At 46.1% G+C, this 72089-nt stretch overlaps 1 protein-coding gene across 1 annotated transcript; it reads right to left on the reverse strand.

Annotated features, from left to right (window-relative positions):
- Nucleotides 1-21600: 21600 nt before the first annotated feature.
- NHP2 (NHP2 ribonucleoprotein) lies at nucleotides 21601-36438 on the reverse strand. Its single transcript, XM_040415697.1, has 4 exons — nucleotides 36205-36438; nucleotides 33534-33603; nucleotides 28932-29037; nucleotides 21601-21907 (listed from the first exon to the last, which is right to left on the reverse strand). The coding sequence occupies exons 1-4, from the start codon at nucleotides 36371-36373 to the stop codon at nucleotides 21782-21784; spliced, it is 471 nt and encodes a 156-aa protein (XP_040271631.1). The 5' UTR covers nucleotides 36374-36438; the 3' UTR covers nucleotides 21601-21781.
- Nucleotides 36439-72089: the final 35651 nt, after the last annotated feature.

Consider the following 72089-nt stretch of genomic DNA (forward strand, 5'->3'; position numbering starts at 1 on the left):
CAAGGTATTCCGTGAGGGGCATAGTGAGTTCATGGAAGTTTTTATTTTTTGTCACAAGTTAGTGGAATATGAGACTTTGTATGAAAAAAAAAATAAAAAAAATCATCATTTTCCACTAACTTGTGACAAAAAATAAAAAATTCTAGGAACTCGCCATGCCCCTCACGGAATACCTTGGGGTGTCTTCTTTCCAAAATGGGGTCACTTGTGGGGTAGTTATACTGCCCTGGCATTTTCCAGGGGCCCTAATGTGTGGTAAGTAGGTAAATGACCTGTGAAATCCGAAAGGTGCTCTTTGGAATGTGGGCCCCTTTGCCCACCTAGGCTGCAAAAAAGTGTCACACATCTGGTATCTCCGTACTCAGGAGAAGGTGGGGAATGTGTTTTGGGGTGTCATTTTACATATACCCATGCTGGGTGAGAGAAATATCTTGGCAAAAGACAACTTTTCCCATTTTTTTATACAAAGTTGGCATTTGACCAAGATATTTATCTCACCCAGCATGGGTATATGTAAAAAGACACCCCAAAACACATTCCTCAACTTCTCCTGAATACAGAGATACCAGATGTGTGACACTTTTTTGCAGCCTAGGTGGGCAAAGGGGCCCAAATTCCTTTTAGGAGGGCATTTTTAGACATTTAGATACCAGACTTCTTCTCACGCTTTGGGGCCCCTAAAATGCCAGGGCAGTATAAATACCCCACATGTGACCCCATTTTGGAAAGAAGACACCCCAAGGTATTCAATGAGGGGCATGGCGAGTTTATTGAAAAAAAAAATTTTTGGCACAAGTTAGCGGAAATTGATTTTTTTGATTTTGTTCTCACAAAGTCTCCCTTTCCGCTAACTTGGGACAAAAATTTAAATCTTTCATGGACTCAATATGCCCCTCAGCGAATACCTTGGGGTGTCTTCTTTCCAAAATGGTGTTATTTGTGGGGTGTTTGTACTGCCCTGGCATTTGAGGGTCTCCGCAATCATTACATGTATGCCCAGCATTAGGAGTTTCTGCTATTCTCCTTATATTGAGCATACGGGTAATGAGATTTTTTTTTTCCGTTCAGCCTCTGGGCTGAAAGAAAAAAATGAACGGCACAGATTTCTTCATTCGCATCGATCAATGTGGATAAAAAAATCTCTGCCAAAAAAAGAAAAAGGAGGGGAAAGGCGTCTGCCAGGACATAGGAGCTCCGCCCAACATCCATACCCACTTCAGCTCGTATGCCCTGGCAAACCAGATTTCTCCATTCACATCAATCGATGTGGATGAATAAATCATTGCCGGGATTTTTTTTTTTTATATATATATATACAAAGTGTTTGCCAAAGTATATGAACACCGCCACCTCCTCAGCTCATATGCCTCGGCAAACATATCTTTTACTGCAGAGGAGAAATCTCGTCTTGCAGCGCCGCATACACCGACTTGCGTGTAATCTGACAGCAGCGCAATGCTTCTGTCCGAATGCACATCAGTGCTGCAGCTGGTCGATCGGTTGGTCCACCTGGAAGGTAAAAAAAACAAAACAAAAAAGAAAAAACCAGGCCGCAAAGCAATAACTTTAGAACAGAACATATTAACTTTTTTAAACTTTTTTAACTTTTTTACTTACCGGTAATTTTTTTTTTGTTTATTTTTTTTTTACCTTTATAGAACAAACCTCTCCTTCCCTATGGGACAATGTGCAAAGCGCAAATCGCCCAAAGATGTGGCGAAGTACGTTATGCACTTTATCCCAGGTGAAAGGAGAGGTTTGCAGCAGCTGAGAGTAAAAGGGCCCTAATAGCCCTGTGTGCCTGTCCTGTGAGATGCAATCCCTATGCTAGGCGTACCTGTGTGTGGTACTTCCGGGAACACTCACCAAAGCATAGGGCAGGGTGGTCAGGACAGTCAGGACAGAAATAGCGGGTGTCACGCCTTATTCCACTCCTGCTACAGACACGACATCTTTTTCGGGGTGACGGTTGGGTTGAGGTACCAGGAACGACACTGGGGAAATGTCGCTCGTGTAGACGGCTAACTACACTGGTGGATGGGGCCACGGAACCTCCTGGGTAAAGGAGGTTCTCGATGATCTCTTACTGGAATTTGAGGAAAGATCGTCTTCTCCCAGCCTTACTGTAGAGAACAAAACTATTGTACAGCGCCAATTGAATTAAATATACAGACACCTTCTTATACCAGCATCTGGTTCTGCGGGAAACTAAATACGGAGGCAACATCTGGTCATTGAAGTCCACCCCACCCATGAGCGCATTATAGTCGTGGACACAGAGGGGCTTTTCAATGACACGGGTTGCTCGCTCAATTTGGATTGTCGTGTCTGCGTGAATGGAGGAGAGCATGTAAACGTCACGCTTGTCTCTCCATTTCACCGCGAGCAGTTCTTCGTTACACAAGGCAGCCCTCTCCCCCCTTGCAAGACGGGTGGTTACAAGCCGTTGGGGGAAGCCCACGCGACTAGTTCGCGCAGTGCCACAGGCGCAAATCCGTTCTAGAAACAAATGCCTAAAGAGGGCCACACTTGTGTAAAAATTGTCCACATAAAGATGGTACCCCTTGCCGAATAAGGGTGACACCAAGTCCCAGACTGTCTTCCCACTGCTGCCCAGGTAGTCAGGGCAACCGACCGGCTCCAGGGTCTGATCTTTTCCCTCATAGATCCGAAATTTGTGGGTATAGCCTGTGGCCCTTTCACAGAGCTTATACAATTTGACCCCATACCGGGCACGCTTGCTTGGGATGTACTTTTTGAAGCCAAGGCGCCCGGTAAAATGTATTAGGGACTAGTCTACGCAGATGTTTTGCTCGGGGGTATACAAATCTGCAAATTTCTGGTTGAAATGGTCTATGAGGGGCCGAATTTTGTGGAGCCGGTCAAAAGCTGGGTGGCCTCTGGGACGGGAGGTGGTGTTGTCGCTAAAATGCAGGAAACGGAGGATGGCCTCAAATCGTGCCCTGGACATAGCAGCAGAGAACATGGGCATGTGATGAATCGGGTGCGTTGACCAAAATGACCGCAATTCATGCTTTTTTGTCAGGCCCATGTTGAGGAGAAGGCCCAAAAAAATTTTAAGTTCGGAAACTTGGACTGGTTTCCACCGGAAAGGCTGGGCATAAAAGCTTCCCGGGTTGGCGGATATAAATTGTGTGGCATACTGGTTGGTCTCTGCCACGACTAAGTCCAAGAGCTCCGCAGTCAAGAACAGCTCAAAAAATCCCAGGGCCGAACCGATTTGAGCCGTCTCAACCCGAACTCCAGACTGGGCGGTGAAAGGGGGAACTACAGGTGCGGCTGAAGTTGGTGACTGCCAATCAGGGTTTGCCAGCACCTCAGGGATTCTAGGGGCTCTACGCCTGGTGCTGCCAGGGACCTCCACCTCCTCGTCCGAACTTTGGGTCAGAGAGCCACTGCTTTCCACAGGTTCATATTCTGACCCGCTAGATTCATCAGATGAGGGTTCCCACTCCTCATCCGACTGGGTCAGAATCCTGTAGGCCTCTTCAGAAGAATACCCCCTGTTTGACATTTTGGACTACTAAATTTAGGGGTATTCCCTGAGACTACCCAAGAAAAAAAGCAAGCCTGTCTTACAAAGGGGAGGCTAGCGAAGTACCGGAGGCCGCTGCGGTTGATAAAAAAATATCAAAACTGATTTTTTTTTATCGCCGCAGTGCGTGTAAAATGAATGTGCAGTGATCAAAAAGTATATATTTTTTGTCACTGCGGTGGGGCGGGCGTGGGTGAACGCACGTGTGGGCGACCGATCAGGCCTGATCGGGCAAACACTGCGTTTTGGGTGGAGGGTGAACTAAAGTGACACTAATACTATTATAGATCTGACCGTGATCAGTTTTGATCACTTACAGATACTATAAAAGTACAAATGCTGATTAGCGATACGCTATTCAGCGAATAAAAGTGACTGCGGTGCGGTGGGGTGGGCGCTAACTGACGCTAACTACCTAACCAAGGGGCCTAAACTATCCCTAAAACCTAACAGTCAATACCAGTGAAAAAAAAAAAGTGACAGTTTACACTGATCACTTTTTTTCCTTTCACTAGTGATTGACAGGGGCGATCAAAGAGTTAATTGGGGTGCAGGGGGGTGATCAGGGGCTACAGTGAAGTGTTTGGTGTACTCACAGTTCAGTCTGCTTCTCTGCTGGATCCAACCGACGAAAAGGACCAGCAGAGAAGCCATATAACAGATCATATTTACTAATATGATCTGTTATATGACTTTTGATTGGATTTTTTGAAAATCGCCAGCCTGCCAGCCAATGATCGTTGCTGGCAGGCTGGTGACGAACTTCTTCTTTGAATTTTGCCGGCCCGCGATGCGCATGCGCGGGCCGGCTTTCAGCGAAATCTCGCGTCTCGCGAGATGACGCGTATATGCGTGATTGTGCGCAGCGCTGCCAGCTCCGGAACGCGAATCTGCGTACAGCGGTCCGGAGGTGGTTAAACCAGTAATATGTTTTGGGTTTCTAAGGGAAAAAAGGAAATTTTTGTGTAACCTACCAGTAAAATCTCTTTCTCGTTCTTCATTGGGGGACACAGAAACCGTGGGTATAGCTATGTCCTCTAGGAGGTGTTGACACTAGTAAAAAGCTGTTAGCTCCTCCCCTGGCAGCTATACCCTCTCCAGCCTGGAGAGAGAGAGCTTCAGTTTGTGTACAAGCAGTAGGAGAGGCAAGTTAACCAACGAAAAAAATGTGGAACACCAACAATGCCAAGGAACCAACAACGGGGTTCTAACCAGCACTGCCGCAACTGTGGTCGAACAACAATACTGGGTGGGTGCTGTGTCCCCCAATGAAGAGCGAGAAAGAGATTTTACTGGTAAGTTATACAAAAATCTCCTTTTCTCGCCCATATTCATTGGGGGACACAGGAACCGTGGGACGTCCAAAAGCAGTCCACAGGGAGGGGAAAAACCACAGACCCATCGAAGCAAGCGTCCCTGCAGGCATGTAAGAAACTGCCGCCTGAAAGACCATGCGGCCCAAGGCAGCACCTGGTAAAATTGCACCTGGTAAAATTTTGTGAATGTGTGTAAGGAGGACCAAGTAGCCGCCTTACACAACTGTGCACCCGAAGCGCGATTCCTTTGAGCCCAAGATGCGCCCAGCGCTCTGGTGGAGTGAGCCGTGACACCTAAGGGCGGAACCCGGGCACGGTGAGCCTCCGCAAGTGCAGCCCGAATCCAACATGCGATTGCCCCTTGGAGGCCGCCAATCCCTTGCGAGAACCCTCCGTAATGACAAAAAGGGGGTCCGTACGGCAAAAGGGACCGGAGACTGCTAAATAGATCTTCAGAGCTCTGACAACAACTAAATGGTGAAACTCCTTTTCCTTAGGCCTCATGCACACGACCGTTGTTTTATTCCGTGTCCGTTGTTCAGTTTTTCGTGATTTTCTGCGGACCCATTGACCTTCAATGGGTCAGTTGAAAACTCGGCTAATGCACCGTTTGTCATCCGCGTCCGTGATCCGTGGTTCCAGTCCGTCAAAAAAAATATAACCTGGAGGCACACAAGATTGTCATCCGCGTCCGTTTTTTTCCTATCATTTGCATGGCAAACTTGACTTAGACTTTTTTTTTTTACTTTCCTTCATGTCTGGTGATCCTCTAAAAATAAAGGAGGGGAAACGGAAACGGAACCCCATTTTGAGGAACGGAACACAACAACGGTCGTGTGCATGAGGCCTTAGGGTGTGAAGAAGAGGGACGGACAATTTCCTCGTTAAAATGGAATGCAGCGACCACCTTTGGACGAAGGGACGGAGAACCACTCTTCCCCTATGAATAACCAGGAAGGGTTCTCTGCAAGAGAGTGCCACCAACTCAGACACCCGTCTGATGGAAGTGATATCGACTAGAAAAACTACCTTCCAGGACAGGAGTCGGAGAGAAATCTCCTGCAAGGGCTCAAGGGGGGAAAGCCTGGAGCGCTGAGAGGACTAAATTCTGATTCCAATGCGGTAAAGGAGGACGGTACGGAGGAACCGTATGTGCCACTCTCTGAAGAAAAGTCCTTACAGGCCCCAAGGGGCCAGAGGGCGCTGGAAAAGGATAGAAAGACCTGACCCTTTAAAGAACTAAGGGCCAGACCAAGGTCCAACCCTGATTAAAGGAGGACAGGACCGTGGGGAGAGAAAAACGAAGTGGTGGAATATTTAGGCTTTGACAGAACCCAGGAAGGACCTCCTGGTCCAGTAATAGATCCTGGACGACGCAGGCTTCCTGGCCTGAATCATAGTGCGGATGACATCCGCCGAAAACCCTCTACGCGTTAGAATGGCGGTTTAATGGCCACGCCGTGAAACGAAGAGATCTTAAATGCTGATGGAAGACCAGTCCCTGAGAAAGGTCGTCTCGGAGGCAGTGACCGAGGGACGTCTCCTAGAAGGAGAACGAGGTAAGTGTACCACGCGTGACGGGGCCAAACCGGAGCGATTAGGATTGTCGGAATGCCCTCCATCCTGATCTTCTGTAGAACCCTGGGTAGGAGGGGGAAAACACGTAAGGAGGGAGAACTACTGTCAAGGAGATATCAGGGCCTCCACGCCGCATGCTTCCGGATCTCTTGCTTGGGAGAGAAAGGTGGGAATCTGTCGTGTAGATACCGCTAGCACACCCAGGACCAATGGAAGGATTCCCTGGAGAAGGAGGGATGTGGTGGGCGCCACAGCCCACCAGTCGGGACCGGAGCACCAAAAAACGAATACCCTGTGCAAAGCAGATGAGAGAAAGCTAGTAACGTAGGAGCTACCAAGGCTTGCGGGGTGGCTATGAACCATGGGCCAGAGGAGGAAAAAAAGACAGGAGAAGGGGGCGTGGTTTGACTGCCGAGAGAGATGGCTGCCTGAGCAGTGAGCTCTCGAGCCCTACCTATCGACTGCATAGCTACAGTGAGTTGGCACCGGCATCAGACCGCTGATCTTACAGCTTTAGCCTCCCTCCTGGCTCCCATGATGACGAGAGGCAATAAATCGATAAAGAAGCAAGGGAAGCTGGACTTCTTTGTTGAAAGACTGAGGGACCAAGATGGCGCGGGCTTGCCAGTCTCCACGCGCTCCTCAGGATCTGCGGATCCGGCTTCACCAGCTAACACTCCACCACAGCAAAAGAGTCAGCTTGCCTCCCAGTCCTCCCCGCTTACCTCCTCCAATCGAGTCCTCCTTGACTACACCAGAGACGGGTTTGTCTGCCCGGCACAGCTTCCCCAGTCCCTGGGATAGAGACGGCTCCCCCTGCCAGAGCCCTCCGAAGCAGAAGCCGCGGCTCCACGGAGACGCGATACCACCAGCAGGGGTGAGTGAACGGGATACCCCGTCTCTAATAGACTATCCTACGACTGACGATGTAGCCACTGGCAGCATGATAAAAGACATGCTAGTTGTTTCCAGCCGCTCCATGCACAGTGAAATCGCGGCCCTGCTGTCGCCCCTGCAGGCCTCCATAGCAGAGGCTGATAAACGCCTCACACATGTGGAATCTAAAATGGGGGATTTCGCGGCATCGCACAACCATCTAGTAGATGCACATGAAGAACTCTCCTCTGAAGTTGAAAGACTTAAAAACAAAGTGGTGGATCTAGAAGACAGGTCCCGCCGCAATAACATTAAACTTAGAGGTATTCCAGAAGACATACCGCCAAAGGAGCTGGAGACCTATATACTAGACCTGATGAGATTCATCCTGCCGAACATGGATGACAAAGACCTTACATTGGACAGAGCTCACAGAGTAGCCTGGCCGAAACACCTGCCAGACTCTGTCCCTAGAGATGTCCTGGCTCGGGTCCATTTCTTCCAGGTTAAAGAGCTCCTCATGAGCGCCGCTAGGAAGAGAGGCTCCCTACCAGCCCCATATGAAGGGGTTAAAATTTTTGCCGACTTATCTGCCCCTACTCTTCAGCAAAGGAGAGCCTTGGCACCCTTCACTGCTGCCTTACGGGACCATAACATACCTTACCGTTGGGGCTTCCCCACTAAGGTTCTGATTCAACACTAAGGTACGCTGCATGCGGTGCATTCTCTGGACCTAGGACGGAAACTCCTAGCGGACTGGAATATCTCCATGCCAGAACCTCCCGGCCTTCAATCAAAAGGCCTGAGACCAATTGGCATGGACTGGCAGACAGCATCATCCAGGCGCAAGCCACATCGCTGAAAAGGAGACCTGCCAACTTGTTGTAAGGTTGTCTCTCATTGTTTGGGCTCAGTGCGGTTGAATGGGTAAAACCGCCTCACAAGCCCTCACCATAGTGCCTGATGAATATCAGGTGTTTTTTCAGGACTTTTGTTTTTTCCCTTTTCTTGTTTTCACTCCCCACCCCTTGCTTTTGTTATTTTAATGTTTCCTCTTTTCACCCTCCTCAAGTACCAGTGGACAGGGAACTGTCGGGTCCAGAGCTGAGAGTCTGTATGTTGGGGCCAATCCTACTTGTCCTCTATATATGTAAGTTCATACGTAATGATCTTTCTTTTCCTCCCTCATCATGGTTCTCAAAATTGCTGCTTTGAATGTTAAAGGGTTGAACAGCCCTTTCAAGAGATCTATGTTATGGAGGGAAATAAACGAATTGAAGTGTGACGTTTTCTGTGCCACTGAAACCCACTTGCTTAAATCAAATGGTCACAGGATTCATCATCCTAAATTCCCGCATATCTACCAGTCCCACTACATTAAAAAGCAGAGAGGAGTTATGGTAGTCATAAGTACTTCTGTGGCCTTCTCCTTGAAATCCTCGGTTATAGACCCTAACGGTAGATTTATTATCCTGATATGCTCCGTTAACAATGTGGATTATACGTTAGTCTTTGTATATGCACCAAATAGGCACCAGGTATCCTTCCTCCGCCGCCTTGCATCAAAGGTTCGTCGGCTGCGGTCTGGCCATGTGATCTGGGGAGGGGATTTTAACTCCATTCTAGACCCAGAAGTTGATTCCACAACCATTTCTAGAGATACCCCTAAAGCTATAAACTCCCTTTTCCTACAAGAGGACCTATATGATGTCTGGAGACTCCAGCATGGGTCCGAGGGAGATTACTCTTTCTTCTCAGCAGCTGGTCAATCATATTCTAGAATTGATATGTTTCTAACGGGCAGATCTGTGATCGCTAATATGATCTCATCATCCATCCACTCGATCACATGGTCAGACCATGCCCCAGTCACTATTACGCTCAAAGAATCCCACTTAGCCAAACCCTACTCCCCCTGGCGGAATAATACCTATGTAATTAATCACCCTGTCTTCTCTAAAGAACTCGACTCTGCATTGACTGAGTTCTTTAACATAAATGATGGCTCTGTTTCTAACCCCTCTATTTTGTGGTGCGCCCATAAGGCGTATATTAGAGGCGTCTTCATCAAAATTGGCAGCAGACTGCAGAGAGAACGTAGGGAGAAGATAGATAAGATACTAAGGGAAATTAAGTCGGTGGAAACACTCAATAAGTCCTCTATCTCACCTACCCACTCAGAAACTCTAAAGTCACTTAGAGCTCAGCTATCTGCCTGCCTCCTTTACAGGCATGAACTACGCCTGAAAAGGACTCAGGCTGCCTTTTATTCCCAGGACAATAAGGCAGGCCGTCTGTTGGCCAGCCGATTAAAACATAGAGCTGCTAAGTCCAAGATTCCATACCTAGTAGACCCCTCCTCAGGGAAGAAAATAGCATCCCCAACGGAAATAGCTGACGCTTTTGGAGACTTTTATGCTTCCCTTTATAACCTATCTCCCCGTAAATTAGTCACGCCTCCACAAACAGACCTTATTGAGGTATTTCTAGACAAACTTGGCCTTACGAAATTGACTTCTGCCCAATTAGACGCTCTCAATGCCCCCCTGACTGTTGAAGAACTTAAAGCCATAATTAAGAAACTACCTTCACATAAAGCACCAGGCCCAGATGGATTATCTAATTCCTACTATAAGGTGTTCTTTAACCAACTTTCTAAATACATGCTTCAGTCATTTCAATCAGCCAGGGATACAGGATCCTTCCCTAAAGAAATGCTTGAAGCATTAATAGTGACCATTCCCAAACCCAATAAACCAACTGATGATCCGAAAAACTTCCGCCCCATATCCCTCCTAAATACGGATATAAAGATATCCGCCAGAATCCTGTCGACCAGACTTGCCCCCCTTATACCTCTACTAGTCCACTCTGATCAGGTAGGTTTTGTCAAAGGCCGTCAAATTCATGAAAACTCTAGGAGAGTCCTGAACATCCTCGCTCATCTACATAAGAAAAAGACCCCTTCATTGTTTGTTACGCTTGACGCTGAAAAAGCGTTTGACCGCATATACTGGTCCTTCTCTTTCGCGGTACTGGCCAAAATGGGCATAGCAGGCCCTATACTCACCTCAATTCAGGCCCTATATAAAGATCCCTCGGCTAGGGTGTGGGTGAATGGATCCCTCTCCAGACCATTCACTATTTCCAATGGAACCAGGCAAGGGTGCCCCTTCTCCCCTCTCATGTTTATATTATCTATTGAACCCCTTGCTCAGGCTTTACGGATGGAAAAGGAGGTGTCGGGCGTTAAGATCACAGATCGCAATCATATACTGAGCCTCTACGCAGATGATGTGATACTCACGCTTACCGACCCTTCCTCTTCCCTACCCTCAGCCTTAGGTACGATCTCATATTTCGGTCAACTCTCTTACTATAAACTTAACTCCTCTAAATCCCAGGCCCTACCCCTTAATTTAGATCCCCGAACAGTGGCATCCCTAAAAGGGAAATTTGACTTGGACTGGCAACCAACCCAAATTCAATACTTGGGTATTCACCTTACCTCCTCAACTCAGGGATTGTATTTAACCAACTACCCACCACTCTTATCTAGTCTCAGGAAAGATCTAGAGCATTATGACAAATTTGAAATCTCCTGGCTAGGTAGGTTAGCTACATTCCAAATGTTTGCCTTACCTAAACTCCTCTATCTATTCCGGGTCCTCCCCATAAAACTTCCTCTATCTTATTTCTCCCAATGCAATAAACTGCTGAATAATTTCCTCTGGCATGGTAGCAAACCCAGAATAGCATCCAAAATTCTGCAGAACAGGAAACAATTGGGCGGTATTAGCCTTCCTAACATACATGATTATTATTTAGCGACACAAATTGCCCAATTAGAGAGCTGGTGGAAATTAGATTTTTCTAAACAGTGGGTTCATATTGATTCCACGGAAGTCCCAAGAGGAGACCTGAAAGCTTTACTGATAGCCTCGCTAAACAACTCATTTAAAAAACCCGATCTGTGTTTCTTGCTACCAATGCTGTAGACAGTTGGATCCGTTATCACACCCTCACATCCAAAGGGTCCCGTCCTACCTCAAGCCCTCTCCCATTAGTGGTATTAGACTACCTTGTCCCGGATTTAGGAGTGAGTGCCTGGTACAAGCACGGTATAACTGAGACCCTCCAGCTATTTCAGGATGCCAGCCTTTCATCCTTTGAAAGCCTACACAAAACCTTTCAGGTTCCTAATGTTGAGTTCTACAAATTCCTCAGAATTAGACATTTTTTAGCAGACAATCCTTCTCTGCCAATGGCAAATGTGCGGATCCTGGAGTTATGGTCTATACCTAATCCGAAACAAAAAACTCTTCACCCCTTATACTCCCAGCTTAGTAGCAAAGACACTTTTACTATGACTACACCTCTCCTATCCTGGGAACGGGATTTAGGGTCTAAGTTCATGTCTATACAATGGCAATCAGCTTTTAAGTATGTTTCAAGCAATATTACCTGTGTGACCCAATATGAATCATTTGTAAAGACCTCCCTGAGATGGTACTTTACCCCTGAAAGGTTACATCTGATATATCCGTCTGTCTCTTCCCTGTGCTGGAGGAGATGTGGTAATAAGGGCACGTTATACCACATACTGTGGACCTGTCCGGTAATTCAGACATTCTGGAAAGAGGTCTTCACTTTAATTTCCCAAATCACTGAATCAAGGTTTTCCCTGGATACCCCCTCCCCCTCCTTAGCTTTATTGCTGATCGGTATCACAGAGGTGCCCATTGCATATAGAGGCTTAGTCTGTCACATCTTCCTTTCTGCCAAATTGGCTATAACCTCTAAATGGAAATCTGCACATCCCCCTAAGATACTGGATGTAATTCAAAGGGTGAACAAAACATGCCTCTATGAACAAATAATGGCCTTTGCAACCTCGAATGGCATCTGCAATGCTGTAAAATATGAGAAGACCTGGTGGGTATGGAAGGCATCACTATATATGTCCCCTCCTAACCCCAATACTTGATTGATCAGAAGCTCTCGCATCATGTTCCCTGAGTGTGACCCAGGGAGGAAGGGTGGGGATGCAGAGATATTCAAGGAGAAAAGATGTCCTGCTGTGGTCCGCTTGCGCGTAGGTCAACCCCTTAGAATCTCGCCCCTGGCAGTTGCGGACTGCACAGGTGGGGACTTACCAACCAAACTACCCAGGGGGTGGAATGGGAACTTCTAGAGGTCCCTCTACCGGATTGCGCAGGCGGTGCATTAACAACCAAACGACCCCAGAGGGTGGATTGGGATGGACAGAGGTCCTCTATTGAATTGTGCAAGTGGAGAATTATCAACCACATGACCCAGAAGGGTGGATTGGGACTTCCAGAGGTACTCCACTGGTTGCGCAGGTGGAGAATTATCAACCAAACGACGCAGGAGAGTGGATTTGGAATGTCAGAGGTCCTCTATTGAATTGTGCAGGTGGAGAATTATCAACCAAACGACCCAGAAGGGCGTATTGGGAATCCTTCACTGCATTGCACAGGTGCACACAGAATTATCAACCGGCCGAGTAGGGCAGATTTGGACTATGAGGGGTACTCCTGTGACCGGGCACTGGCCCAGTCTGGTACCGAACGGTTATGATGTGTGCTGAGGGGGCCGGGGCCCGTATTAAATGCTTTTTTTTTTTTTTAATACGACTGAGATAAGCGGTATGAAGGGTTAATTCTTGAATATCAAGCCACTGCACTGCCTTCTAACCCCTTGACAACCCGGCGCCGGCATAAAAGAAGTGGCAGGCCAGGAAGGGTTAAGTGGCTAGAAGACCAGGGGCAGTGCTCAGCTGGCTTCTGGGGGAGGGGAACAGCTAGGCGGGAAGAATTCGTGCCAGCTCGCCGCCCCCCTCACACAAGGGGATGAAGTTGCGGCCTAGTAGGATTGCGCAGGCGCCGCAGAGCCGGGGCCTAAGTTTCACACACGGCCGACCGGGAACACGGCCGGAAGGAAAACAGACACTGCTGCCGGAACCAGGAGTTGGGCAGAGGTAGCCACCCCCGCAGCCAGAGTCCCCAATGTTATAATATGTGCCGGTGGTGGCATTAACCCTTTCGGAGCACGCGCTTGGCACACGCTCCAAAAAGGGGCAGAATATGGTGGTGGATAGCGGGGAGCCGGAGTCGCCTGCGCTCCTCTCTTTTCGCTGAGAGAATCTGTGATTCTCCAGAGGCCATGGTTATTAACCCCCTATGAACCGTTATAGCCGTCGGCCTAGAGGGGGAGTGAGAGGGACTGTCTTAGGGTTCTTGTTGTCTACGATAAATAAAGTCCCCTGGCAGCCTTGTGCCTGTTAATCCTTGATATGCCAAAGAGGGAAGGAGGGGGAAGAGGGTTAACCATACTTACCTAGTCCCGTGTACTCACCTCATCTTCATCCTCTTCACCCTCCCTAAGTGGACCACAAGGTCACCTTGTCCAGCAGGGTCACCTCCTCAGCTGCTGACACCAGAGTGGCAGAAGTCTGGTATGGCGGGAGGGTCTTCTTGGCGGACCTAGGTGACCCCTTGGCTGGCAGAAAGCAGGGGAGCTGGGCTGCCTTGGATCCTCCCTTTGCTTCTGTGGGGAGGTTGAGCGGTGAGGGACTCCGACACCAGCCTCACTCCCCGGGATAACAGAGGCTGGGCGACTGTTTCCCAAACCTAAAAGAGAGAGGAGAAAAAAGGGAAAAATTGACTACGGCAGGGAGGTCTTTCCTCCTGCAGACACTAAGCTAAAACTGAAGCTCTCTCTCCAGGCTGGAGGGGGTATAGCTGCCATGGTAGGGGTTAACAGCTTTTGCCTAGTGTCAACACATATTACTGGTGTCTTTATAATCATACATTCTGCCTGTGAATAAAGCAGTAATATGTATATTATCTTTCTGAGCAGATCTCAATTTGGTAAAGCTATAGTACACAGTGTATATGATATGTACATTCTAGTACATTCTAGCACACAGCTCTTCCCTTTGCATACTGATGTCTAGCCCTGTCAATCAAGTGGAGTAGGAAGTGCAGAGCACAGGGGGTGTTACAAAGCAGTGCTCAAATAATTCAGCCCTGCCTTCTGGTGCTCAAAGTGGGTGGGCATGTTATTTTCACTCCTTATTAGGGTACTTTCACACTTGCGGCAGGACGGATCCGACAGGCTGTTCACCATGTCGGATCCGTCCTGCAGCTATTTCGCCGTGCCGCCGCTCCGTCCCCATTGACTATAATGGGGACGGGGCGGAGCTCCGGCGAAAGGCCACCGGACTAAAATTACTGCATGTCAGGCTTTTTAGTCCGGCGGCTTTCGCCGTGCACCGCCCCCGTCCCCATTATAGTCAATGGGGACGGAGCGGCGGTCCGGCGGCACGGTGAAATAGCCGCAGGACGGATCCGACATGGTGAACAGCCTGTCGGATCCGTCCTGCCGCAAGTGTGAAAGTAGCCTTAATCACTTGAACTTTTTAAAATGTTGCAAACTCACTCCAGTAGGAGGATGGCATATAAAAAGCTGGGGTAGCATTTCTAGACAAAAGTTTGGTTTAAAGATGCACCAAATTTAACAATAACATTTGATAATTTTCCACAAAGTACTTTAATGCTGATTCAAGCAAAACTGACTTCAGGTATTAGGCCTCTTGCACACAAACGCTGTGCATCCGTTCCGTGCATTAGGGACTGCAATGCACGGGCAAAGTCTGTGCGGTGGCCGGGACGGATCGAGACCCATTCAACTTGAAATACTGTAGAACAAGTTAAATTTTTTTGCGGTGCAGAGGCATGGACAGAAACCCCACAGGAGCACTCTGTAGTGCTTCAGTGGGGTTTCGATCCGCGCTTCCGTACCGAATGGCACTCCGTGAAGCATGTGACTATTTTTTAGTACCGTAGAGGCCCCTAGCGCTGCACTAGGAGCCCTACTACAGCTCCACACAGACTTAGGGGGGAAAAAAATAAAAAATAAAAATAAATCACTAAAATGCCTTAGTGGAAGTTCACACATCACTTTTCAGTTGAAGAATATACCCTGAAATTCTACAACAAAGTACAAGTAAAAGGGGTTTTACAAATATCACTCACAACATAAAAACTGCTGCAAAATGAAGTTATGCTATAGATTTTCAAATGTAAAATCCGAGCATACTTGCAATTCAGATTACATTGTTTGCTATGCATGGAGTGAAATCTGTGGCTTAATCCACACCAAAATTTACATGTAACTAGCAGTCTAAAAATGTATGTATCCCCCAATAGTAACAGCCGGTTCAGACCTGAGCGTTTTACAGCGCATTCCTACGCGTTGTAAAACGCTCAACAAAGGAGAAATCAATGCCTCCCTATCGGCATGGTTCTCACCTGGGCATTTTACAGCGCGTACGATCGCGCTGTATAACGCCCGACGCCCCAAGAAGTTCAGGAGCTTCTTTGGGGCGTAGTGTCGCACGTTCCCATACATAGACTTCCGGGAACGCGCGACAATGGGCGTTCGCTTCTGTCCGACGCGCGATTGTAAACGCCCGTACAATCGCGCGTACGTTCAGTACGCTCAGGTCTGAACCCGCCGTAAAGCTTGCCCTGCAAAAAATTAGCCCTCACACAGCTCTGTAGATTGAAATATAAAAATTTATGGGGGGGGGCGGGGGGGGTTTATAAAGAATTTTTTTTTAACCCCTTAAGGACCTAGGACGTACCGGTACGCCCTATTTCCCGAGTCCTTAAGGACCCAGGACGTACCGATACGTCCTGACTTAAAATCTGTATTCCGGCGCCCCAGGGGTTAATTGGAACGGGATTTCGGCTGAAATCATTCAGCCGGCATCCCGTAACAATGCGGGGGGGGGGGTCATTTGACCCCCCCGTATCGGCGATCGCAGCAAACCGCAGGTCAATTCAGACCTGCGGTTTGCTGCGCTTTTTGCAGTTTCTGATCGCCGCGGTCCCTGACCGCGGGGATCAGAAACTTTAGAGTGGCTAAAATAAATATTTTTCACCCCCCCCCCTGCACGATTTTATGCCGGAGGGTGGTGCGGGGGGGGGGTGTCGCAGGCGGTGGGGGCGTTGCGGGAGGCGGTGCGGCAGGCGGGATCGCGATCCCCCGCCCGCCTCCCCATGAACGATCGTTGGCTTCTAGTGGTTGTACCAGGGTGCCAGCACATTGCTGGCACCCTGGTATAAACGGCTGACATCTGTGAAGATGTCAGCCGTTTAACCCTTTCCATACCGCGGTCCGTACGGAACGCTGTATGGAAAAAGTTAACTGTCATCGGTCAGGGAGCTCCCTCCCTCTCCATCGGGGGGCTGCTGTGCCTTTGCAGCCCCCAGAGAGCCCCCCTCAGCCCCGTGCTTACCCTTCCCCGTCTGCGAAGTTCTGAGCAGACGGGGAGGGTTCCCATGGCAACATGACGCCTGCTCAGGCGTCCTGCTGTCCATGGTGCTGAACAGATCTATGCTAAAAGCACATATCTGTTCAGTGTAAGTAAAATACAGTACAGAACAATATATATTGTTCTGTACTGTATTATACAGACACCAGACCCACTGGATCTTCAAGAACCAAGTGGGTCTGGGTCACAAAAATGTAAAAAAAAAGTGAAAAAAGTTAAGATAAAAAAAAAAAACATTTATCACTGAATAAAAATTAAAAAAATAAAATAAACTACACATATTAGGTATCGCCGCGTCCGTAACGACCTGATCTATAAAATGGTCATGTTACTTTCCCCGCACGGTGAACGCCATAAAAATAAAAAAATAAAAACTATGAGAAAATTGAAATTTTGCCCACCTTACTTCCCAAAAAAGGTAATAAAAGTGATCAAAAAAGTCGCATGTACGCCAAAATAGTACCAATCAAACCGTCATCTCATCCCGCAAAAAATGAGACCCTACTCAAGATAATCGCCCAAAAGCTGAAAAAACTGGCTCTTAGACTATGGAGACACTAAAACATGATTTTTTTTTTTTTCAAAAATGAACTCATTCTGTAAAACTTACATAAATAAAAAAAAGTATACATATTAGGTATCGCCGCGTCCGTATCGACCGGCTCTATAAAAATATCACATGACCTAACCCCTCAGATGACCACCGTAAAAAAATAAAAATAAAAACAGTGTAAAAAAAGCCATTTTTTGCCATCTTACGTCACAAAAAGTGTAATAGCAAGCGATCAAAAAGTCATATGCACCCCAAAATAGTGCCAATCAAACCGTCATCTCATCCTGCAAAAAATGAGACCCTACTCAAGATAATCGCCCAAAAACTGAAAAAACTATGGCTCTTAGAATATGGAGACACTAAAACATTTTTTTGTATAAAGTTATTGTATAAAACTTACATAAATAAAAAAAAATGTATACATATTAGGTATCGCCGCGTCCGCGACAACCTGCTCTATAAAAATACCACATGATCTAACCTGTCAGATGAATGTTGTAAATAACAAAAAAAAAAAAAAAACGTGCCAAAAAAGCTATTTCTTGTTACCTTGCTGCACAAAAAGTGTAATATAGAGCAACCAAAAATCATATGTACCCTAAACTAGTACCAACAAAACTGCCACCCTATCCCGTAGTTTCTAAAATGGAGTCACTTTTTTGGAGTTTTTACTCTAGGGGTGCATCAGGGGGGCTTCAAATGGGACATGGTGTCAAAAAAAACAGTCCAGCAAAACCTGCCTTCCAAAAACCGTATGGAATTCCTTTCCTTCTGCACCCTGCCGTGTGCCCGTACAGCAGTTTACGACCACATATGGGGTGTTTCTGTAAACTACAGAATAAGGGCCATAAATATTGAGTTTTGTTTGACTGTTAACCCTTGCTTTGTAACTGGAAAAAAAAATATTAAAATGGAAAATCTGCCAAAAATGTGAAATTTTGAAATTGTGTCTCTATTTTCCATTAAATCTTGTGCAACACCTAAAGGGTTAACAAAGTTTGTAAAATCAGTTTTGAATAGCTTGAGGGGTGTAGTTTCTTAGATGGGGTCACTTTTATGGAATTTCTAATCTAGGGGTGCATCAGGGGGGCTTCAAATGGGACATGGTGTCAAAAAATCAGTCCAGCAAAATCTGGCTTCCAAAAACCAAACCGCGCACCTTTCACTCTACGCCCTACTGTGTGCCCGTACAGTAGCTTACGGCCACATATGGGGTGTTTCTGTAAACGGCAGAGTCAGGGCAATAAAGGTACAATCTTGTTTGGCTGTTAACCCTTGCTTTGTTAGTGGAAAAAATGGGTTAAAATGAAAAATTTGACAAAAATATGAAATTCTCAAATTTCCTCCCCATTTGCCAATAACTCTTGTGCAACACCTAAAGGGTTAACAATGTATGCAAAATCAGTTTTGAATACCTTGAGGGGTGTAGTTTCTTAGATGGGGTCATTTTTGGGTGGTTTCTATTATGTAAGCCTCGCAAAGTGACTTCAGACCTGAACTGGTCGCTAAAAATTGAGTTTTTGTAAATTTCTGAAAAATTTCAAGATTTGCTTCTAAACTTCTAAGCCTTATAACATCCCCAAAAAATAAAATATCATTCCCAAAACAATTCAAACATGAAGTAGACATATGGGGAATGTAAAGTCATCACAATTTTTTGGGGTATTACAGAAGTAGAGAAACTGAAACTTTGAAATTTGCTAATTTTTTTCAAATTTTTGGTAAATTAGGTATTTTTTTGTGCAAAAAAAATAATTTTTTTGACTTCATTTTACCAGTGTCATGAAGTACAATATGTGACGAAAAAAACAATCTCAGAATGGCCTGGATAAGTCAAAGCGTTTTAAAGTTATGAGCACTTAAAGTGACACTGGTCAGATTTGCAAAAAATGGCCTGGTCCTTAAGGTGAAAATGAGCCCGGTCCTTAAGGGGTTAAAGTAAAACAATAGAAACTATGTAAACATGGTATTGCTGTAATTGTACTGAACTGCAGAATTAGGCAGTCATTTTAGGCGCACAGTTAACACAATGAAAATAAAACCCAGAAAACCATGCCTTGATTTTGGATTTCCCCCAAATTCTTTCCAGTTTTTCAATACAAGCTATGGTAAATTGAAAGAAAATACAACTTTTCCTACAAAAAATCTTCATATGGATATGTAAAACAGAAAATGTAGGGCTCTTAGAAGGCAGAAAAGAAAAAAAACAAAAGCACCAACACTTAGCTTGGTCCTCATAGGGTTAAACGGGTTCTCAAAGATTTAACAATTGATCAAGTATCCCTAGGGTTGGCCATCAATATCAGCTTGATGGGAGTCTGACACCTCAATGATCAGCTGTCTGGGTGTAGCTCCAGGGCTATAATATATAGCACAGTGAATGGAGCCAGATACTGCAGCGCTGTGGACGGACAAATGTAGTTCAACGTCTGATCTACTCTCGGCAGTGGTGTGGGGTGTCAGACCACCAATCTGATATCGATGACCTATCCTAGGGAGAACCCCATTATACTTCCTCTCATTTATCACCACACCACTTCAGTTCAAAGTTGCCACCTGCTGCACCCAAAGCAATTAAGACGGCAGTAGTCATGTGACCAATGCCAGGGTTTTGGAAATTCTTATAACAGTACCCACCAGTTTAAAGGGGTATTCTCAACACGCTATTTCATACTTTAACTGATACTAGAAGACTGGCACACTAAACATATAGGATATAATGGGCAAGTCCAAACTGCAATTAATTTATATGACCCCTATTCCAAAAGAATGGACTTTATCGTGACGATTAACAGTGCACTGTGAATTCTGCAAGCAATCATCGCCCTAATATTATCGAGCGTTGGATCAAGGATCTGGACTAAGAAATATCGAAAGTCCTAGTCCCGTCTGCCTGCTAAGTCATCTCCGGAAGCATCAACCACCTTCTAATTACTAGGTGCTACAAAGGACAATGATTTTATATCCATTCTACAACCTAACCGATAACCGTGGACATATCTGAGGATGCCAAGTTCTAATAGGAGCCAGTTGCTGGTTATATGGTATTAATGGTGTATAATATTTTATGTTGCAAATTCCACTGAGCTAGCCGCTGGATACTTACCACAACATTGTGCAATATTCTGTATTTTCAGGCACTTTTTAGCCATTGTTAACATTTTACTTTATCTTTATTTTATCTGTATGTATAATAAATTCATTGCAGTTTGGACTTGCCCATTATGTCCCATATGTTTAGTGTGCCAGTCTTCTAGTATCAGTTATTTTATGCATTCTTTGAAGGGTGAATTATTTTAGATCTGAGCACCTTTCCGTGATTGTGAGGAGTTGAGCAATTTCCCTTCTAACTCTATGCTATTTCATACTTACGCTGTCCACTTCCTGGTTTCAGCACTCAGCAGGGGGCGGGCTCCATCTTGATTAAAGTCTTCTCCCGGCCGGGCCACGTGCTGGACTGAACGCGCATGCGCCCTGGTGACTTCTTCCTGGCAAGTATACTATACTGGCCAGGAAGAAATCACCATAGCGCGTGCGCTTTCGGGACTTCGCACGGCCGGCAGAAAAGAAGAAGTCGTCTGCGCAAGCGCGATTCCGGAGAAGAGCAGTGGCCGTAACCAGGGGAGACGGAAGACAACAGTCAGGTAAGTATATGTTTATTTTCTTCTCAGGGGTTAGTTAATTAAATATTGGGAATTAGTTAAATATATTTAGAAAAATGATCACTGCTAAATCATTAACAGATTTAACAGTGATCATTAAGATGGGAATACACATTTAAGGCACTTTATACATTATGTAGCCGTATGCAGAAAGGGGGAGCCATCTCGCCTGCCTGTGCTTTAGAGCAGCCATCAGCATAAATACCACACTAATGGTCAGCCTGGCAATTACAGTTTATTATTCTAGTTGCCTTACGTTCCTACTTTACTTGACCTATCAAAACAGTTGCTATCATATGTGATCTAGTTATGCGCTGATGGAGTTACCAAAATATAACCCATTACAGGCAGACTGAGTAGGGAATTCTACATTTTTACTATAAGTCATGTTCCATGGGCATGTGTGTCACCATGCAGAATATGGATTCACAGCACGTCAGTAAGGATCACAGAGCTCACTGTGCAGGGAAGAGCTCTACTTTTGCATAGATTAATTATTGATCACCAAATAATGCAAGACCACTTTTTTTTTTTTTTACAAATGTTATATTGGGAGATGCAGACAGATCATAAATCATCCATCTACATATAGGTTCCATTCAAGAGCTGCTAAAATACAATACAAAAAAAAAAAACATTTATGGCACAGAACTGTGTGCACTAAACAGCAAATAAAGAGAAAACAAAAATCTGGATGTTCCTTCAGACACAAGTCCATTTGATGGTGAAGCCTCTGAGACGATGACCAAAATTGCAGTAAAATATGATCTTTAAAAGGACACAGGGATATTGAAAATCAATCTATGGTCTAGATCACGGTCTTCTCTCCTCCAAAAGATTAACTCTGTGGTTTCATGGTATGCAATTCAAGCATCCTCAGTAGGGTAAAGGCAATGCCTCTACCTCCTCTACACAGTCATTATAAGCGTCTTCATAGTCTTCTTTAGATTTTATTAATATTACACAGGTTGGGCGCTTGGAGCCAGCAGCAGCACCTAAGTCCTATGAGAAGAAATAACATCAGTATTACATCAGTCCTTTTATTATCCTCTCAGCTCAATACAAGCACAAAAATCCTGCTCAATGTTTCTTATTTTTCAGCTGATCATTTCTGTATGTCATTATTTAAAAGGCTATCCTGGTTCAGAAATTAAAGGGGTTGTCTCACTTCAGCAAGTGGCATTTATCATGTAGAGAAGGTTATTACAAGCCACTTACTAATGTATTGTTATTATCCATTTTGCTTCCTTTGCTCGCTGGATTCAATTTTCCATCAAATTATACACTGCTCGTTTCTATGGTTACGACCACGCAGCAATTCATCAGTGGTGGCCATGCTTGTCTTATAGTGTGCAAGCACGACCACCACTGCTGGATTGCAGGGTGTTCATAACCATAAGTGTATAATGTGATGGAAACAATCATAAAAAGCCAGCAAAAGAGGAAATATGGACGAACACAATACATTAGTAAGTGGCTTGTATTAAAGTTTTCTACATGATAAATGCCACTTGAAGTGACAAAACCCCTTAAAAGGGTTGTCCATCATCAAGTGATGGTCTGTCCTCAGGATAAGCCATCATTACCTTATCAGCAGGAGCCTACAACCCCGCAGATCAATTGTTCCAGCACCAGAGCTATAGCCGACCAGCTAGTGATGGTATATCCCAAGACAACACTTAACCACCTCCCGACCGCCTAACGCACGGATGCGTCCGGAAGGTGGTTGATTCATTCCTCCTGGACGCATCCGTGCGTCATCTCGCGAGACTTCCTGTGAACGCGCGCACACAGGCGCGCGCGCTCACAGGAACGGAAGGTAAGAGAGTGGATCTCCAGCCTGCCAGCGGCGATCGTTCGCTGGCAGGCTGGAGATGTGATTTTTTTTAACCCCTAACAGGTATATTAGACGCTGTTATGATAACAGCGTCTAATATACCTGCTACCTGGTCCTCTGGTGGTCCCTTTTGTTTGGATCGACCACCAGAGGACACAGGTAGCTCAGTAAAGTAGCACCAACCACCACTACACTCCCCCCCCCCCCCCCCCCCCTGGTCACTTATTAACCCCTTATTCACCCCAGATCACCCCATATAGACTCCCTGATCACCCCCCTGTCATTGATCACCCCCCTGTCAGGCTGCATTCAGATGTCCGTATGATTTTTACGGATCCACTGATACATGGATCGGATCTGCAAAACACATACGGACATCTGAATGGAGCCTTATAGGGGGGTGATCAATGACAGGGGGGTGATCACCCCATATAGACTCCCTGATCACCCCCCCTGTCATTGATCACCCCCCTGTAAGGCTGCATTCAGACATTTTTTTGGCCCAAGTTAGCGGAATTTTTTTTTTTTTTTCCTTACAAAGTCTCATATTCCACTAACTTGTGTCAAAAAATAAAATCTCACATGAACTCACCATACCCCTCACGGAATCCAAATGCGTAAAATTTTTTAGACATTTATATTCCAGACTTCTCACGCTTTAGGGCCCCTAGAATGCCAGGGCAGTATAAATACCCCACATGTGACCCCATTTCGGAAAGAAGACACCCCAAGGTATTCCGTGAGGGGCATATCGAGTCCATGAAAGATTGAAATTTTTGTCCCAAGTTAGGGGAAAGGGAGACTGAGAAAAAAAAAAAAAAAATATCAATTTCCGCTAACTTGTTCCAAAAAAAAAAAAAATTTCTATGAACTCGCCATGCCCCTCATTGAATACCTTGGGGTGTCTTTCCAAAATGGGGTCACATGTGGGGTATTAATACTGCCCTGGCATTCTAGGGGCTCTAAAGCGTGAGAAGAAGTCTGGGATCCAAATGTCTAAAAATGCCCTCATAAAATGAATGTGGGCCCCTTTGCACATCTAGGCTGCAAAAAAAGTGTCACACGTGGTATCGCCGTACTCAGGAGAAGTTGGGCAATGTGTTTTGGGGTGTCATTTTACATATACCCATGCTGGGTGAGATAAATATCTTGGTCAAATGCCAACTTTGTATAAAAAAAAATAAAAAAAATAAAAAAATGGGAAAAGTTGTCTTTTGCCGAGATATTTCTCTCACCCAGCATGAGTATATGTGAAAAGACACCCCAAAACACATTGCCCAACTTCTCCTGAATACGGAGATACCACATGTGTGACACTTTTTTGCAGCCTAGGTGGGCAAAGGGGCCCACATTCCAAAGAGCACCTTTCGGATTTCACAGGTCATTTACCTACTTACCACACATTAGGGCCCCTGGAAAATGCCAGGGCAGTATAACTACCCCACAAGTGACCCCATTTTGGAAAGAAGACACCCCAAGGTATTCCGTGAGGGGCATGGCGAGTTCCTAGAATTTTATATTTTTTGTCACAAGTTAGCGGAAAATGATGGTTTTTTTTTCTCCTTACAAAGTCTCATATTCCACTAACTTGTGACAAAAAATAAAAACTTCCATGAACTCACTATGCCCATCACGAAATACCTTGGGGTGTCTTCTTTCCAAAATGGGGTCACTTGTGGGGTAGTTATACTGCCATGGCATTCTAGGGGCCCAAATGTGTGGTAAGAAGTTTGAAATCAAAATGTGTAAAAAATGACCGGCGAAATCCGAAAGGTGCTCTTTGGAATATGGGCCCCTTTGCCCACCTAGGCTGCAAAAAAAGTGTCACACATGTGGTATCTCCGTACTCAGGAGAAGTTGGGCAATGTGTTTTGGGGTGTCATTTTACATATACCCATGCTGGGTGAGAGAAATATCTTGGCAAAAGTCAACTTTTCCCATTTTTTTATACAAAGTTGGCATTTGACCAAGATATTTCTCTCACCCAGCATGGGTATATGTAAAATGACACCCCAAAACACATTCCCTAACTTCTCCTGAGTACGGCGATACCAGATGTGTGGCACTTTTTTGCAGCCTAGGTGGGCAAAGGGGCCCACATTCCAAAGAGCACCTTTTGGATTTCACCGGTCATTTTTTACACATTTTGATTTCAAACTACTTACCACACATTTGGGCCCCTAGAATGCCAGGGCAGTATAACTACCCCACAAGTGACCCCATTTTGGAAAGAAGACACCCCAAGGAATTCGCTGATGGGCATAGTGAGTTCATAGAAGTTTTTATTTTTTGTCACAAGTTAGTGGAATATGAGACTTTTAGCGGAAAATGATTTTTTTTTTTTTTTTTTCTTGCAAAGTCTCATATTCCACTAACTTGTGACAAAAAATAAAAAGTTCTATGAACTCACTATGCCCATCAGCGAATACCTTAGGGTGTCTACTTTCCGAAATGGGGTCATTTGTGAGGTGTTTGTACTGTCTGGGCATTGTAGAATCTCAGGAAACATGACAGGTGCTCAGAAAGTCAGAGCTGCTTCAAAAAGCAGAAATTCACATTTTTGTACCATAGTTTGTAAACGCTATAACTTTTACCCAAACCATTTTTTTTTTACCCAAACATTTTTTTATCAGACATGTAGAACAATAAATTTATAGAAAAATTTATATATGGATGTTGTTTTTTTGCAAAATTTTACAACTGAAAGTGAAAAGTCATTTTTTTGCAAAAAAAATCGTTAAATTTCGATTAATAACAAAAAAAAGTAAAAATGTCAGCAGCAATGAAATACCACCAAATGAAAGCTCTATTAGTGAGAAGAAAAGGAGGTAAAAATCATTTGGGTGGTAAGTTGCATGACCGAGCAATCAACGGTGAAAGTAGTGTAGGTCAGAAGTGTAAAAAGTGGCCTGGTCTTTAAGGGTGTTTAAGCTATAGGGGCTGAGGTGGTTAATTTAAGGTGGACAACCCCTTTAAAGTTTACTCCATGAATGATATTTTAAATAAAAAATTCTGAGTATCAATTCCTCCCCAGCTGAAGACCTCTGAAGGCCAACCCCGTCTGGGCTTTTTTTTTTTTTTAGACAAATGATTAAAAACTCATCCAAGTTCTGTCAGTGATAAACAGGATCATCTCAGACTGCATTCAGTTTGTCAATCTCTTCCTTTCAGGTGGCACGAGTTAGCGTTTATTTTTTAGGCCAGGAAAATAAATAATATAATATAATATATATAAATGAAAAAAAAAAAAAAAACACATTGAGCATCTCCTGAAATACAGACTGCACAATTAATTGGCATTAGTGTTCTGTCCGTTTTTGTTTTTGGACTCGTTGACTTGAATGGGACAGTCCAGTGTGAAAGATGGATTACAATAGAACATGCCATGGTTTTCACAAACTAGATTTTTATTTTTTAAATATAGTAACACCGACGATAAAGTAAAAAATAAAAACAAACTATTGGGCTCCACCCAACTAAACCAAAAACTGTAAGGTGCTCACTTCCACGGCACACCCACTGCCGATTAAGTATAGTATAATAGTCAGTTATTAGTTAGGACTCAGGAGGGCACTCGACTATATACACCCGACCTAATACTGTCCACTGAGGAAGGGGTATGCAACTTCGAATTGCGTTTGGTGAATTCTACAACAGTGAATTAGCGGCACAGAACAAAATAATCCTTTGGGGTCACCAGCACATCTGATACAGGAGAGACGAGACGGCGAACTTAGATTCGCTCTAATCCTTCCTACAGCAAGAGGGATAACGGAGACCGGCAATCCTGACACGTGGGACGCCGAGGTTCGGCAACTAACAGTGCTCAACGATTGCAATTACAGCTTTCAGCCGGGACATACCGAATACATGTGGAAGCTGTAACATTGTTACATTGAAGATGACAAACTGTTATTGATTGACCCCAATAGGATGTTCTGTCAAACAATTAAGGCAGCCGCTATTATACAAGGATTTCTGTACAGACGTCAGTTTTCTTTTTTATAAAGAGGCCTCTTTTTGATGAAATTTGCTTTTAATATATCTCTGGGAGATTTATTTTAATTGATCTACATAAGGACGAGATCCATATCAATTGATCCAAATAAGGACAATACTTCTCTAATATTAAAAGTAGATATAAGATCACTACTCTGAAGGATTATTGTTACCCCAACTGTAACAAGCTCAAGTGTGAACCTAGAGATATCTACAAACAGAGCTCTCAAGGATATACATGGAGTCCTAAGAACATATGATGTTATGGGCTTTTTACAATTATTATCCACATTTCACAGAATTATAGATTCTAAGGGCTCGTTAAATCAACCGTGCCGTTTTTTGTGGTCAGCAAAAACGGATGCCGCCCGTGTGCCTTTCGCAATTTGTGGAACAGAACAGGGGGCCTATTATAGAAATGACTATTCTTGTCCGCAAAACGGACAAGAATCGGACAGGATTTATAATTTTTGTGGGGCCATGGAACGGAGCAACGGATGGGGACAGCACAGAGAGTGCGGTATGCATCTTTTGCGGACCCATTGAAGTGAATGGTTCCATATACGGACCGTATGCGGAACGCAGAAAATGGCCTGTATACAGAACGCAAAATACGTTCGTGTGAACGAGCCCTAATCATGAATTTTATCATTTATCCTTTTTAATTCTTGATAATCATGAAATATGTATTATGGTATTCAATGATGAGATAATCATGGCGTATTGATTTCACTAATGTAATTATGACATTCTAATACATGTTCGGATTCAATTAACCACCATATCTATCATATTTTCAGGGTGTTAGTGTACATATTTATTTATATTTTTACTTTTGCTAATTTATTATTCCAATAAATGAAATTGTAGTAGAACCAAGTTGTATTTGTTTCCATGCTATGGAACCTGCAAGTAGTTTTAGTGATTAAACCATCGTTGCTCAAGAATGCCGTTCTTAGGCCTATTGCACACGACCGTATGGCTTTTTCAGTGTTTTGCGATCCGTTTTTTCACGGATCCGTTGTTCCGTTTTTTGTTTCCGTTTCTGTTCCGTTTTTCCGTTCCGTTTTTCCGTATGGCATATACAGTAATGACAGATAAAATAGGGCTGGGCATAACATTTTCAATAGATGGTTCAGCAAAAAACGGAACGGAAACGGAAGACATACGGATGCATTTCCGTATGTGTTCCGTTTTTTTGCGGACCCATTGACTTGAATGGAGCCACGGACTGTGATTTGCGGGCAATAATAGGACATGTTCTATGTTAAAACGGAAAAACGGAAACGGAATGCATACGGAGTACATTCCGTTTTTTTTTGCGGAACCATTGAAATGAATGGTTCCATATACGGACCGTATACGGAACGCAAAAAACGGCCAGTAAATGGGGAAAAAAAAACGTCCGTGTGCAATAGGCCTTACCCTGTCCGATTAAATTGGTTGTTTTACTATTGGGAAGAAAAACGTATAAAACTACTACCATTAGTGAGCAGCCCTCTGCGGTTTTAGAAATTATTTTATGCCCACCTATATCACTAACCCTACCCCCATTCCGCACATCCAATCCTCAACATTGGGCTTTGATTGTTTAGCCTCAGTGGTCAGATGCAGCAATGCCCAGGGTGTAGGGGTATATGGGCACAATCACTGTAGCCAAGAAGATTACATCTTGACTGCTGCGACCTGGAGGATCAGAGTAAAGCCACTGGAAGCAGCAGGAATAAGTTATTTTATCATTTTATGAGCACTCCTGCCTGGGGGACTATTTTTTTTTTTTTTTTTTTTAAGGACGCTAGAACTCAGAAAACCCTTTAAGGCCCTATGCATACAGCACAAAGGCTGTGAGGTGGCATATGCTCCAATGGATGCTGCAAGTATAAAGCAATGCTTATAGGAGTAAAGCCCATAATATGTTACCTATTGCAGCACATCACGATTTTTTTTAATGGAGGCATATGATGCCCCCTGGAGATGTACTACAGTTGTGGGCATTAGGCCTTATAGTACAAAAGTCTTGATACCCTGCTAAACTAGGAGAACGCTGCTGCCTCTAACAGAAGTATAACTGGGACATTTTAAGATTAAAATAACGCATGTGAATCTAAATGTACTAAAACAATAGATGATGACTGGTGAATATTAGATGAAGTCATAAAATAAGCTTAAACCTGAATAAATTATACTCACAGATTTAGAAGGGACATATGCATATGGTATGCTGCGCTCTTCACACATGATAGGAACGTGGCAATACACTTCAATAGGAAGGGTGTCACCAGCAAGTACGACAATGCTGCAGGAGAGAAAACAAACCGCTAAATGAACTGTATCAGAGGGTGCGTGGAAACTATGTTACTGTAATTTCATGCTCATGCTGAGCAGAGAAAGCACTGAGTCAGTGGCATACCTACCATGGAGGCGACTGCTATGGGCAGGGCCGCTGATAGAAATCATGGGGCCCCGTACAGCATACATGACGGGGCCCCCTTCAGCTCCACCCCCTGATCCCTCCTTCAGCCACACCCCTGGCCCCGCCCTTGGCCCCTCCCCAGACGCCGCCTTGAAACAACATGCAGATTTGTCTACAAGTGATATTTATGGCACTGTTATGGAGGGGATCTGTGGATGGCACTGTTATGGAGGGGATCTGTGGATGGCACTGTTATGGAGGGGATCTGTGGATGGCACTGTTATGGAGGGGATCTGTGGATGGCACTGTTATGGAGGGGATCTGTGGATGGCACTGTTATGGAGGGGATCTGTGGATGGCACTGTTATGGAGGGGATCTGTGGATGGCACTGTTATGGAGGGGATCTGTGGATGGCACTGTTATGGAGGGGATCTGTGGATGGCACTGTTATGGAGGGGATCTGTGGATGGCACTGTTATGGAGGGGATCTGTGGATGGCACTGTTATGGAGGGGATCTGTGGATGGCACTGTTATGGAGGGGATCTGTGGATGGCACTGTTATGGAGGGGATCTGTGGATGGCACTGTTATGGAGGGGATCTGTGGATGGCACTGTTATGGAGGGGATCTGTGGATGGCACTGTTATGGAGGGGATCTGTGGATGGCACTGTTATGGAGGGGATCTGTGGATGGCACTGTTATGGAGGGGATCTGTGGATGGCACTGTTATGGAGGGGATCTGTGGATGGCACTGTTATGGAGGGGATCTGTGGATGGCACTGTTATGGAGGGGATCTGTGGATGGCACTGTTATGGAGGGGATCTGTGGATGGCACTGTTATGGAGGGGATCTGTGGATGGCACTGTTATGGAGGGGATCTGTGGATGGCACTGTTATGGAGGGGATCTGTGGATGGCACTGTTATGGAGGGGATCTGTGGATGGCACTGTTATGGAGGGGATCTGTGGATGGCACTGTTATGGAGGGGATCTGTGGATGGCACTGTTATGGAGGGGATCTGTGGATGGCACTGTTATGGAGGGGATCTGTGGATGGCACTGTTATGGAGGGGATCTGTGGATGGCACTGTTATGGAGGGGATCTGTGGATGGCACTGTTATGGAGGGGATCTGTGGATGGCACTGTTATGGAGGGGATCTGTGGATGGCACTGTTATGGAGGGGATCTGTGGATGGCACTGTTATGGAGGGGATCTGTGGATGGCACTGTTATGGAGGGGATCTGTGGATGGCACTGTTATGGAGGGGATCTGTGGATGGCACTGTTATGGGGGGGATCTGTGGATGGCACTGTTATGGGGGGGATCTGTGGATGGCACTGTTATGGGGGGGATCTGTGGATGGCACTGTTATGGGGGGATCTGTGGATGACACATACCGTATATAGCATCTTATGCTATGTGTCATCCACAGATACCCCTCCATAACAGTGCCATTCACAGATACCCTCCATAACAGTGCCATCCACAGATCCCCCCCATAACAGTCATCCACAGATCCCCCCATAACAGTCATCCACAGATCCCCCCATAACAGTGTCATCCACAGATCCCCCCCATAACAGTGTCATCCACAGATCCCCCCCATAACAGTGTCATCCACAGATCCCCCCCATAACAGTGTCATCCACAGATCCCCCCCATAACAGTGTCATCCACAGATCCCCCCCATAACAGTGTCATCCACAGATCCCCCCCATAACAGTGTCATCCACAGATCCCCCCCATAACAGTGTCATCCACAGATCCCCCCCATAACAGTGTCATCCACAGATCCCCCCCATAACAGTGTCATCCACAGATCCCCCCCATAACAGTGTCATCCACAGATCCCCCCCATAACAGTGTCATCCACAGATCCCCCCCATAACAGTGTCATCCACAGATCCCCCCCATAACAGTGTCATCCACAGATCCCCCCCATAACAGTGTCATCCACAGACCCCCCCCATAACAGTGTCATCCACAGATCCCCCCCATAACAGTGTCATCCACAGATCCCCCCCACAACAGTGTCATCCACAGATCCCCCCCATAACAGTGTCATCCACAGATCCCCCCCATAACAGTGTCATCCACAGATCCCCCCCATAACAGTGTCATCCACAGATCCCCCTCCATAATGGTGCCATCCACAGATCCCCCCCATAAGTGTCATCCACAGACCCCCCGGCCCCCCCCATAAGTGTCATCCACATGACAGACCCCCCCCCCATAACAGTGCCATCCACGGATCCCCCGCCCTCCCTATAACAGTGCCGTCATGACGTCATCCATATAGATCCCCCCCCGCCACTCACAGTAGTATACATTAATAAATCGGTGCAGCCGTGCAGGCTGCAGACAGTAACTTTAATTTTAGCACAGGCACAGCGCTCATCTCTTTACTAAAATACTACCTTACATTCAGCTCCTGCCTCCTCCCTCCACCCTCCAGTAACAAGTGCGGGCGGCAGCGCTCACTCACTGACGTCACGCGCCTGCGCCGCCTAGTGGGAGGAGCAGGCGTGTGACGTCAGTGAGTGAGCGCCGCCCCCACACTGCCTGCTGTTACTGGAGCCAGCCCACTGACAGCAAAAAAATTAAAATGGCTCGGGAGTCGGCAGCCCGGGCCCCCCTGCCAGCCGGGCCCGGTACAACTGGGCCAGCTGTACTGGCCTATCAGCGGCCCTGGCTATGGGACATGGGGAAGTAGGGGCCCAGCCCCGAGTTGCTACTTCTCTTTCCAACATAAATCCACTGCATTTTCCTGCATCCGCCACTAGGGGGAGCTCAGTGCATAGAAACTTTTACAGCTGCTAATGCATTGTAGGGTAACTGTATAAATTCCTAGGCACTGTGCTCCCTCTAGTGAGAGTTGCAGGAAGCCAGCTCTACGCTAAGGGGGTTATTTATTAAGACAATCGTTTTAGACGCATGTCTTAATAAATCCCTAAGCTGGCGGTGGATCCGGAGTTATAAAAGGGACCGGCCTCTTCATAACTTTGGCATATCCAGTGCCGCTACTAAATGTAAGACAGCTTCCTTGCTACTTCTTTCTATGCCTGAAACAGCTGTAGAAAATAGTAAATGAGACAGCCCCTTCCCCACCCACTTTTTTAGACCTGGCGTGAGCAGGGAGAAACTGCAGATTGAGGCGCAACGCAATTGGCACCTGAAATACGCCTAATTTAGCCATATTTCAGGTTGATAAATGACCCCCTAAATGTGTGAGATAGATAGATAGATAGATAGATAGATATATCTATCTATCGATCAAGGGGAAGCATCTTGCACAATTTTACATAACAGGTGCTTTATTAAAAGGTTTCTCTGGTTATACACAAAAAATAAATAACCCCAGTATTCAACCTTACTGCATTATATAGGTCAGGTGATGAAGTTTTGAGTTTATTTTGATTTCTCCAGTGCAATTGCAATCTGTGACCCATAACCTATGTTTACATGGAAAAACCTGACCATCAATGGGTAGGGTCCGGGAGAATTAATGCGGCCCTGAGAGGTAAAGTCATTGATGATGTAATCTGGAAGGTGAACCAACATGGTGAAAAATGTCCCGTGACCATAATGGAGTGGAGATTGTAGCTGTGACTACTAAGTGGGGTGACCTGGTGGGGAGATTGTGGCTGTGACTACTGAGAGGGGTGGCCTGGTGGGGAGATTGTGGCTGTGACTACTAAGAGTGGGGTGACCTGGTGGGGAGATTGAGGCTGTGACAACTAAGAGAGGAGTCACCCAGTGGAAGACTGTGGCTGTGACTACTAAGAGTCAGGCTACCTGGTGGGGAGATTGCAACTGTGACTAGTAAGAGAGGGGTGGCCTGGTGGGGATATTGTGGCTGTGACTACTAAGAGTAGGGTGACCTGGTGGAGAGACTGGGGCTGTGACTACTGAGAGACGGAAAAGGCGATTTCATATCCTGTTTTTGTGTCTACAGCATCTATGCAGATCCATCTGTATCCATGGATATAAAGGCTATGGACACCTTCTGAGCCATATTAGATCTGTCACACTGGTTGTCTAATGGCTCATTCCCACTCACCCTCCTGTCCACTGCTGAACTCTTCTTAGCTGATTTATGCCTAACTCAAAGCTAAACTTCATATATCATCTTCGGAGATCACTCAGGAGAAGTCAGAAAAGGCTCTGAAGGTGTCCATAGCATTTAAGGAAATACCCACACTAGCAGGTATGCATGACCGCCACTCATCTAATCAAACACCTTTTTACATTTGTGCAAGCCAGAAAGTACAGAGGTACGGGACACCCATTCTAGTAATTGTTGAGGGTGCCAGCAGTGGGCAGCTCCTGTCACTAACTATAGTATGGAAGGTATACCATTAATAAACCTACTCACCCCTTCTCTCCTTTATTGATGAACTTTTGAACCTCCTTCACTCCTCTCCGGATATTCTTATGTTTGACAGCTAAATAAGAGAAGAAACGGCAAGTAAGTACAGAAACATACCGCTGACACCATGCTACTAGGGCCAGGATCAGAGTCAATGGTGACCACATCACCTAAGTGACTAGACAGAGGGAGGCGCTGCCTGTCATCCCCCCGTGGCATCCGGTATAATGGGAATATTTTCTGCTGCTTTATGTTTTTGGCTCACAATCACTGATGGAAATCACAGCTCAAACACTGACCAAAACTGAGGTTTAAATTAGGCCTAAAATGCCCACACACATTCAACAGCTGATGGAGACACGATTGTTCAGTCGCTGGCTCTCTCTCCCAACTTCCCCAGACACGTTCTGTTTGGCTGTATCCTATGCAGCCACCAGAGAAAGCTGCGACTAGACACTATTGACAGCAGCTTATCTCCTGGAAGAACAGAAGTATACAGCAAAAATTTTAATTTCGCCGAATTATTAACACCCCCCACACACATCTGTCGGGGGAGAGTCAGAAGCTCCCCATACACATTAGGGTTGTCCAGACCTGCCATTCGTGGCTGCCAAAAGACAATATGTATAGCCAACTTAAAGGGGTTGTCTCATCACAGACAATGGGGGTGTAACGTTACATTACCCTACTTCGTGAGATTTCCCTACCTCCTAACTTCCGGTCTCACCGCTAATGCCGTGAGGATGCATTCCCGAGTTTTGACGATCTGCGCGTACGCAAACGGACAGTTTTGGGAAAATCTCACAGCGGAGCTCAGCTGCACACCGGGACACTGCACATGCGCCGGAGAGCCTCAGTAGGGAAATATTACGGCCAAGTGCGCAAGCGCGGATTTATTTAACAGAAAATATGGCCATGAGATCTCCCTACCCCCACACTGCGCAGGCGCGGAGATCAGATGGATCTTCTGGAGTTAGCTGCGCTTGCGCACTGGGCCGTAATATTTCCCTACTGAGGCTCTCCGGCGCATGCGCAGTGTCCCGGTGTGCAGCTGAACTCTGCTGTGAGATTTTCCCTAAACTGTCCGTTTGCGCAGATCGTCAAAACTCAGGAACGCCTCCTCACGTCATTAGCGGTGAGACCGGAAGTTAGGAGGTAGGGAAATCTCACGAAGTAGGGTACTGTAACGTTACAGGTGCATATCGCTGCCTAGGAAATGCCCCCATTGTCTGATAGGTGTGGGTTCCACCTCTGGTAGGCTGCAAAGAGGTGTCTGGAGATCTGGTCACCACCCAGCGCACTCCCCATAGAAGTGAATGGAGGAGCAACGCGCATGGTCACTGCACCCATTCACTTCTATGGCCCTGACGGAAATGGTCAAGCCAGCACTCGCCTATTTTTGAGAGCCTCATAGAAATGAATGGAGGGCGGCTGCACACGTGCCTGCGTTATGCCCCCATTGTCTCAGATGAGACAACCCCTTTAACGCCAGCCGAGGTCTGCCATGAACAAACTGTAGTCTACGAAGGGCTCTTTCACACTTGTCTGATCTTCCGGCATAGAGTTTCGTCGTCGGGGCTCTATGCCGGAAGAATCCTGATCAGTTTTATCCTAATGCATTCTGAATGGAGTGAAATCCGTTCAGGATGCATCAGGATGTCTTCAGTTCCGGAACGGAACGTTTTTTGGCCGGAGAAAATACCGCAGCATGCTGCGCTTTTTGCTCCGGCCAAAAATCCGGAACACTTGCCGCAAGGCCGGATCCGGAATTAATGCCCATTGAAAGGCATTGATTCGGATCCGGCCTTAAGCTAAACGTTGTTTCGGCGCATTGCCGGAGCCGACATTTAGCTTTTTCTGAATGGTTACCATGGCTGCCGGGACGCTAAAGTCCTGGCAGCCATGGTAAAGTGTAGTGGGGAGCGGGGGAGCAGTATACTTACCGTCCGTGCGGCTCCCGGGGCGCTCCAGAGTGACGTCAGAGCGCCCCAAGCGCATGGATCACGTGATCGCATGGACATGTCATCCATGCGCATGGGGCGCTCTGACGTCATTCTGGAGCGCCCCGGGAGCCGCACGGACTGTAAGTATACTGCTCCCCCGCTCCTACTATGGCAACCAGGACTTTAATAGCGTCCTGGCTGCCATAGTAACACTGAAAGCATTTTGAATACGGTTCCATCTTCAAATGCTTTCAGTACACTTGCGTTTTTCCGGATCCGGAGTGTAATTCCGGCAAGTGGAGTACACGCCAGATCCGGACAACGCAAGTGTGAAAGAGGCCTAAGCTACCTCACAGACTTACAATACAGAAGTACTGGAGGGCATCATAGAAGCAATCATGGCATTGCAGGGTCAAGTTGGATCAAACTTTAAAAATAAAGTTCAAAAGAGGTCCTAGAAAAATAAAATTAGCCAAATTTTTTTAAAAAAAATATGCCAGAATTGGATGACGTTTCTTTTTTCTCAGTAATGCTGGCAGGCCAGTGATTGGACACATTATGGTGACTGGGGGAATCACAGGGATCATACAATTAGCAGCTAAACTGTGGATTATTATTTGTGAATGCGGCAAAGTACAAGCAGAAGAAAGGTCTGGGGGCAGTGTAGTCACTACAGCGCCCCCTACCGGTGTCCTCAGGCAGGGGGTACGCAGCCAGCACCGGGGCTCGCATACCTTTCTTGATGCACTTGTACAGCCTCTTGGTCAGCTTCCTCCCCGCCAGCGGCTTAGCGATAGGGTTCAGGTTCTCGAGCAGCTCCTCATACGTCCGCTCTGGAGCCTCTGCAGCCGCCGCCACCGCCTCCTCTTCCTCCTCCACCCGCTTCTCCTTCTTTACCTTCATGCTGGATGTGAACACCACGTGTCTCCTTCTTCTGTCTCACACGCTGCTTCCGGCTGCACGACTTCCGGTTCTGAAGGAAGTGGGGGGAGGAGCCAGGACTGTACCATTCTTATTTCTGGGTATTTCGAGCTAAAATAAAGATGCGTTTCGCAGACATTCAGTGAAGTCGGATTGTGAGGACGCTCCAGCTCACACAAGTTGTCACAGAGCGTTCTACTACTCCTGAATAGTAAAACTATATCTGTAATGATACATCTCTCCAGTAATAACCCTTTCATACATTATTCTTATTATAGCCATTCAGGATGCTAGGATAGCCAGGTGGCAGCTTAAGGCTACATGCACACAACCGTATGTGTTTTGCGGTTCGCAAATTTCGGATCCGCAAAAAAAAACAAAAAACGGATGCCATCCGTTTTTTTTTTGCGGATCCATTGTAACAATGCCTAAAATGGACAAGAATAGGATATGTTATATTTTTTTGCGGGGCTACGGAACGGACATACTGATGCGGATAGCACACAGTGTGCTGTCCACATTTTTTGCGGACCCATTCAAATCAATGGGTCTGCATCCTATCTAAAAAAAGAACTGAACGGACATGGCAACAAAATATGTTCGTATGCATGAAGCCTAATGGTGACCACATTGATGCCAGTCGTCTGTGGTGAAGCGTGCCACAGAAAAGGATTCCTACTCTTAATAGATTGTCAGCTTAATGTGTGCTATAAACATTTGCACACCGCCTGTATGAGGTGAGGGTATGCTGAGAGTTGTTGTTTCGCACACTAGACTCACACTACATCTTCTCTGATTGGAGTTCTTCCTTTTCTTCTCCATTCCATCCAGACTGCCATGACGACTTCTCCCAGCTATGTGTCATCTCTGCAGCGTTTGGTGCTCAGATGTCTTCGGCTCCTTACTTTTTCAGCAGATTCTCACTGTCTCTATGAAGACAATTTCCTTGTTGTGCCACACACTGTGCCCCTGGAATATAATACTGCTGTACATTGTGCTCTCTCAAAATAATACTGCCATGCTGTCATCTTAAAACAGTGCAATACCTTATGGTCCTAAATACTGTGCCCTTTGAAATGGATATTAATATACACAGTGCCACATGATGCAACCCCTGATGCCTAGGTAAAAGAAACTTGCCTGTCTCGGTTCCTGTGTTGTCATCTAGAAATGTCAGTATCTTCTTCAGGCCAAGCTCCTGAGGAACAATTACATCTATGCACCACGTGAATCACAGAGCAAGTGGTGATGAGTGGGGCAGGCAGCCTGTGTCTGACTAATGGTACCTACGTCTTATGGGTTACGACCACATGGCACGGTTGTTACGTGGGTGCGCTGCAGTCAAGTACTGGGCGGCCATAATTAGAGGCAGCTGCAGGCCATGTGGACACACATTACTCAACCCTAGGCCAAGTCACAACTGTGCCATGTGATCGTACCCTATGGGTGCCAGGTGATATTTTAACAACCAGGTAATGAGAATGACTCAGATCCCACTATCCTAAATCTATGTTTATAACTAAGGATGAGCAAACTTGTGTTTCAAGTTTGGGGCTTGGGTTATCTAAGAATTCCGTTATGGATTCCACTACCACGGACCTTCGGGTATCACATCTGATATGGCAGGTAACAGACGTGAGGGGAGGGGGTAAGAAGGTCTATATCTGTCAACAAGGGAAGCAGAAAGGGATAATATATAGTAGCTGCGAGTGGCTGACTGAGAACAGCTGAAAGGAAAAGCTACAGATTCCTAAATGGGACAAAAAGGATCGCAAACCTAAGCAGGAAAACCTGGACTGGAATCTATTCCCACCACTAGGTCATGAAGCGATCTCTTGAAACCGAGCGGGTAGCCAGTCGCTATGACCTTCTGACCCCAGGCACAAGAGGGTCAGCGATAGGTCGTGACACCCTCGTGACATTAGGTTATCTAAGAATTCCATTATGGATTCCACTACCACAGACAATAAAGTTATTGTCCGTGGTAGTGGAATCCATAACGAAATTCTTAGATAACCCGAACCTTGTAGGCCGAACTTGAAACACAAGTTTGCTCATCCCTATTTATAACCAATGGTTATTGCACACTTCCCATTCGTTTCTGATCTTGCTGGATTCCATATTACTTTGCAGTTTGAACACTGGATTATAATGGATTTACTACTTGAACAGATGTCCCATAAACTGATTTTCTGTGCTTAGAAAAATAAAATTAGCTGCTGCATATGCAAGAACACAAATCCAAGCAGCGTGAGTGCTACCAGTCTGTGTTAACCTTGTGGAAGTGATGACGTGAAGGCCAAGCTCACTCCATACAGACGTATGCCGTTTTCAAGCTCTTTTCTGCCTATCAAACTGATTCCAGCACTGGTTGGTTGAATAAAACAGCTGTACAAGCATACCTTTGTATCCCTGGCCAAAGCTGCTGAAAAAATTAGGTTTAAGTCCTGAGCCTGGCAAGTGTTCCTGCTCTCCTCACTAAACCCTGCCTGGTGCCTCCACGCTGGTCTTGATTGAAAGCTCCAGCACTTTCTGACATCACAATCAAGACCAAGGAGAAAGCATGGGGTACAGTCTGATGAGGAGAACCAGAGTGTCACGGCCTTTGGTGTGCGCTGTGACACTTGGCCACGCTTGCTGTTGCCTGCGGCAACGTGTTGCTGTGTCTTCATGCGGGGGCAGTGTCACGGCCTTTGTGGTGTGTGCCGTGACATGGTTGCCTTGCATGTTGTTGCCTCCGGCAACGTGTATTTGTTATGGTGTTTTCCCTGCTTTGGTGTGCACGGGGTTAAGGTGTGTTTGGTAGGTGTGGTGGGTGTGACCTCAGGCCTCCTTATTTGTTGGCGTGGTGGAGCCTGAGGTCAGTTTGTGTTTTGTTGTCAGCCTGGTGTGGAGCTCTGCTCCTGGGCTGTTGTGATTATGTTTGTGTGAGCCACCGTTATTTGTTATATTGGTTTCCTTTGCTTTCCCTCCTGCTTGCTTCTGTTTACCCTTCCCCACCTGTGGTGTATGGTGTGGGCCTTGTTTGCTGGTGTGTGTGCTCCTAATGGGGCTTCCGGGAGGGGTTTAAGCAAACAGCTAGACTGTGAGTTTCCAGTCCATCTCGTTGGCGACAGGTAAGTCCTGATATCTTTTGTTGTCTGTTGTCTTATGTACTTACCTGTCGTCCGGCTGTGGCCCTGTCTAGTTGGTGGTCAGTTGCTGGGCTTCAGGAGACATTAAACTTAAGGTACCTTCTTGGAAGTTGGGACTAAGATTTATTGGTCCATATAAAATCACTGCCATTGTTAACCCTGTATCCTTCCGTCTTGAACTTCCTCAGGCATTGAAAATCCATAACGTATTTCATAAATCGTTGTTAAAAAAAAATGTGTTGAACTGTCCTTCTTGCCTCCTGCTCCTGTCATGGTGGACGGCAATTTAGAATTTCAGATAAGCAGGATTGTGGACTCCCGAGTTCTCCGGAGATCCCTCCAGTATCTCGTTCATTGGAGAGGGTACAGACCAGAGGAGAGGATGTGGGTTCCAGCGACCGATGTTAATGCTAGCCGTCTGGTGAGAGCATTCCACAGAGCTCATCCTGATAAGGTTGGTCCTGGGTGCCCGGAGGTCACCTGTAGAAGGGGAGGGGGGGGGGGGGGTACTGTCATGCCGGTGACAGGTTTGAGAAGGTCTGAAAGAATATCTGCACATTAGTTATCTGACAGCCTCTTTTGGTTTCACTTTGTCTGTGTGTTGCTGGTATGTCCACACCCCCTGTTCAGGTGTGGATCATGTGACCTTCACCTCCCCCTATTTAGTCTGACTTTACCCATCACTCCTTGCTCTGGATAGCTTCATTTGGTTTTTGGAAGAGCTGGAGTGTGGTTCGTGGTGAAGTCCTGTTCGTCCATAATCAATCATCAATCATCAATCATCCATCAGCCTCAGAAGTTAAGTGTTCCACTTGTTGTGTTTTTGTATTCCCCCCCCCCCCACCTTTGTTGTTTAATAGGCTTCAGCGAGACGCTGGTTCCTTCACCTGGGAAGGAGCGGGTTGTCTCTGCCCGGTCATTACTATTAGGGCAACTGAGGGCAACCAGGGTTTTCTAGGTTCCTGTGTATGGGCATTTCTACCATCGAGAGGTGCCCATATGGATAGGAGTTAGGGCCAGGAGCAGGGTTTTATAGGTGGTGACCCTTTTCCTTCCCTAGCGGTGAGGCCTAGTGTCTTTTCCCTTCCTCCTTGTTGCCCTTTAGTGTTCTCCCCTACAACATCCGTGACACACTGGAAATAGTTGAATAGAAAGGAGCTGAAGACGCTGTTTAAACACTAGAAATACAAGGTTTGATTGTGCTTTTCTGGGCAAACAGCAACTTGAAACCACATTCAACTTTCTGCATACATTGCTGATATGTGGCACATGCGACTAGCTGGAAAACCCATGTTTTGCTGGATACCGTCTGTGATTGGCCAAATAGCTCATGACTTTGAGGGTAAGTACAGCTACTGTATTACTGAAGTGCATGCACTAGCTGTGTAGCAAGGCCAGCTCCAGGTTCATGTGGGCCCTTGGGCTATAAAGTCTCAGTGGGCCTCCTTGCGGCATTTTGCATGACGCATCCAGCAATGAAACTGCATGTATTATAGATGTTGCCAAATACAATAGACAGAGCATGCTACGGAGTGGATATAAGTGAATCAGTCCTTATGCACCTACCGTACTTTTTTTTTTTTTTACCTACCCATTGTTTCAGTCCCTCAGGCCTACTCACAGTATTCTTTTTTTTATTTTTATTTTTTCAAATTAAGATTTTTATTGAAATTTTTCGGTACAGCCAAAATAAAGACATATGCAAATTTAAAAAGTGTTTAACAATTTAAACATTATATCCACAGAACTGTGTTGGGTATACACCCATTATCACATAGTATGGCTCATGGGAGAATATGAGTTAGACATATCTAAATAGACATGTAAAATCTTAGTAACATATAGACAGACAAGACGTTAGACAAGGGAGTAGGGGGGAGGGAAGGAAGGGGAAAGGGTACAATTTCTACTAAAGTGGTTAGACCTGCGCATCACGAAATGCGGCTGAAGAGCGAAAGATTTCCCAGGGGCCCCAAGTCTGCACATATCGTGTGATGTCTGCGGGCGTAATACTAATGAGATCTTCCAACCTCTGATACAAGGCGATTTCGTCAAACCACTCCTCAGACGAAGGGGGAGAAGGGGATTTCAAATGCCTGGGAATCACCGCCTTTGCTGCCTGAACCATGTATTTTAGAAGGGATTTCTTATATGCTGGGACATTCAGGACACTATCGAATAATAGGAGAGCTTCTGGGGAGTTTTGGATAGGGATACCCATGACCTCTTTAATAATTTTATGAACGAAGTTCCAAAAAGGCCTTAAGCCGCTGCAGTTCCACCACACATGAATCATCGTGCCTTCCTCTTTAAGACATCTCCAACAACGGTCCGATACCGTCGGGAACCATTTGTGAAGTAGCGCAGGTACCCTGTACCATCTAGATATAATTTTGTAGCTCGTTTCCTGAGCTTTGGCCGAGACCGTTGATTTGTGTGCTAGAAGGAAGCATCTGTTCCACTGGGTTGGGGTATAATGATTCCCCAAATCCCACTCCCAGGCTTGACAATATGGAGGAAGGCACGAGGATCGCTGATGTATCAGAAGTTTGTATACTGAGGATATGGGGTGTAAGGTCGCTGAGGAGGAGACACACATCCGTTCAAACTCAGTGAGTTTCCTGGCCAGAGTGTGGGTTCTACTCAGAGGTGTGAAAGTGTTGGAGCTGCAAGTATTCAAAGGAATTGCGGGTTAGTGGAGCCTCTAAAATCTGTGATAGGGGTTTTAGTGCAGGACCAGAGAGAACTTGATGGAACCTGATCGGTCGGGTTCTTGAGCTTTGAAGAAAATGTTTGGAAGAGTGCCCTGGAGGGAATCTAGGGTGATCAGTGACTGGCACCATAGGGCCTTTAGGGTCAATCAGTGAGGTCGCACGACTAATGGATGCTAAAGTTGCAAGGGTATGATGAGCAGAGAAGGACAAATGTGACGATGTCTGGCGTGAAGAGCCCACTAGCCATGGGAGGGTTGATACCGCACACGTTGAAGTATCTTTTGTAATTTGTACCCACGCCTTGGGCGAATCAGCACGTGTCAGGTCCAACAGTCGGGCATATGCTGCAGAGTGATAGTATAGTCTACAATCTGGAAGGCCCACCCCTCCCGTTTCTTTGGTGCGGGTCATTATCTCCCATTTGATTTGCGGTCGGCCAGGAGCCCATACAAATTGTGTGAAGCACCTACAGAGTTGGGACCAGAAAGTGGACGGTATGCGGAGGGGAATAGTTTGTAGAAGGTACAGTAGTTTTAGGAACAGGGTCATTTTTACTATACTAATCCTTCCAAACCAAGAAAAGTCTCGCTTACGCCATCCGTCTAAATCTTTTTGAAACTGTAAGAGGAGTGGCGCAAAGTTCAATTTATGAAGACGTGAGAGGTCTGCTGTCATTTTGATCCCCAGATATGTTATGCCTTTAGGTGGCCAGGTGAAGGGAAAAGAAGCCTTAAGAGCGGGGGTCAGATCACTCGGTAAGGTGACATCCAGGGCCTCTGACTTGGACATATTAATTTTAAAATTGGACCAGGTACCAAATTGAGCTATTTCCCGAAGTAAGGACGGCAAAGAGATACGTGGGTTGGTTATGTAGAGAAGGAGATCGTCCGCAAACGCCGCGCATTTATACTCTCGTGATCCGATCTTTAACCCTGTTATGTCTGGATTGGCCCGAATAGAAGCTAGCAGATGTTCCATAACCAGAACGTATAATAAGGGGGATAATGGACATCCCTGCCGTGTCCCATTGTGGATTGGGAAGGGGGGGGGGGGGGAGGGCACCATTTATTTTGACTCTAGCAGTAGGATGTTGGTACAGTGTCAGGATCTTTGACAGGAATATTGGGCCCAGACCTATATGTGAAAGGGTCTCATGGATGGCACGCCAAGATATCCGGTCAAAGGCCTTTTCTGCGTCTAGGGAAAGCACCATGAGGGGGGTCTTTTTGGATTTGGCATAGTGGATGATGTCTAAGGTTTTAAGAGTGTTGTCCCGGGCCTCCCTCCCCGGCACAAACCCAACCTGATCAGCAGAAACCAGGGAAGGCAGATAAGCGTTCAATCTGTTCGCCATTAATTTGGCGAAGATCTTGAGATCTACATTTAAAAGGGAGATAGGACGATAGCTGGCACACAGGTGCGGGTCCTTTCCTGGCTTCGGAATGACCGTAATGTGTGCCTCTGTGGTCTGCGCCGGGAAGGGGAGCCCAGGAGACACTCCATTGAAAACCTGGAGCATAATAGGGGAAAGATTGGAGGAAAAGGCCTTGTAAAACCTAGCCGTGAACGCGTCAGGGCCTGGACTCTTACCACCCGGGAGCGACTTAAGTACCATATGAAGTTCAGTGTCTGTAAATGGAGCCTCCATAGTGGCTGAATCAAGCTCAGAAAGCTTGGGAAGTAAAAGAGGTAGGTCGGGGTGTTTGCCCACTACTTGAGGGGGTGTCTGGGGCAGGTTGTAAAGCCTCGAGTAGAAGGAGTGAAAAGTAGCCGCAATATCAGTGGTTGTGTGGATCAAACGAACCTGGGCGTTTTTGATAGCGGGGATATGGGAGGCTGCTAGTCTTCCCTTTAGAGCCCTTGCCAACATACGGCCACTTTTATTCCCGTACTCGTAGAATTTACTCCTGCAAATTTGTACCATACGTTTGTAGGATGCATCTAGGAGGCGCTTAGCTTCCATACGTGCATTCTGGAGATCATGCAAGGTTTGCAGGGTAAGTGCTCGTTTGTGGGCCAGTTCCAGGGAAGTGACTCTTTGCAGAGCAAGTTTAAGTGAATGGGCTTTCTCCTTCTTGAGGCGGGAGCCATGCTTAATGAGTACACCTCGAAGAACACACTTCAAGGCCTCCCATCGGATCGGTATTGGAGTAGAATCCTCCTTATGATCCGCTAAGAAGTTTGTTATACTGCTAGCAAGGTCAGCAGCGCACCCCGCGTCAAGAAGGAGACTCTCGTTCAATCGCCATGTCCACTCCTGTCTAGAGAGGAAGGGCAAATTCAAGGAGCAGTATATGGGAGCATGGTCCGACCAAAGGATATTTCCTATTTGTGTGGAATTAAGCCAAGATAGGGCCGATTGCTGAATAAGGATATGATCAATACGACTATATGAGCCATGGGGGGCGGAATAAAAGGTGTAATCCTTATCAGCTGGATGTTGGATCCTCCAGGCATCTCTCAATTGCAGTTGGAGCAGTGCCCGTTTTACCTTTTTAATGGCGGGATATGTGAGGGAGGCACGTCCCGTCGAATTGTCAAGTGTCAGATTAAGGTCGCCACATAAGATAACTGTCCCCCTAAGCAACGGTATGACATTGTCAATGAGGTTTACAATGAAGAGAGCTTGATTTTGATTAGGGGCATATACATTGAGGAAGGTTAATTCCTGGCCTCCAACCAGTAATGTGAGGGCCAGATATCTTGCATCTGGGTCGGCAGTACAAGCTAGCACTTGATGGGGTAAAGACTTGTGGATCGCTATGGCGACTCCTTTGGTCTTATTCACCGCATTATTTGCAAAGTGCCAGGTGGTGTAGTGTCGATGTCGTATGCTCGGGGCGCTACCCTCCTTAAAATGCGTTTCTTGGAAACAGATAATATGTACCTTTTTGGCGATGAAAGTGATGAAGTATCTGGGCCCTTTTTTCGGGAGTGTTGAGGCCCTTCGCGTTGAATGATGCAATCTTCAGAGACCCCATTACTGCGGGGGAAGGGGGGAAGGAAAAAAACACAAGGAAGGCACGGGGAGACAACCGACAAAAAACAAAAAGAGAAGAACAACAGTTATAAGCAAACAAACAGGTGGAGAACCCCGAAAAAGGGTTTCTATGTGACCCAGAGGTCTAAAGAGGCTGTCACCTTGGGAAGATATCCCAAGGGAGAGTCTCCACTTATTTGGGGGAAAAAGTGTCAGCCAAACAAGAGCTGACCCCCCACAGCACCAGTGGATGCAAGTGAAAACTTATAAGCACCAGCAAATTTGGAGCATAAAGGCAGATAAAGAGAATGAGCAAACAACTAAAAACCAATAAGGAACAATCGGTATATTAGATTATTAGTAGTCCCAAGTAATTAAAGCAGGGATCCCCTCAGGTGGTAAGGCGAGGTGAGGATCTACGACTTGAGTAGTCTGGTCCTCTCTGGCGTCGTCCTCTTGAGGCCTGAGCAGAAGAACTGAGCGCTTTTTCAACAGGCAATGGGCGTTGTCGCCCCCTCGACTCGGAGGCAGGCGGGAGGAGGGAAGGCCAGGGTCCCAATTCAACCGGTGGCAAGTCCAGCTGCTGTAGAAAATGGGGAAGATCCGTAGGGTCCCGCAGGGTGACGACTTGATCTTTAGGGCCAGCAAGTAGAGCAAAAGGAAAGCCCCAGCGGTAAGGGATACTGCGCTCTTTGAGAAGGTGTAACAGTGGGCGCAAGGCAGCACGTTGGGCCAGGGTGTAACGGGATAAGTCCTGCAGCAAGATAAAGGGGACACCGTCGTAGGACAGAGACTACATCTGTCGGGCCTTGAGCAGAATCTGATCTTTGATGGCATAAAAATGAACTCTGCAGATGACGTCCCTTGGTTTTGAGGGGTCAGGGTTGGGAGGCCTCAATGCCCTATGGGCTCGGTCAATTTCAATGCTGGAGCTTGGCGGACGTCCCAGGAGGTCATTGAAAATTTTTACAATGGTGGATAGAAGAACCGCCTGTGTTATAGACTCGGGGAGGCCTCTGATCCGAATATTATTGCGATGGCTCCTATTTTCGACATCATCCAGATGGTATTGCAAGGCGTGTATCTGTGCATCGTGGGATTGTAGCTTATCTTTCAATACCTGCACGTCTGCAGATAAGTAATCATGTTCCTGTTGAACAGTGTCCACTTTTGTATCAATCAAGGCTATCTCAGAGCGTACTTGCGTGAATTCTTTTTTACATTCCTGTAAAATGTTAGCTGCAAAACTAGAGAGGTCTGCCTTGGTGGGGAGTGAGCACATCAGGTTGCGTAAGTCCGCCATAGTAGGTGGCCGGGAGTCCTCATCAGGTAGAGGAACATGAGACCCAGATCTCTGGGGCAAAGGTGGAGAGCCCCATGAGGCCGCCACTGCAGGGGCAGCCAGGGTCTGTGTGCCCGATGATGCGATGCCCTCCTGGCGTGGGTGGGATCCGTCCCACGACGAGCCTGTGGACCAGTGTGGGGAATTTGCTAGGGACGGCTCAGGAGAGTGAGTTAAAGGGGGCTCCCGCAGTATGTACGGGGAGGAGGCCGCAGCCTGTGGCGAATCTGAGGCCTTTTCATTAACCTTTTCAGGTTGCCCCCTGTGAGGAGTGTCTCTCTGTGACTGGGGGTGTCCCATAAGGCTGGCTGAGGCACCTGACCAAGGGGACCCAGAGGGAGATCTCACTGCTGGGCTCAGTGGGGCTGCAGGTGAGGTGGGGGTTCTAGGACCCCAGGCGACAGGGTGAGGGATCAGCTGAGAAGTCCCCTGAAGCGGGGGGAACTCCTCCTCACTAACCTGAATCGCCGGGCCGCAGGGAGACATCGTTGCGGCTGCTAGGCCTCCATCCTGGGCTGAAGATGAGGGATCAGCGTGTGCTTCAGGGCCCTCTTCCATCTGGGTATGCGACACCTGGGTCCGGTCCGAGCTGCTGCTTAAGGATGGCACCGATGCAGACCTGACTCTCCTTCTATCCGGTAGGTACGCCCGCTGATTCCGGTGCTCAGCCCCAGGCTCAGCTACTGCTGGGAGTTGAGATTTTCCAGGGCCGGCGGCGCCATCTTGGAAGCGCTTGGCGCGCTCGGTCAGGTCGGGGCCTGGAGTTGCAGGCTGCCGGGCGAAGAGCCTGGAAATGTCCCCCTGTGAAGACGCCAGGGGGGCTATAGAACGAGCCTTGACTTTCTTGGGAAGTTTGCCCATCTTTAAAGGGTCGCTGGCGGTGGATTAACTCCGGTGCTGCGGAGGAGCTCACAGCCGCACGTCCTCACTCCTGCATAGCTGGCCACGCCCTCACAGTATTCTGTTTTTAACTGTACACCCTCCAAAGAGAAACTACTGACATTGAATATACTGCAGACTGGGAGAGGGTTGCTGAGTTGGAGGCACTTTGCCCCACATTATGCCTATGTGCAGCCAGCCTCTTCTGACCTAGCCTGTTGGGCTTTACCTGTGGCTTCATTACAGATTGCAGAGCCGCCAGCTACTATTGGCTGAGAGCCGTGGTGTAATAATTCCTCCTTTGTGCCAGCACACAGTAGCAATGCCCAGATGTCCCCCTTCACAGTAGTTATGCCCACACTGTGTCCCCTTAACAGTAGTAAAGCAGTAAATACTCACCTGGTTCCTCTGATGAACTGCGCTCCCCAGCAGCAGAAGGATACTGTCACACATAGCGCTGCTGTGTAGGAGGAGCAGAGGCTGATTCCCAGCTTGTCCCATTCCTCCTCCTACACAGACCAGCAGCACAATGTGTGAGGACATCGTTCTGCTGCTGAGGGTCACCGGTGGCTGAATGGTGGAGCAGGGAGTGAACAGCTCCCTGCTTCACTATTACAATCAGCTGCGGGCCCTGTGACGCCGGCCCTGCTGTGTAGTAATGGGTACCTTCGGTACAGTGTGGCACTGCATGTAATCTATTGCCCGCTATCTGTGCCAGGATGACCTGCTCCTTTGGACACCAGATGAGCATGGCTCCATTTTATTTTCCTGGTACACTGTGGACCCTGAAGAAGACCATGACCTTATGTAGAAACTGATTCCTCACCTCAATACCACCGCACAGTGGTATTGAATCTATGGAATGGGGGCCAGAGGCAGCACTCAGAGCCCTCTGTGGGCACCCGCACCCTGGAAAGTCTATGGTGTACCAATATGCCTTAGACTTTTCCTGCCATTCATCAGCGCAGGGTGCACTATGTACAGCACAGGCAGTGCACTGAATGCAGGCAAGCTATTATAGCTAAATGATGAAGTGCATGGAAGATATACTATATTGGACTGTAGTATTCAGGGTAAAATGCTGTGTTGGCACCTTGCAATAAATAAGTGGGTTTTGGGTTGTAGTTTGAGCACTTGGTCTCTAAAAGGTTTGCCATCACTGCTCTAGCAGCTGTCCACTTTGATTTTTATTTTTTTCAAATTTTGAGTGGCTTCAGTAGTACTGTAATTTCTTGTTTTCCAGTGTGATGGTCTCGTTACAATAGTCATCACCAAATAAACATTTTAAGATTAGTGAGCAATATACATGTATCGACATACAAAGCAGGACTGCCCACCTGGCGGTTATGGGGAAAATACCAGATCAGGCTGTTGTCGGCAGTGGACCGGTCTTCCGTGATATTTCCCCTACCCGTGAAATTTCCCTACTCTCGTCACTTCCTGTTGTGACGCGGCCGTACCGGACATGACGTTCCCAGCTTTGGAACACCGGTCTTCCTCCTGGCAGGCTCCCTTCCAGCTGACCTATCCCTGCATGCTGTATTCACATAATACCATTAGTACAGTACAAAAGACCGTACGGGGACAGACAAGGATGGCATCATACGTCATTATGACTAGGTCTGCCTCAAACCCCTGAAGAAGCCAGGTTAGCTGGCGAAACATGTCGGGGGCAGTTTTAGGAATCTGTTGATTGTGGTCCTCGTTCCAGCATCATGCAGCAGCAATAATCATACTAGTGTGTTCCATCTTCTTAGTGAGCCAGGGAATTAACTGGCCACAAGTTGAGTTGAGCATCACTCAAGTGGTAGCGCAGGGAGTGTGCACATCCCTACCACCATCAAATCACTCATTCCTGTAAGATGAGCGAGTTTGGGACACAGCCAATATAGCCATTTTTATTATTATGAGGTAAGTATTTTATTTCAATGGCGCTGGGGACATGGCTAGGAGGGGCAGCTGATGGCACTGGGAGGGCAGCTGATGGTACTTGGTGGTACTCGGGGGGAAGCTGATGGCACACAAAAAAAAGTTCTTTTAATTCATTTTTTTGTTATTAGAGTATTCGATTAATCATTGGATTAATCAACAGTATGCTCGATTACAAAAATAGTCGGTAGCTGCAGCCATAATTATGACTGAGTTTGGACTTAAAGAGCAGTGTTCAGTCTTGGAAATGCATCCATCACAAGGAGCATGTTTCCTGGACTGCACATGCTTGTCTGGGCTACTTGTCCTTCTCTTCCCTCTTTCTGTTCTCATTTCCAGCTGAGCATTTTCTGTAATGGCCAGGCAGTCAACAGGACCCGTGTATGAGGTCAGACTCAAGAGGCTAGGCAGTTGAGATGGCTTCACTGACACACAGTATTCCTTTTATGTAAAGGACCAATGAGCCTTAGGCTACATGCACACGACCGTATGTGTTTTGGGGTCCGCAAAAAAAGGATGACGTTCCGTATGGCATCCGTTTTTCTTTGCGGATCCATTGTAATAATGCCTATCCTTGTCCGCAAACTAGAAAAAAAATAGGACATGCACTAGTTTTTTGTGAGGAAACGGAACGGACATACTGATGCGGACAGCACAAGCGTGCTGACTAGGGATGCGTGAACTTGTAGTTTCAAGTTCGGCGTACAAGGTTCGGGTTATCTAAGAATTCCATTATGAATTCCGCTACCACGACAATAACTTACACTAGTGCCGATATCTTCACCGGTATTTTATACCTCCAGGGTTTTCGCAAGGTGGGTACATGTTGCTTTAGAGTATGGTGAATATAGGGAAAGGTCATGAATCGAGGCCACCGCTTCAGGGTGGCAACTACTATCTTGCTACTGCTGCTGTTCAATACACCTGAGTTTGGGCACGTCAGTTAGTGGGCTGCTCTGGTATTGGTTATTACTTAGAACAGGGAGGTGGTGAGGGAGATCAGGTCATCAGACACAAAAAGTGGGAATGACACACATACAAAATGCCATATTGCATTGTTCTCATTGCCTTCACAGCATGTGGTATAATGGGTTCCAGCAGATAGGGCCTTTTCTGCTCATGTCCCCTAGGTGTTTAGGAGCCTTTATTGTGACACTCAGTGTTCTGTCTATGCAAAGTCCCAGTGAGCCTTAGGCCTCTTTCACACGAGCGTGTCCGGATGCGTTGCAGAAAACCCACCCGAGTAGGTACGCAATTGCAGTCAGTTTTGACTGCGATTGCGTTCCGTTCAGTTTTTATCGCGCGGGTGCAAGCGTTTTGCACGCGCGTGATAAAAAACTGAATGTGGTACCCAGTCCCAAACTTCTTCACAGAAGTTCAGGTTTGGGTTCCAGGTTGTGTAGATTGTATTACTTTCCTTTATAACATGGTTATAAGTGAAAATAATAGCATTCTGAATACAGAATGCATAGTACAATAGGGCTGGAGGGGTTAAAAAAAAATAGAAATTTTTTTTTTTCTCACCTTAATCCACTTGTTCGCGCAGCCGGCATCTCTTCTGTCTTGTTCTGTGAGGAATAGGACCTTTGATGACGTAACTACGCTCATCACATGGTCCATCACATGATCTTTTACCATGGTGATGGATCATGCGACGGACCATGTGATGAACGTAGTGACGTCATCAAAGGTCCTATTCCTCACAGAACAAGACAGAAGAGATGCCAGCTGCGCGAACAAGTGGATTAAGGTGAGTTAAATTTATTTTTATATTTTTTTTTTTAACCCCTCCAGCCCTATTGTACTATGCATTCTGTATTCAGAATGCTATTATTTTCCCTTATAACCATGTTATAAGGGGAAATAATAAAGATCGGGTCCCCATCCCGATCGTCTCCTAGCAACCGTGCGTGAACATCGCATCTGCACTTGCTTGCGGATGCTTGCGATTTTCACGCAGCCCCATTCACTTCTATGGGACCTGCGTTGCGTGAAAAACACACAAAATAGAGGTTGCTGCGATTTTCACGCTACGCACAAGTGATGCATGAAAATCACCGCTCATGTGCACAGCCCAGCATCACTTGTGCGTTGCGTGAAAATTGCAGCATGCTTCTCTTTGTGCGTTTTTCACGTAACGCAGGCCCCATAGAAATGAATGGGGTTGCGTGAAAATTGCAAGCAAGTGCGGATGCGGTGCGATTTTCACGCACGGTTGCTAGGTTACTATCGGGATGGGGAGCCGATCATTATTATTTTCCCTTATAACATGGTTATAAGGGAAAATAATAGCATTCTGAATACAGAATGCTAAGTAAAATAGGGCTGGAGGGGTTAAAAAAAAAAAAAAATTATATATATATTAGGGATGTCCCGATACCAGTATCGGTATCGGGACCGATACCGGGCATTTGCACGAGTACATGTACTCGTGCAAATGTCCCCGATACCACTGCCGATACCTGTGCGCCGCTTCTATGTGTCCGTCCGCAGCCTGCCCCTGCACCTCGCACAGCTAACCGCTTCAGAGGCAGCAGCAGGCAGTGTAATAGGAGCCGACAGTGGAAGATAGCTCCGCCCCGCCCCGCCCTCCAACCAGTCAGAGACTCACAGCACAGGGAGCGTATTGCAGGGACTCAGAGAATCGTCTGACAGTTTATTAGTTAAAAGAATCTAATGAGTCACAGACCGTGTCATCGAGTCCCTGCCAGGCCTCCTGCTCTGCGGCTCCCTGTAAGTCTGTCCGGGGGGAAGGGGGGGGGCATTATTAGCATAGCATGTAGTGGAGCTGTGTGTGTACAGGGTGCATGTAGCAGAGCAGGAAGTCTGGCAGGGACTCGGTGACACAGTCTCTGACTCATTAGATTCTTTTAACTAATAAACTCTCAGACGATTCTCTGAGTCCCTGCAATAACTATACATTGTAATTATATCAGTCTGCTCCACTGCATTCACTGCAGCAGAGCTGTGTTTGCCAGGAGCGAGTCCCTCTAAAGGTGAAAGTGTCTGTCTTCTATGGCCCTGGTCCCTCCCTTCCTGCCTGCAAGCTGCACATTGATCTCTAAAAGCAGGCATTAGGGCAAGAAGAAATATACATTACTGTATGATGGCCACAAGACTATTATACTGAGGGGGGGGGGGCTTCAAAAATTGTTTTCCTGACTCCTTACAGTAGCGTCTCCTTGTGGCTGCCCCCCATACAGTATAACGTCTCCTTGTGGCCGCCCCCATACAGTGTAACGTCTCCTTGTGGCCCCCATACAGTATAATAGTGGCTGCCCCCATACAGTATAACGTCTCCTTGTGGCTGCCCCCATACAGTATAACGTCTCCTTGTGGCCGCCCCCATACAGTATAACGTCTCCTTGTGGCCCCCATACAGTATAATAGTGGCTGCCCCCATACAGTATAACGTCTCCTTGTGGCTGCCCCCATACAGTATAACGTCTCCTTGTGGCTGCCCCATACAGTATAACATCTCCTTGTGGCTGCCCCATACAGTATAACATCTCCTTGTGGCTGCCCCATACAGTATAACGTCTCCTTGTGGCTGCCCCCATACAGTATAACTTCTCCTTGTGGCTGCCCCCATACAGTATAACTTCTCCTTGTGGCTGCCCCCCATACAGTATAACGTCTCCTTGTGGCTGCCCCCCATACAGTATAACGTCTCCTTGTGGCTGCCCCCATACAGTATAATGTCTCCTTGAAATGTTATAGTTCTGTTTTTGGGCCTTTTGGTTGGTCAGTGGTCAGAAAATACATGTGTGTGTATTTTATTGTTAAAATTAGTATCGGTAATTGGTATCGGTGAGTACTTAAATAAAAGTATCGGTACTCGTACTCAGTCTTAAAAAAATGGTATCGGGACATCCCTAATATATATATATATATATATATATATATATATATATATATATATATATATATATATAAATTTTTTTTATTTTAACTCTCCTTAATCCACTTGTTCGTGCAGCCGGCATCTCTTCTGTCTTCTTTCTTCAGGACCTGGGTAAAGGACCTGTGGTGACGTCACTACGCTCATCACATGGTCATTCACATGATCCATCACCATGGTAATGGATCATGTGATGAGCGCAGTGACGTCACCACAGGTCCTTTACCAAGGTCCTGAAGAAAGAAGACAGAAGAGATGCTGGCTGCGCGAACAAGTGGATTAAGGTGAGTTAAAATATATATATTTTTTTAACCCCTCCAGCCCTATTTTACTATGCATTCTGTATTCAGAATGCTATTATTTTCCCTTATAACCATGTTATAAGGGAAAAATAATACAATCTACACAACCTTGAACCCAAACCTGAACATCTGTGAAGAAGTTCGGGTCTGGGTACCACAGTCAGTTTTTTATCACGCGCGTGCAAAACACATTGCACCGGGACGCATCTGGACCTAATCCGGACACGCTCGTGTGAAAGAGGCCTTAGGGTTCATGCAGACAGCCATTCCCCAGCCGTGCCATTATTGCGGCCTGCAAACAGCGAGTCTGCAATATATACAGGCACTGGCCGTTTGTGTACTGCATCACGGATGCGGACCTACTCACTTGCGGTGCGGAACGGTGGCACAGAACCCCACGGAAGTACTACGGAGTTCTATTTTGTGGTGCAGACAGACCCCGGACCCATTCAAGTTGAATGGGTCTGGATCCATCTGCGCAGCAGCATGATGGAACTCAGTAGTACTTCCGTGGAGTGCCACCTTTCCGCACCACAAGTGAATGGGTCCGCATCTGTGATGCTGTGCACAAACTGCCGATGCCCGTATATACTGCGAACACATGAGGGAGGGCTGCCATCTTTAGTAAGGTAGACTCACCCGTCCAGCGATGCACAGGTAAGCCCTTACCTGTGCCGGGAGCCGGTCTGAAATCAAATACAGTCACCGGGAGCAGGCAGTTCCGAGAACAGCCGCTGGGGGCCTTCATTGGGCTGTTTTTGGAACTGCCTGTTCCCGGTGACTGCATTTGATTTCAGACCGGCTCCCGGCACAGGTAGGGGCTTACCTGTGCATCGCTGGACGGGTGAGTCTACCTTACTAAAGATTGCAGCCGGCATGTGTTCGCTGGCGAACATTGTGAAATGAGCCGTGTCCAAAACAGGAAATCACACTCCCACACCGTGTTTTCCGCACTGGACGCGCTCATCTGAAATTAGCCTTAGGCTGGGTTCACACCTGAGCGTTTTACAGCGCGTTACTACGCGCTGTAAAACGCTCAACAGGCAAAAACCAATGATTCCCTATGGGCATGGTTCTCACCTGAGCGTTTTACAGCGCGTACGTACGCGCTGTAAAATGCCCTACGCCCCAAGAAGTACAGGAGCTTCTTTATGGGCGGGAACGTGCGACAATACGCCCCAGAGTTCAGTGGGAACGCGCCTAAATGGGCGTTTGCTTGTTTCCTCATTTAAAAACGGTCGTACGTACGCGCGTTTCTCACAGGACAACAAACCACTCCCAGGTGACCAGCCACATTTCTCGGCCGACATCATGGAGGATTGTGCCATAGACAGCGAGACCCTGATTCGGCTGGTACAGGAGAAGCGATTTCTGTACGACATGCAGGATCCGCAGTACAAGAACAGGCGAATCAGGCAGCAGGCCTGGGAAGACATTGGAAAAATTATATGGCCAGAATGGAATAGTATGTCAAAGCAAGTAAAAGAGGCAAAAGGTACAGACATTGGCATGTGTATTGTAAATGGATCATTATTATATTCCTCCACGTGTGCACAGTAGTGTATATATAGTATATGCACAGTTACTGCATGCGTTGTTTCTGAGGGTATTATGTTATTTCTGAGTAGAACTACTCAGAAATCACATAAAATACCCTCAAACAACGCATGTTGAGAGTGAGTGTGCCCATAATTGCAACATGCAAATTGTCAATTTAAAAAAAGGTGTTCACAACATAGTCTAATCCAAATCAACTTTATTAATACAAACTACAAGTACACAATGCACCACAGAACAAAGAGAAGGCAAAGTCTTTATTATAATAATTAAGCTTGTATAGCTTGCAATTGCCATGGCACCTCCCCCTCCGGTGATATGAAATGGGCCGCAAACTTGTCCCTAATGGTGGCTCCATGTGTGGTACCACGGACGCCGGTGCAATTTGTACTCTCCATGGAATGCACCAATGAATCCTCAAAATTGAATTCATCCCTTTGGCGTTCAAAATTGTGAAGGCAACAAACTGCCTTAACCGCAGAGATGGCGTTCTCCAATTTCAGGTTGATTGGAGAGTGCAGAAAGCGCCATTTGTTTGACAGTATTCCAAATGCACACTCCACCACCCTGCGAGCTCTGGTTAGTCTATAATTAAAGACCCTTCTCTCAAGGCACAGTCCTCGGCTTGAGTAGGGCCTCATAAGATGCTCACCTACAGCAAATGCCTCGTCTCCTACAAATACGAAAGGCATAGCCGGATCAGCGGTGCCAGGCAGCTTGGTGTTCCCCGGAAGGTCCAGAGCATTGGTATTCAACATTTGTCCAAATTCTGAATGAGCAAATACCGCAGAGTCTGAGCTGCTTCCATACGATCCAACATCTATGTATCTGAAGCAGTAGTTGGCATCAGATACGGCAAAAAGGACAACGGAAAAGTATTTTTTATAATTAAAAAATCTACTGCCACTCCTCTTGGGTTTTATCACGCGGATATGCTTTCCGTCTAACGCTCCCACACAGTTAGGAAAATTGCATGTTTGGTAAAATGTGTGGGCAATTTTCTGCCACTCATCCTTGTTCGGTTTGGACATCACAACAACATGAAGGACATCCCATATGGCACTGCATGTTTCCCGGATGATGTCGCTTGCTGTCGATTTACCAATCATGAAGGCATAGTGCAGACTGACTAATGACTGTCCAGTTGCTAAATACCTAAGATATGGAAAAGGAAAGATAAATTACATTAGTTGTTTATCTTTTTTCAACAGTAAATATCCTGAAATCAAAATGGAAGAGCCTCAAGGATGCCTTCATGCGGCACCGACGCAAGGAGCGGGAGTACAGAAGCGGAGCTGCTGCAATGGCCCCATCAAGCTATGTTCATTTTGAGCAATTGGCTTTTCTAGTGCCCTGCACTGAAATGCGTAAGTAGGTCAATTCAATACCAATGTTTGTGAGGGTTATGTGTGACAGTACATTCATTCATAATCATATATTGCACATACTTATATATACTTTACTTTTTTACAGCACTGAAAGTAGCTGGAAGGCTACAGAGAGGCAGGATGAGGAAGATGAGGAGGCCAACAGGGAAAGTGACGCCTGCGTCTCTACTGGGCCCGCAAGTACACCGCCACCAAATCCCACCACACCATCATCAACCCCCACACCTACTGCCCCACCTGCCCAGGAACCGACCAGTGGTAGGGCAATTACCAGATCACGGAGAAAGAGGCCGGAACGAGAAGAGGACCGGCTGATTGATTGCCTGGTTGCCATGGCCCATCCGGCCCCCAGGCTCTCGTGCGAGACCCTTTTCCTCCTCAGCTTGTTTTAAAATAGTTTTTATTGTTTTCCGACATGAAATAAACAACCAACATAAAGGTCAGCAATAATTCCAGTTTCCTTTTTTTTTTTTTTTTTTTTAAATATACACATACCCTGCGTATACAGTCTACAAGTATAATCATATAGTTGTCCCTATCGAAGAATAACATGCTCATTGTTTTCCAGATGTTACCAGCAAAGAAAACGCCTCTGATCATCTTAATCTAAAAGGTATATGAGTATCCACTATATAATTAAATGGACTGACCTTAAATACAATAAAACAAAACAGAAACGAAAGCATAGGTTGGGGGAGGGGGGGGGGACAAGTAGCTTTGTAAAGCACAGAATTCCATCGAGGCCGGCGTAAAGTGTAATGTCTCCTACTGACTCCAACCAGGAGCAACAGTATGTGTGTTCACAACCGAATGAGACCCTTTCAAAGGAAAGCAGCTCAAAAGGAGGAGGCCCACCCTCGCAAACAATACCTCTCACAGTAAATACTCAAATCCCAGAAAAATTCCTAAATGTTTTCCATGGATTCCAAACCATTTCGAATTGCATAGGGGTACGAGCATCCCAGTGTGCAATTTGTTCTAGACGATATAGTTGGTCGCATTTGAGGATCCAATTTTGAATAGTTGGTGGGTTTGGTTGTTTCCATGCTATTGCCACCATAAGTCTAGCTGCTGCTAATAATGTGTTACACAACAAACGTCTAATTTTGGGGCCCCTGATTTCTCCCAAAACTCCTAAAAGGCAAATTTTCGGGGAAATAAGTAGTTTCAAGCTACAAATCTCAGATATAAGTTTGCAGATCTCTTGCCAGTAAGGAGTTATCTTGTTACACTCCCACCAAATATGGGTATGCGTACCTATTTCTAGGTTACATCTCCAGCACATAGGGTTACACTCAGGAAACATGCGGTGAAGCCTTTGAGGTGTATAATACCATCTTGTTAAAACTTTATAGCTGTTCTCTTGCAGCTTAACGCACCTGGACACCTTAAGAAACGCTCTGAGTGCATGTTTTACTTCTAAAGGGGATAATTGAATCTCCAGCTCTGTTGACCATTGCTGAATAAATATAGGGGAATCTGAACCTTGTTTGGAAAGTAGTATTTCATATAGTTGTGAGATTTTCCCTTTTGGTTCCTTTAATTGTAATGCTAATTTTTCAAACGGAGTGTGAGTTGTAATTGACGGGAGCGTTGTTAAGTGTTTTTTTAGCTGTTGGAGTAAATATGCCAGATGAAAAGTGGAAAGATTAGTTAGCGCCGGAAGAGAACGTAAATCTTCATATGTAAGAACATCTTCTTCTTTGCATAGGTTTAAAATGGGTGTTGTAATAGATTTCGTTCTAACTGGCAGAGTGTCTAGAAACTGTATAGGTGCTTGAAATAATATATCTCTTACTTGCATTAGTGTCAGATAATTTGGGGCTAATGTTGTAAGCCATTTAGATTCTGACCATATCTTTATTGAATATAAAGTTATGGAGCTAGCTGTCTTCAAAACCTTTCTAGCCATTGTACCATCCATAAACAACAAAGAGCGCAAGGGGATGTTAGCCATGCCGGCTTCAGTTGAAAGATCTAAACGTTTAGAGTAACTTCTCAACCATTCCAAACAACGCATGCAGATCACTGCTTTGTGGTATAGATAAACATCTGGCACCCCCATTCCTCCTTTAGTTGACCTTTGCTTGACCTGTTTAAAAGGTATCCTAGCCTTTTTTTTACCCCATAAAAATTTCAAAAGGATGCTTTGGATTTTCTTAAAGAAGGCCCTGGGAATTGGAATAGGTAATGCCTGAATGTAATACAAAACCGTTGGCATGAGAATAGATTTAATCAAAGTTCTACGGCCGAACCAGGAAACAAATGGGATATCCCATGAACTTATGAGATCTTCTATACGTTTCGAAAGGGTGTGGAAGTTCTCATGATATAACCGGGAAAAAATAGAGGTCAACTTAATTCCTAAAAAGGTGATATGGTCAGTTGACCAATGAAAGGCCGCAGCATCTTTTATCCTGGCCATAGTCGTCACCGGTAAAGAGACGTTTAAGATTGTAGACTTGGATAAATTCACTAAGAAATTAGACATTTCCGAGAAGTCGTGAAGTAATGATTCAATCTCTTTAAAGGCCGTTTCAGGATTAGTAATGAACAGCAACACATCATCCGCAAAAGCTGCGGTCTGATGGTTCTCTGTACCAATTCTAATACCTTTTAATTGCGGTATTGATCCGAAATGCTTGCATGAGGGTTTCTATCACCAACACAAAGAGCAATGGGGAGAGAGGGCAACCCTGTCTCGTCCCGTTTGATATACTGAATGATGGAGACAGTGTGCCATTCACCAGAACGCGCGCCGTTGGTTTTTGATACATGTCCATTACGCTCATGATAAAAGAATCTGGGATTCCGAATTTGATCAGGGTTTGGGTCATGAATAACCAATCCACTCTGTCAAACGCCTTTTCTGCGTCCATGCTGAGAATTGCTAGTGGGGTTTTTGAATGTTGAGCCCATTGCATTAGTTGGGTAACCCTAATAATATTATTTTTACCCTCCCTACCTGGTATGAAACCAACTTGCTCCGCAGATATAAGATCTGGCAAGTATATTTTTAATCTATTTGCTAACATCTTAGCATACAATTTAAGATCATTGTTGAGGAGTGAGATAGGTCTATAGTTCGCACAGAGTGAATGGTCTTTATTAGGTTTGGGAATAATGGTAATTTGCGCTGCAAGCATGTCACTGGTGAATGACCCGGCCTCTCTCGCCCCATTGCAAACCTTGAGAAAGCGTGGCAGAAGTATGTTCTGAAAAATGTTATAATAAACGATTGGGAGGCCGTCAGGACCTGGGCTCTTGTGAAGTGGGGAGTTTTTTAGAGCAGTTTTAAGCTCTGACATAGTGAATGGAGAGTTTAGAGTGGCAGTTTGCTCAGGTTTTAATTTGGGTAGATTTAATGTGTCTAGCCACTTTTGTATGAGTTGGGTCTTAGATGATAATTGTGAAGGGGACAAAGTGTCATGCAAGTTGTACAATTGACTGTAAAACTTACAAAACTGATCCGCGATAAGATTTGTTTTATGAATGATCTGATCCTCTCTTGTTTTAATACATGAAATAAACGCAGCCAATTTCCTTTTTTTAGTCTGGGCCATTAAAACCTTTGAAGCTTTATTCCCGTGGGCATAGTATTTATATTGATTAGCCAAAAATAGCTTAGCTGTATTATTATTCAATATGTTTTTTAGTTCCGAACGTAAGGTGTCCAGGCGCGCCAAAACCTCATCTGATACTTTTTTCCTATGATGTTTCTCTAATTTGGAGATCTCAGAAATGAGATCATCTATCTTCTTCTGTTTTTGTTTTTTTTTACCTGAGAGCCTAGGGCTATAAGATGACCTCTTATCACTGCTTTATGAGCAGCCCATATGCTTACTGGAGATGTATCAGCAACCTCATTAAATCGGAAATATTCTTCAAGTAACTCTGTCACTTTTGGAATATTAGATCCATTCAATAAGGTTTCATTTAGTCTCCATCTAAACTCAGTTCTGGGTAAAGTCGAGACTTTATATGAGACGAAAACAGGAGCATGATCAGATAGAAGAATGTTTCCGATTGTAGAACCGACACAGTGCTGGATATTATTTGCACCGAGAAAAATGTAATCCAACCTCTGGTAGGACTTATGGGCAGCTGAGTAGTATGTGTAGTCCTTCTCGTTGGAGTGCAATACTCTCCACACATCAACTAAACCTTGCTGGGAAAGGGCCGAATTTATTTTATCTAACGCTACACCAGAAAGTGAAGACAAGCCAGTGGAAGAATCTAGTGGGGGATTCATAGTGACATTGAAGTCACCTCCTAAGAAGATAATACCGTCAGCGAAACTCCCAAAACTACTAATGATATCTTTAAGCCACTTAGCTTGCGCCGAATTTGGGGCATAAATATTCCCAAAAGTAAATAGTTGCGAACCTATAATGCCTTTCACAAAAAGATACCTCCCTTCTTCATCTCTTAGAGTGTCTTGGTGTATAAATGGTACATTCTTGTGAAACGCAATACTTACACCCTTAGAAGCTGATGAATTTGAGGTGCTATGGATCCATTGGTTATATAACAAATGGGACATTCTGGGAATATGATTTTTGCGAAAGTGAGTCTCCTGCAAAAGAGCCACCTGAACCTTCTTTTTATGTAAGAAATGGCAAATCTGGCTCCTCTTAGTAGGGGCATTAAGACCTCTAACATTGTAAACACAAATTTGTATACTAGACATTACTATATATACATACTACCTCCATGAGTACCAGCCACCGCCTCAATGGAATTCCGAGCAAACTTCGAGGGAATGGATATAAAAGAGTAGGGGAAAGGAACATAATCTGGAAATAAACTTAAAGGGAAAAATAAATAAAAATAAACCACTGCAATTAACTATACAGTTATAATAGGAAAATAAATTATATAGCACACGTAAGCCCACGTACAGTCCCAATAAGGGGAAGTAAAATGGGGGGGGGGGATTCACAACCGACCAAGGACCTAATTGAGCTTGCTATCATGGTTTATGAATACCATCTTAAATAAAGAAAACCAGAAAATAAAATATTCTTAGGAAGCTGTCTCCACTACCACCACTAGATGTCGCTCCACACTCGGTTAAACCCTTAATAAGCCACATTCAGAAACCTATAGCATTTTTCTATAGGAAGTACTTATAAGGAAGAGATGCACAAAGTAAAGAAAATTAGAAAGAAAAGGGAAAGGGGAAAAATGGAATATATGAGGAAAAACTGACATGTAAATATATGTAACTTAATACTCGCTAGATATGTAATAGCTCTTTTCCCTCTTTCTTTAATGGTCAAGACCCAGTAGCCAATAGAACGTATAGGCCAATAGGTTAGCCAAAAAGAGCAAAGAAACTAATGTCCATTTAATGTAGATCTTCTCTTTTTACTCCTTTCTTCTTCCTCTCTTCTCTCTTCAGGTGGGGAAGCGGCTAGGTTTCCTGGGCCTTTGTTTCTTTGGAGGAACTCCACGCCATTCATCTCTCACCGGCAGAGCAGGTAAATCTGCTAAGTCCTGAACAGGGCACCAATCCAGTATTTCCAGCCCCTTGATATCCAAAACTTCACACACTCGGATCAAGTCTGCATGACTGCGTATAACTTGCTTGTGTACCGGGGTGTTGATTAATAGCCCGAAAGGATGGAGCCAGCGATAGGTTAACTTTTTCTGGATAAGAACCTCCAAGAATGGCTTCAAATGCCGTCGCTTCCTCAGGGTCATTGGGGATAGATCTTGATAAAGGGCTATTATGGAGCCCTCAATTTCCTCCGTTTTATTGGAACGGGCAGCTGCCAGGATAGCTTCTTTAGCCGCAAAACTAGATAACCGACAGATCACATCCCTTGGGGGATCTTGGGGTCTTGGCACCGGACGGAGAGCTCTATGAATTCTGTCCATTGCAAATAGATCAGGTTGAGTGTCAGGCGCTAAACGAACAAACAATTGAGTTACCTCATGTAGCAGCGCTTCTTGAGACACTGATTCCGGAACCCCTTTGAGGCGTATATTATTCCTCCTCCCCCGGTTATCTTGATCTTCCACCAGGGAGTATATATAATTGACATGAGCTTGAGTATCATCCAGGCTGTGTGAAACCTTTTCACCAAAGCATAATATGGCCTGTTGCGTCACCTCCACTTCCTCTACTCTGTCATGTAGTTGCCGCATATCTTGCTTTATTTCTGACAGATCACGGCGGAGCGGCTCTAGAGATTCCTGTAGAAGATCTTTCATGAAGGACCTTGATAAAGGTAAGTCTTCAGGCAAACTGTTTTCTTCCTGGTCACTGTCTCCGTCTCCTTCAGATTCAGCTTCCTTCTCCTCCGACAAGCCCGCGCGCCGCACAGGCGCCATCTTGGATTCGGATCTTGTGTCCGTTCTTCTTACAAATTTGTCTAAATCGCTCTGGCTAGCCGGTATTTTCAGCTTACCCGGAGTGTCCTTGGATCTTTCTTTGCCAGTTTTACCCATTTTTAGCTTTGAAAACTGCTTATAATCGCTCAAAAAGGGCTCGGTCCACAGCAGAGCTCCTCACACAGCCAGCATCTGGCTCGGCTGCAAGACTCCGCCCCCTTCTCTTCCTCCTCAGCTTTGAGGACAAAATGAAAAGGGTGCCCAGTAGTCGACAGACTGAAGTACGGGATGCAATCACACGCTGTATTAACTCCTTCATTCCACCTGATGGTACCACACATCAGACTACTGCGCCTCTACATGCAACACCCATGCACACACACACGCCCCAAACATACCCACAAACACCCATGCAACACCATCACGACACATGGCAGCCACGCACACATTCGTCCTATGGTTATCCCTGGGGCACAGCACCACCACCACCACCACCACACAAACGCAGATTGGTGCCCGCTCGCGTGGAATGAGGGAGGAGATGTAGGAGGACACGCCGGACTTTGCGTTCTCACAATACCAAAACTTGTGAGTTAAATCTGTCACTCTAGGCACCTTTTTAATTTGGGCCTCCAGGGTGTTTAACCACATTGAGGAGGCAAAATGCCGTGCACCTTGTCTTTGTTTCGTAGAAAATATTGCACTTGTTTCTTTGCCACGTTTGCACTTTTATTTATAATTATAATGTTATTAATATTTAACTCAAGCGTTGGTGTCTTTTTGGTTATATTTTGGGGGGTTGGTCGTTTATTTGAATGTGGTTAAACTAGGTATGGTTGTGCTAGACATATTTCGGACAGTCACACATGCCATACCCCCTGCACAAACACACATAGGTCACAACCTGCAGCAGCACAGGATTATTTGTGCAGTGATTTGTCTACTTACCGCAACGTTATGAGCAGTCTTTCCACTGGTGCTATGCTGTCCCTCATGAATGTCTCCTGCCGTTGCAAATGGATGGACATCAATCCCAGGAGCTCATCAAAGCTGTTGAAAAAAAAAAAAATTGTGAGGGTTAACTATACTGACAAAAAAACCTAATGTAGCATGCTACCCAGGGCCGGTGCAAGGATTTTTGCCGCCCTAGGCAAGATAAAAATTGCCCCCCCGCCATAGCTTCACTGAGATCTGTGGAGGACGCACTGTTATGGGAGAATCTGTGGATGACGCACTGTTATGGGGGGATCTGTGGATGACGCACTGTTATGGGGGGGGATCTGTGGATGACGCACTGTTATGGGGGGGGATCTGTGGATGACGCACTGTTATGGGGGGGGATCTGTGGATGACGCACTGTTATGGGGGGGGATCTGTGGATGACGCACTGTTATGGGGGGGGGGGATCTGTGGATGACTCACTGTTATGGGGGGGGGATCTGTGGATGACTCACTGTTATGGGGGGGGGGGATCTGTGGATGACTCACTGTTATGGGGGGGGGATCTGTGGATGACGCACTGTTATGGGGGGGGGGGGGATCTGTGGATGACGCACTGTTATGGGGGGGGGGATCTGTGGATGACGCACTGTTATGGGGGGGGATCTGTGGATGACGCACTGTTATGGGGGGAGGATCTGTGGATGACGCACTGTTATGGGGGGAGGATCTGTGGATGACGCACTGTTATGGGGGGGGATCTGTGGATGACGCACTGTTATGGGGGGGGATCTGTGGATGACGCACTGTTATGGGGGGGGATCTGTGGATGACGCACTGTTATGGGGGGGGATCTGTGGATGACGCACTGTTATGGGGGGGGATCTGTGGATGACTCACTGTTATGGGGGGGGGGGATCTGTGGATGACTCACTGTTATGGGGGGGGGGGGATCTGTGGATGACTCACTGTTATGGGGGGGGGGGGGATCTGTGGATGACTCACTGTTATGGGGGGGGGGGATCTGTGGATGACTCACTGTTATGGGGGGGGGATATCTGTGGATGACTCACTGTTATGGGGGGGGGATCTGTGGATGACTCACTGTTATGGGGGGGGGTGGATCTGTGGATGACGCACTGTTATGGGGGGGGAATCTGTGGATGACGCACTGTTATGGGGGGAGGATCTGTGGATGACGCACTGTTATGGGGGGAGATCTGTGGATGACGCACTGTTATGGGAGGATCTGTGGATGACGCACTGTTACGGGAGGATCTGTGGATGACCCCATAAGTGTCATCTACAGATCCCCCATCAGATGCATCAGTGTGGAGGGAGGAGGCGGAGACACTCATGGTGGGGCCCGTTGCAGTGATTCTACTCTAATACACCGGGCCCCGCCGCAGCTGTTAAGTACATTCAATCATTCAATCCGAATGGGTCCGCAATTACTGTACTTACTGTAGTACCTTATGTATAGCATTAAGACGGCGCAGACCGGCAGCTCCCTCCTCATGCGCCGCCTGCCTGCTTATCTCACTTTATGAATGAACAGGCAGGCGGCGCATGAGGAGGGAACTGCGGCAGGCGGCGCATGACCGAGGGAGCTGACGGTCAGCGCCATCTTAATGCTATACATAAGGTACTAGTACAGTGCAGTAATTGCGGACCCATTCGGATTGAATGTACTTAACAGCTGCGGGGCCCAGTGTATTAGAGTAGAGTCACTGCACCGGGCCCCGCCATGAGTGTCCCCGCCTCCTCCCTCCACACTGATACTTCGCTGGCCGCGCTGTGCAGCATAGCGGCCAGCGAAGTATCCGCAATCCGCTTTATAAGACGCACGGCCATTTCCCCCCCACTTTTGGGGGGAAAAAAGTGCGTCTTATAAGGCAAAAAATACAGTAAATAATAAACATATTGCATTGTCTACTGACTTACAAGTCCAGGACAATAAGATGAGCTGGTCTCTCGTCTCTGGCTGCAGTCTGGCTCTGGGTACTGGTCCTGGAGACAAACACACGGTAGTAAGTACACCATTCACCGTGACCAATGTCGCCCTGGGGAAGAAGAAAGCAGCTGCACCTGTCCTGCACTCCAATCCAGGTAGGATGGTCTGGAGCCCACTTCTGTTCTGTTCCAGAACTAGGAGAAGGCAATTTGGGCACCGCCGCTGCTGCCGAACTGGGGGTCGGGGGAGGCAAATTGCTGGTGGTGGGACTGCTGGACCATGGCCGTGGCTGGCTGCTCGGCTGCTGCGGCCTGAATCGCTCCACCCCTCTCTCTGCATCACGTGATGTGCTCAAGGGTGGGAGGGGTCAGGGGGTTCAGTCCAGATCAAGATCATTCAGAGAGGGCGGCAGAGCTCCGCCTCCGCTCCACCCTCAGCAGCCACAGCCAGCCGACGCAGTTAGTCACTCAGTCAGACGACAGCAGAGCAGTCAGCACTGAGCGGCGCCGGCGGCCGGAGATTCTTAGAGCGGCAAAGCACTCAGCCTCAGCGCAGCATGAGGGGTGCCGCCGGCCGGCTGCCCGAACTTATATTATAACCAACGTTTTTTTTTTTTTTTTAAACCGCAACGGGCGCCCCCTGCTAAATGGCGCCCTAGGCGACTGCCTAGTTCGCCTTACTGGTGGCGCCGGCCCTGATGCTACCATTATGGACACCACTACAATAAGCTTTGTATATGTACTAACCTGTTTATGGACATACGTATGTACGGAAAAAAAATTCTCCTTGTGTGCACAAAGGTTATCGTACATCGCCCAGAACTGTCCTCTTTGCTGTCGGTTCGCAATCGCTGGATGGACCCAGAACCGTCGCCTGTTCAGTCTCCTTCTCCTCAAACGCATAATGCACTGCTGCAACTATTGCTGCTGTTCGCCGTAGTTTGCGGAGATCCATGGTTATTACAGACTGTTACCAACACACTCTACTCTATACAAAAACACACAGGAAATAGCTCCGCAGGAAGTCTCTTTCATTGGACACCTCAAGTGTAGACATAGCAGTTTTTCATTGGATGCCTCTGTGGTCAATCACACAAACGCGTGTACTACGCGCGTTTCCAAAATACAAAAACGCCCCAAAATACGCCTCAAAAACACCAGATAAAAACACCTGTAAAAAGCGCTTACCGAATACGCTCAGGTGTGAACCCAGCCTTAGGGCTCATGCACACGACCGTATGTCAAAATACGGATGACATCCTTGTGCATTCCGTGTTTTGCGGAACAGAACAGCTGGCCCTTCATAGAACTGTACTATCCTTGTGCGTAATGTGGACAATAATAGGACATGTTCTATTTTTTTTCGGAACGTAAATACGGACATACAGAAATGGAATGCACATGGAGTAATTTCCGTTTTTTTATTTTTGCGGACCCATTAAAGTTAATGGTTCCACATACGGTCCGCAAAAAAAAACGGAATGGACACAGAAAACAAATACGTTTGTATGCATGAGCCCTCAGTCAGTTTACTTTTTTTATTTGGATGAGGCCACTTGCCTTCATCAGCTGCTTTTTACAGGCCACAAGGTGGAGATAGCAACTTACAAAATGGAAATTAAAGCACCACAAGCATTGCTGACCAGTGATGGTCAGTTTGCAGTGTTCGCCAGAGAACACATGCGGGCTGCCATCTTTAGTAAGGTGTCTGGCGATGCAAAGGTAAGTCCTTACCTGTGCCGGGAGCCGGTCTGAAATCAAATGCAGTCACCGGGAGCAGGCAGTTCTTATAACAGCTGCCGGGGCCTTCATTGGGCTGTTCTCGGAACTGCTTGCTCCCGGTGACTGCATTTGATTTCAGACCGGTTCCCGGCAAAGGCAAGGGCTTACCTGTGCATTGCCGGACGGGTGAGTGTACCTTACTAAAGATGGCAGCCTGCATGTGTTCGCTGGCGAACATTGCAAACTGACCATTACTGTTGCTGACATCTTCCATAGTATACTCTGTTCACATTTATCAAACTCGCCAGTTTTTTTGTGTATTAGACAGGCGTATTTCATTCTTTTGAGTACCGGTATTTATTAAAAGTCGCACAGCACTTCATAAATTAAACTAGGCGTATTTTTATTAGTCTGACCTCTGGTGGTTGTTTTTCAGTTAGACTGGTCTAATTTATTTGTGCACGAAAAAAGTTGCATCTCTGTGGAGAAAAGTCGTATGTCTCCCGGAAAAGTCACACTTCACTAGTCAAAACAGACAAAGAAAAGTACGCCAGCCCTGGAGTGGAAAAAACCGTTTTTGAAACAAATTCAGGCACAAAAAGAGGCACACCTACATAACTAGATTGGGAAAAAGTTGTTAAAGTTAGAAAACTTCTGAATTAGCGTAAAAATTAAACATAGGTGAATGCAAAAGCCTCCATTGTTTTAGACTAAATACAATAGCGAACACTATAGTAAATGTGCCCCTCTGTCTAGAGGTGCTTGCGGTGGCATAGCAGCAGGAAAGTAATCAATGTTGGTACAGCAGAGTTGTAGGCAGTGCTGGAGTGAACAGATTGTAGATTCCGATTTAGCAAAGCTGTAGACAGTGGGGGAGATTTATCAAAGCTGGTGAAAAGGAAAACTGGTTTAGTTGCCCATAGCAACCAATTGGGCTCCACCTTTCATTTTGCAAAGGAGCTCTGTCATGAAAGATGGAATTTGATTGGTTGACATGGGCAACTAAGCCAGTTTTCCATTACACCAGTTTTGATAAATCTCCCCCAGTGACTGAACTCTAGACACAGATGTAGCTTAGCTGAACTCATAGATGTAGCAGAACCAAATGACTGGCATAGTATTACTGGATGACTGATGTAGCAGAGCTAGGCAGCAGATGTGTGGGACACATGGGACAACCTGTATGGTGGCATCCTGTTGCCCGAGTTGGGTCCACATAACCCAGCTGGATGACATAATCACAGCAGCAACCCAATGTGTTGGAGACACAGCAGGGTGGAGAAGGGGACGAGGCGGCACATGGCTCTGGATTTGGTAAGGGCGGGAGCTATGATCTTGCTCCTGCTGCAGCTGCTGATAATTTCTATTATTACTTGTCTATTCAGGCACATTAATTAGTGGGCTGCTGAGAACAAGCATGTGGTGTGGGTGGAGGATGAAGAGCAGGTCAGGAAGTGGACATACGAGGCAGGAATGACACACATGCAAAAAGTCATCTTACGGAAACAATTTTTGTTCTTATTATCACCTCCCCAGCATGTTGTTTAATGGCTTTCCAGCAGACAGGGTTCTTTATGAGCTCATCGCCCCTGGCTGCCGAGGGGACTTCATTGTGACACGTGCGGTATTAGTCAGACTCCATTAGAATTTCGGTCAGACCAGTTGGCCTTGTCAAAAATACCTTTTACAACTCAGAAGGGGGGACACAATAGTTCACAAAATAGAAATGGAGCACTTACAGTACAAGCATTGTTGCTATATTCCATGGTATAGTATGTCTCCAGATGTACTTACAGCATCCATGTGGTTTCTTTGCAGTTGAGATTTTTGAAAGGTGGGTACATGTGTTTTTAAAATGCGAAAAGTAGGAACAGTCCATGAATCCAGACCACAGTTACAGGCTGGGAACTACTATCTTGGTGCTGCAGTTGCTGTTTATTTCCATCATTAGCCGTTGCTGGGGTGCATCAGTTAGTGGGCTACACTGCAACTTTTTAACTATTGATTTTGATTGATTTAACTATTGAGAGACCGTTTCAGTCCACAAGACTGCATACAACCTATTATATCCTTTGGACAGCAGCTGTAGCTCGATAGGTAAAATCAATCAGTAGCGCTGATTATTCTAGAACAGGGAGGCTGTTTCCAGGTGTAAATGTAAGTACATTACACACACACACATTGCTGACAATTTCAAAAACAAGAATGAACCTGGATCTCATATCCTCAATACTATGCTTTGATCTAATAACGGCTTCTCAGCATAATTAACATTGCTTCTAAGCGCCATAATTAGTATACAGGCCCCTATGTTGGATGCTGTAAATGAGGCATTAGTTTACAAAATTTGATCAAAAAGCATAAACCCACTCACCACAACAAGGTTGCCTCCTCGAGTGGGAACCTACTCTAAATTTGGCACAGCACTGCCTTTGGCTGCTGGGTCCTGACGCCTGCTGGTGCTGTGGTGCGGTGCAGTGCCGCGCCAAATTTAGAGTAGGTTTCCACTCGAGGAGTCAACCTTGTCATGGTGAGTGGGCTTATGCTTTTTGATCAAGTTGTATACTAATGCCTAATGTAAGAATGCAACATAGTGGCCTGTATGCTATGTATGGCGCTGAAAAGCGATGTTAATTATGCTAAGAAGCAGTTATTAGATCAAAGCATAGCATGAGGAGGTGTGATCCAGGTTCATTCTTGTTTTTGGAGATTGCTGACATCTTCCATGGTATGCTATATGTCCATGTGTGTGTGCAGCATCCACACTGTTTATTTGCAGTCAACGTTTTTGCAATGTGGGTACCCGTTGCTTCAAAATGCTGGGAGGAATGTACCTAAAGACTAGAACAGCAGAGGAGGTAAGAGACAAGACTGGTGAGCTCCACCTCCAGCATCACCTGTGTTCATACCAGCCTGGAAATACGGATAATGTAATATCAGTGGAGAGGGTTGGGAAGGGGCACAATACTTCTACCAGTAGAGAAGGGGTGCAAATGGGGACAATGCTGCCAGTGAGGAAGGGGAGGAAAAGGGGTACAGTGCTGCTACAAGAGGAAAAGGGTTGGGACAAGGGAAATGCTTCCATTGGAAGAGGGTGGGAAGGGGGACAATCCTGCTGCCAGTGGGGGAAAGGATAATGCTGCTGCCACTTTGGTATTTGTTTGGAGCTGAGGTGGTACTTTAAGCTGTATTGTGGTGCTGTTGGGGAGGTAACACTTGTCACTGATTGTATGATTGGTTGTTTCATGTGTTATACTTTTTTTGTCCTTACTGTGTTGATGCTATACTTTACATATTGTATGGAGTGGTGAGGAGAATGACCAAATAAAGCAAAAGTCACTGCAGCATGCAATGCAAGGGACAAGCAGAGTTCTAGTGTATAGCTGGGGAGACAATTTTTACAGAAGTGGCCATAAATGCTCAGTCCTTTGGTTATTACCATTTCTGATTTAGTAACATAGGTGAATCATTTTGTGCTTATTTTAATATTATATTGGGCTCAGTAGACAAATCACCATGTTCTGCAGACCCACAAGTTTGGGAAGCCCTGGGGTTTAGAAACCAAGTTAACTCTAATAATTTTTTTACTGCAGGTTAAAACATAAATAGAGAGATGTGAGCGTTTGCTATGGACAACTCTACTTTTATGCTGCTGCTAGACTTCTTAGCACACTACAAAAAAACACTGTGAAATTACTATCCATACGCAATGCATTAAGTAACTTGAAAATTTCCTCAAAATTGCTACAGTGAAATTGCTCCCTAGGGCTACTTGCACACTTGCGGCAGAGTGATCCGGCAAGCAGTTCCGTCGCCGAAACTGCCTGCCGGATCCGGCAATCTGCATGCATATGGACAGCATTTGTAGACGGATCCGGATCCGTCTTACAAATGCATTGCAAGAACGGATCCGTCTCTCTGTATGTCATCCAGAGAAACAGATCCGTTATATATATTTTTTCACATTTTTACTGGTCAGCGCATGCCGGAAAAGAAAAATGCTAGTGTGAAAGTACCCTAAGTTATAGTCACACAGTGAGTTTTCTGCAGCGGAATTTACTGCGATTCCGCTACAGATTTGTTACAGATTTTGCTGAGGATTTGCAGTGGATTTCACCTTATGCAAACGGTAAAATCCACAGCATAAGGCTAGGTCTACACGACGACATTTGTCGCGCGACATTTTGTTGCACCAATGTCGTGCGACAATTTTTATAATGGCAGTCTATGGTGTCGCACTGCAACATGCTGCGACTGCGACAGTCGCAGAAAATCTATTCGAGATGGATCTTTCTGCGACTGTCGCGTCACAGTCGCAGCATGTTGCAGTGCAACACCATAGACTGCCATTATAAAAATTGTCGCGCGACATTGGTGCTACAAAATGTTGCACGACAAATGTTGCAGTGTAGTTATGCCCTATCTGTCGCGCGACAACTGTCGTCGTGTAGACCTAGCCTAAATTTACATTCTTCAGATTTAAATTTGCATGTCAGTCTCATTCAAGTGAATCTCGGTCCCATTCAAGTGAATTGGAAAAGGCTGCAATAACCAGACATTTCCAAAACACAGTGTTAGAGATAGAGTAAGTGCCCACTCACATCTGTGTTTAACTGATC

Source organism: Bufo bufo, chromosome 1, assembly GCF_905171765.1.
Source record: "Bufo bufo chromosome 1, aBufBuf1.1, whole genome shotgun sequence".
NCBI classification, from domain to species: domain Eukaryota; kingdom Metazoa; phylum Chordata; class Amphibia; order Anura; family Bufonidae; genus Bufo; species Bufo bufo.

Excerpts from the sequence above, each read along its gene's own strand:
- NHP2 (XM_040415697.1), bottom strand. The coding sequence starts at position 36,373 with ATGAAGGTAAAGAAGGAGAAGCGGGTGGAGGAGGAAGAGGAGGCGGTG. Across the intron at positions 33,604-36,204 it reads GTACAAGTGCATCAAGAAAG|CTGTCAAACATAAGAATATC; the intron begins GTATGCGAGCCC and ends TCTCTTATTTAG. Across the intron at positions 29,038-33,533 it reads ATCAATAAAGGAGAGAAGGG|CATTGTCGTACTTGCTGGTG; the intron begins GTGAGTAGGTTT and ends TCTCTCCTGCAG.